The sequence below is a fragment of the Microcebus murinus genome, chromosome 1, assembly GCF_040939455.1.
Source record: "Microcebus murinus isolate Inina chromosome 1, M.murinus_Inina_mat1.0, whole genome shotgun sequence".
Taxonomy (NCBI): domain Eukaryota; kingdom Metazoa; phylum Chordata; class Mammalia; order Primates; family Cheirogaleidae; genus Microcebus; species Microcebus murinus.
In genome coordinates, this window is record NC_134104.1 from 9878321 (window position 1) to 9950409 (window position 72089).

The following is a 72089-nucleotide window of genomic DNA, read 5'->3' on the forward strand; positions in this document are numbered from 1 at the left end:
CTTACAAGAACACCCGTCCTACTGGACTTAGGGCCCGCCTTAATCCAGCATGACCACATCTGAATTAACCTGTTACCTCTGCAAAGACTCTATTTCCAAATGAGGTCACATTCTGAGGTTCAGGTAGACATGGGTTTGGAGGGGACGCCGTACAGCCCATTTCGCCAGGTGTATGTGCGTGCCCAGGGCTGATCTCAACCGGCTTCCCCAGGAGTGGCGATGCTTGGCGCAGGCAGCCCTCCCCTCCCCTCCTCTTCCTCACCTGAACCCTCCAGATGCCATTATAACCCAGGACCCAGGTGGTGTCACCACCACCCTGCCAGGGGGTCTCTCTTCTCCCTTCCCTCCTCTCTCTCCCTCATTATCCTTCCTCGAACTTTAAGTCCTGTTCCTGGAAATTCCAAGATTCATCTCTTTTTTTAGTTTTGGTTGTTTTCTTCTGAACAGGAACTTCCTAGTCCACCTTTTGTGGGGTTGTAGGGCAGCTGCCTCCCGGTTTGACGAGGGCTGCTGGTGTTTCTCCTGTAGGAAGGGATCGTTCAGGAAGTCAGCCCTCCAGAAATCCACAAAAACCAGAAAAGAGGTGAGCTTCGGTGGCAGCCCAAGCTGGGCACCGTATCGTAATAGTAGGGTCACAGCACAAGATTAGAGAGTTGGAGCTGGAAATAACTTCAGGGAGCATCTAGCCGCTGCCTATTAATCCTGCTAGGAGAGTTTAACAACTCCGATGTCCAAGCCCAACCTCAGAGGTTCTAATTCAGTTGGTCTGAGGTGTGGTGTGAGCACTGGTAGTTTTTAAAGCTTACCAGATGAGTCTAATATGCAGCCAGGGATAAAAACCCACCAGTCCAACCCAAGCCCTCAGTTTTCAGGGAGAAGACTCAAGGCAGACAAGACTTTCAGCCATCCCTCTCTCCGCCACGTGATGCTAGCGGCAAGCAGTTAAGCTCAGTTCTCTAACTGGAACTTCCCGCTTCCCCTAGATAGGGCAAGGCCCCCAAAGCTGGCAGAACAAAGTCCCTGTGGTGGCTCACAGGCTCCACTCAGTGAGAGAGAAGCAAATAAGGCCCCTCCACGACCACCAGGCAAGATGGCATACACCTGGCTGCCACTGCCATCATGACATCTTGTCAATTACTGACGCACACCATGGCCCCTGGAAGGACGGTGCCTGTGCAGGCTTTGTGAGCTGCAAAATGCTATGCAAATGTGCGTCATCTCTTTTTTTTTTTTTTTTTTTTTTTTTTTTTTGAGACAGAGTCTCTCTTTCTTGCCTAGGCTAGAGTGAGTGCCGTGGCGTCAGCCTAGCTCACAGCAACCTCAAACTCCTGGGCTCAAGCGATCCTCCTGCCTCAGCCTCCCGAGTAGCTGGGACTACAGGCACAAGCCACCATGCCCGGCTGATTTTTATATATATATATTAGTTGGCCAATTAATTTCTTTCTATTTTTATGGTAGAGATGGGGTCTCGCTCAGGCTGGTTTTGAACTCCTGACCTTGAGCAATCCGCCCGCCTCGGCCTCCCAGAGTGCTAGGATTACAGGCGTGAGCCACTGCGCCCGGCCATCATCTCTTTTTTGTTTGTTTGTTTTGAGACAGAGTCTCACTCTGTTGCCCAGGCTAGAGTGCTATATGGCATCAGCCTAGCTCACAGCAACCTCAAACTCCTGGGCTCAAGCTATCCTCCTGCCTCAGCCTCCGGAGTAGCTGGGACTACAAGCACGCGCCACCATGCCTGGCTGATTTTTTCTATATATTTTTAGTTGTCCAGATAATTTCTTTCTATTTTTAGTAGAGACAGGGTCTCACTCTTGCTCAGGCTGGTTTTGAACTCCTGACCTTGGGCAATCCTCACGCCTTCAGCCTCCCAGAGTGCTAGGATTATAGGCATGAGCCACCGCACCCAGCTAGCTTCGTCTCTTTTATTACTTCATTTGTGGTAGCATCTCGGCCTCGGCAACTCTGTAAGAAATCCTGAAGTGCATGCCTTGTTCACTCACCCATTTGGTTTCCATGACAAACATTCCTGGGTCTCTTTCTGGCCGCTATTCCATTTTTTCCCATTGTAACTGTACAATTTTTTTTAAAGACAAGAGCATTTTTATTTACTCCTTTTTCACCTTTATGCATTCCAGTATTGTACTCAAGGCAACAGATTCTTCTTGCCTGAGCTAGCAAAACATGCCAAAGTCTGCACCAGAGAGGCTGCCCAACACCTGAACTGCCACCAGATAACTGGAGGATTTTCTTTCAAACAATACTTTCTTTGGGGACCAGTGAGTCATTTGCAAGCTACAAAAATAAAACAAACGCAGGCCATTGAGAGACACAGCCGATGGAGACACAGCAAGTTCTGCTGCTCTGCACTGTCTGAGAATTCGAGGCACCCCCACCCCCCACCCCATCTTGCTTTTGGCTCCAAATGTGGGAGAAGAAGCCAACAGCTCGGGGAAGGGAATCACATGACCTGAAAACAGGCCTCTGCACCTCAGCCGGCGACAGGTTTAAAAATCAAACATCTAAGAGCCTTGTTAAAATAACTTGTGGTTTTTCTTTTCATTTTAGTTCAGTCCACACTTTTTGGAAAATATGTCCAAATGTTAAGAAGACTACTTCATACATTTTAAATGCTTTGCACATAAAATGACAAGAAGGGTCAGGCCGGACGGTGCTTCCAGAGTGGCCAGGCAGATCTGGGGGGCTTTGACGTCCCCCAGTTCGCAAACCTCAGTGCAAGGCAAATCTTATCTTCGCACAAGGCCTGTGGGGCTGACACCACGTGCCATGTGCCACACCCACCTCCACCCTGCCAGGGGGGGTCGCTCTTCTCTCTTCCCCTCCTCTCTCCCCCTCACTACCCTCCCTCACACTTCAAGTCCCATTCCTGGAAATTCCAAGATCAGTCTTTTTCTTTTCTTTTTTCTTTTTTTTTTTTTTTAATTTTGGCTGCTTTTTCTGAATAGGAAAATGTGAAAGTCCTTCCCGGTCCAACTTTCCGTGGGCTGTAGGGGAGCTGCCTCCCGGTTTGACAGGGGCTGATGTTTCTCCCATGCTAAGACATCGTGCAAGAAGTCAGCCTTCCGGAATCCACAAAGAGCCAGGAAAGAGGTGACCTGTGGTGGCGGCCCAAGCTGGGCACTGCATCGTCACAGCACTGTCACAGACACATCACAGTAATGTCATCGCTTTTGGCTTCTTCTCGGCAAAACAGCTGAGCCACAGGCTAGACGGTCGGCGGAGGGGCCTGCTCCACACCGAGCAGCTGCCTTTCATACAGTCACATGATGAAATAAATGAATGGATTGATCGATTGTTTGGCTATTAACTCAGGAACAGCTAAGTCAGTCTTAGTGACGAGGCCCCGTTGACACTCGGGGGTCCAACAGTGGTCTCAGCTAGTGTCCCCCCACGCTCTGACCCCACAGTGTGCAGCCCCCACCCCTCAGTGGCACACGGGAGCCACGGAGGAGGTTTGGGGGTTACAGCCATGGCAGGGGGTGGGAGACGCTTCCTGTCACCGACCACTGCAGGGGCTGCCATCCGGCCTTCCGAGCGGGGACCGAGAGGAAGAGTCGGCCCAGGGGGCTGCGCTGGCCCCAGTGGCCAAGGCCGGTGAGGGCGGGAAGCAGGACTCCCAGGCTCCAGAAGCCTCCCAGCTTCCAGAAAACGCTCTCGCATCTCTGAGCCGCGGGCGCATTTGCCCCAGGAGGAGCCCTGGGCCGCCGGGCCAGGAGAGGGGAGGGTCACAGGGCGACCTGGGAGCTGGCTGCAATTCCCGAGGTCTGCGGGGCAGGGCCCATCTACTCCCCACCGCCCGCCGGTCTGACGCACAAACAGCAAACAGGCCGGGGGGTGTCAAGAGCCAGTTGTGTCAGAGTTAGGCGTGACAAGGAGCTCCTGTCCTTGAGGGTATTTCCATGGCGAGACAAAGCCACAGGACACAGCGGAATTCCCCCTCCCCCAGACGTTCTTTAGCGCATCACAAAATACCACCCGACCACTTGAGTGTGGCCTTCCTGGAAACCACAGCAGAGACCAGCAGGGTTTTTTTGGTTTTTTTTACCTTTGCTTTTCTGGCCCTGAAAGGCCACCCTGGGCCGATACCCAGAGTGCTAGGGTGGATTTGGATGAAGCCCCAAGGTTGTGTCTGCACCGGGCCGGAGGGGACAACCCAAGGACAACCTGTCTCAAGTGAACCTCAGTGGAGGGTGGAGCGAGGCCCACCTGGCTCCAGGGAGTGGGAGGAGGCGCCACCTGGCGGTGAGCAGGGGGCTGGCCTGGGCGAGCCACCGCCTCTGGCTTTCGGGAGACCACCCACGTTGACAGATCTGTGTTTCCACTTCTCAGGGCCTCAAGTAAATGTCACCTTGAAAGCAGTGTCTCCAAGCCATAGGAGAGGGGTCCCCCAGAGAGCTGTCCTTCCGCCGTGGAGGCTGTCCAGTCACCGTGCGGCTGACAGACAACTGGACCAGACCTAGACAGTCCCCAGTGACTGACCAAAGGGGACAAGGAGGTTGTCAGTGACCACAATCTCAGGGATCGTGCTTTGTTGGAGGGAACCAAGAATTCAGAGGATAATTGCCTTCCACCTCCGTAAGAAAAGTTCAAGTTCCTACAAAATTATAAATTCATGCCATGTCCATTTTGGCAACTTATATTTAGGGCTGTTACCCAAGAAGAAGAGTAAATTCCAGAAAGAAAAAAAAAAAACTGTGGGCAGCTGGCTACTTTGCAGCTTTTGCGAAGAACTTCTATGTTACTCCCCTATGTGATTGCGAGATCTTGTTCCCATTGTCCAGATGAGAAGAATGAGACTGAGAGATTAAATGATCATTCAGATATGCCAGAGGCTTTGGGGGGCAGATTTGGGACCCTATGCCTGCAGGGGATTTTGTTGTTTTCCTTTTGTCTTTTTGAACACTGGTACTGCTTCAAAAATCCTACTAAAGAAGAGACCAGTGACTCGTTTGACTTGTTAGTGCATTAAGAAGCAAAAACCTTAATGCCATTTGAATCCACCCCTTTAGCAAAACACGCTAAGCAAAGACTGCTTCCCTCCTTCTGGGACCTGGGATTATTCTGGAACCTGAGGGCATCCAAAAGATTTGAAGAGCCTCATAAGGCAGATGCCAGTTATGTTTGTAGAAGGTGAGAGCTTCAGAGAGGGACCTAACTCAGATTGACAGCATTAGCCACCTGGGAAGATGGCTTTGCAGGGGACAGAGCTGGGCAGATCTGCTGAGCCATGGGTGTTCCCAGGCCAGCCTTTGAGGGCCACTGGCCTCGTCCAGTCACCCAGGAGTACGTCACAGAACCCACCACAGGAGGGGGTCGAGGAAGAGATGGGAGGGGGCGGTGTTATCAAGACAAACGAGGGATGTTAGGACAGGCTGAAATGGCCAGGGCCACCGGAGCAAGAACACTGGGGCAAGACAGATGGTGGAGGATCCCTAAGAAAGGTGACATGAACAACAGGTTGGTGGCCCAACCCCAGAACTTACACCCTCCTCCCAAACGTGCAACTCCATGCTTCTGAACTCGGTTTCCCTGGACCATGTCTTCACTCGGCCATCTCCACAGGTTTGGGGACAGAAAATGGCAGCTTTCAGCTCTCCCTGACTAACTGTCCTCCTTCAAATCAAGGGCCATCAAGGACTCAGCTAGACCCCTACACAATGGCTGCGATGGCAGGCACGGGCCCTGCTGGGTCCTGGGCACATAGCACGCAGCAGGAGGGGCTCCTTGGTGGCCTGGTGCCTGCAAAGGCCCTGAACGGTATAGTCAGCCCCTCTCTGACCGGGGACCACACACATCCATGTGACCTTATAAAGCGGCACGTCCTGAAGTGCTATAGCATTAAACCAAAATTCAAATGTCTGAAGGGAAGCTCGCCATACAGAAGAGTTTAGAATCAAACCATCAGATGGAAAGAGAAGTCACTTTGTAATATGGTCAAACATCCCCGTGCCTTAATGCATCCATTCTATGTATCTAGGGTTTTGTGAATTATATGTTCTTAGAATGGTTCTCTTAAATGTAAAATAAAAGAAGGGTTGGAATTCTCTTGTTTAAAAAAAAACAGCCACTCTTCTAAAACTCTCCCAAACCCTAATTATGAACCACTTAAAGTGGGGACTTGAGGAGGGCTAGTGGGATTTTGCTCAGAGTGAGTTACTGGGCAGTGCTGGGAGATGGTAAGGGGAGCTCTTCCTGCAATGTGTGTGTGTGTGTGTGTGTGTGTGTGTGTGTGTGTGCATGCGTGTGCACACAAACGTGCCTCTGTGTAAATACGCTTGCGTGTGTGAGACTGTGTGTGTGACAGTGACGTGTGTGTGTTATGTGAGTGTGTCTGTGTGTGTGCTGTGTGTGTATCTGCCTACATGGGGGAGAAGATCTTGCACACACACTCAATCCCTGGAGACAGACCTGTAGACTGGAAATTACTGAGACCTCTGGTCTCTAAAAGTCTTGTCCTGGCCTGAATCCTGCCATCGCCACACCGGTTCGTGGGCAGCATCTACATGGTGCCGCCTTGCGATGCTCTCGTGTTCTCTTCCAGCTTGCTTTTGGAGATCTGCGTTCCCGAGTAAAGCTATTCAGATCGTCTCCCCTAATTTTCAAACCTCTTGGGTAACCAGACGCGAAAATGGAATCCTCTCCATCCAGAGAAACTTCCACACAGTCAGCCTCGAAACAGGGCTTTGTTCACTACTTGTCCATATTTGCATTCTGCATGGCGTGTTTTAAAGAACAAATGCATTTTGTTTTTAAAAACACGCTGTAATAAAGATTTTAAACCAGCACGACAGCCCTGGAATATTTCTCACCTCCCCACGCATAGGTTGCTTTTGGGAGAGTGCAAAAATGATGTGGGGATGGGGCTGGGGGTGGGACTATAGGGAAGACCCCCCAGAACTAGCCCCTCTCCTGCAACTACATGTAAAAGTGGATCAGCCTGCAGGGCCTCTCTTTCAGTCACCTGGACAAGAACAGTCCCCAAGTATCATTAGGGCCTCCTTAAGGCTCCTTTAAAAATATCTCTGTGGTTCACAATTGAAATATGGGTTATCTCTAACTCAAAATACTGATAATCTCTGGTTCAAATCGTCTCTCTTCATTCTAAAGGAAGCCCATACCATTCATTTTATTTCTTTAAATCTAAATGGGGAATGCAAAGTAAAACAAAACAGAAAAATAATTAAAGAGACTGGTTCCATTTAAACATCTTTATAGTTTAATTTTTAAGGCGCATGGAGTTTATGTAGATCATCTCAACATCTAAAGATACAAAGTTAACCGCTAGTAACATCTGGTAGTCTACTCATTTACCAAGTTTAAATGTGACAACATAGAACTAGATTTAAAAATCGGAGGCCTAAACAGATGTGACACAACTCGGACAAGAGTGACACATGCTCCGCACGACCTCCAAGACACGTGTGGTGGGCAAGGACAGCAAGCTGCCAGGGTGAAGCTGCAGGAGCAGTAAGCAGGAACGGAAGGGGCCACAATATTAGAGACTTTGTTTCCTTTACTAGACATTTTTCACTTAATCTCAGGTTACTGTTACTGTTACTATTACTGTTAACACCTTTCACCATCTTTCAAATGAATGGCTCATGGAGCAGATGCACACATGAAAAGGAGCATTTTAGCATCAAACACACGCCACCCCCAACTGGACGAGAAGGGTTTTCCGTGAGATGTGAGCGTCAGAGGAACACAGTCTGAGAGATAAAGCTCAGGTCCTGTGAGGTCTTGATGAGTATCTAAACTGACCTCACATCTTCCCTTCCATGCCTGGGGTTAGAGCCCAGCCACCCGGCCCACACACGAAGCTGTGATGAGAGGCTGGTGGCAGGCATGGGGAAAGCCACAGACACGCCAGAAACTTGTGAGTCAACAGTTTCCACTTCCTCCCCGACTGGACCGGTTACCAGAACTGCCCAAGACGAGTCACCATGGATTTGATCTCCCTGGATTTTCCCTGCCTGGTCTCTAGGAAGGGCACAGGAGCAGTGACCAGGCCGGCCCCACGGGGCCCCAGCATCACGGACAAAGCGCAGTGCTGGGTTGCAGAGACAGCACGGCCACCAGAAGGAATCAAGGTGTCGCCTGGCTCACATTTCAACTCAGGGCAGGGAGATTCTCCAAGCTGCAGCTGGTGTTGGGTCCTGAAGGCACAGCCTCTGCGAGAGGGGAGGGAGCAAGAGAAGGTGCTGGAAAGAAAGCTGGAACCAAAGACACAGATAGTCATGCTCCTCCGTTGCCTTTCCTGGAACAAGGCAGAGTGGAGATCCTTCCGGACTTCCGGTTCCTGCTGGTCCCTGGGAGTCTGAGGCTCTCTAATTCCACGTCTCTCTAAAACCTCTGCTTTAGAACCCCAAGCATCCTCTCCAGACCCGCAGTGTCCAATCTTTTTGTTTATTTCAGGTCCTCCATGTTTGATCATCAAAGCATTACCAAGAGCTCCCCTCACCAGCCCTTTAAAATAAAGTAAGGCGACACCACACGTGAATGAAATCGTGTGTGGTGTGAATGTGTGTGGGGGTGGGGGGGCGATAGACTGAAGATTTGGAAGATGTTCACCAGTAAGTTATCAGTAATTAAGTGGAATAAAATTTTAGACGATTTTTTAACTTCCTTTTTTACCCTCGCTGATACTGTTTTAAAATGTTAAAACGGGTGTGTATCATTTTGTAAATTACAAAAACGTCAATTTCATTTTGAAAAAAAATTAACATTTTAGAGGAGAAAAACAGGCAATATATGATCATGGAAACTCTCAGAGACAGACCAATTTTTCAAAAATTGAAGAAACTGAACCCAAACCTAATTTGCTTTCAAATTGCAAATGCAAAACACATGACTTTAAATAGCATCGATTCCAATGTATGTGAATGGCAAAGGTACACATTAACATAAACTGGACAATTGGTGTGTTTAACAACAGATACTGGTATAATTCAGATACACAAGTGAGTGCACAAATGACAAGGCCATGTATCAGTTGGGGTTGGGCGGTTCACACCCTGGGCGCTATTTTGCAAAGGATGGTTACTGGGGGGAAATGGGTAGAACACACCCTTTCCCACCCAACCGAGAGATCAGACAGAAAACACCTCCACTTCACTTCATTCTTTTCGCAACATCTGAATATGCGTGCTCAATCTCCTGGTCAGCTGGACATGTGTTTGTGAACTCATCTCTAGCATAAGCATTATTTAAGTATCTCCAGATGCCAGTCATTTCAGAAGGAAATTCGAAATCTCTGTATTTCTTGGCCACGATCTGAAAAGGAAGAGGGCATGATCAGTAGAGGGAAAACCCACTCACGTAAGCAATCAAATCAGACAACCTGTTCTTTCGAGGTGTGAGATAGACTCTCTTCCTCACCTCCTGATGCTGTCCTGCAGTTGCTTGGGCCACCCACTGTGGCATTTTCACTGCGTAGGAGCCTCTTGGGTACAGGAAATGGTACAAAGGTGCCAGAACCAAAACGGTGGCTCTGCTTGGGCCTGTCCACCAACTCAGCATAGAGGGACCTTGGGATCTGCTGGCACGAATTTGCTCTGTTCCCTGGTGGGCTTCTCGTGTTTCCTGGAATTTTCTTTTCCTGTGTTCTGCTACGCTGTTATTGGGTGCTATTTGAACAAAGACTGATGCCAGATCTTCTGCCTATGAGACCAGGGTCACTGGAAAGTGCCCTCTCTCTTTCTCCTTCTTGCTAAGCCTCACCTCCTGCAACCCCGTATACCTGTGCATGTCGCTCCTAAAGATTTCCATCATTGTGCCAAGATGAAGATCATCTGCAGACAGCATAGGTTCCAGAACAAAGCAGACACAGATCCCTGCCCTCGTGGGGATGGTGGACGTGAGCAAAGAGCAGTGGAGAGTGAACATGAGAGACACAGTGACGTGTGCTGCTCCCTCCCACACGTGGGGTACGGTCAGGAAACTGGTCTCAAAGAAGGTGCCTAGCACTGGGGGCTGCATCAGTTTCCTAGGGCTGCCCTAACAAAGTGCCACAAATTGGGTGACTCAGTACAAGAGAAACTTCTTCTCTCACAGTTTTAGAGGCTCTAAGTCCAAAACCAAGGTGTCGGAAGGGCCATGATCCCTCTGAAGGCTCCAGGGAAGGCTTTGTCCCAGGCTTCTCCCCGAGATTTTGGGAGTTCCATGGCTGTGTGAGAATAACTCTAGCCTTCCAATGGCCTTCTCCGTGTGTGCATGTTTCTGCATTCAAATTCCCTTTTTTGCAAAGGGGACACCAGTCATAGTGGATTAGGTCGACCCTACTCCAGTGTGACTTTGTCTTAACTAATTACATCTGCAAAGACCTTATTTCCAAATAAGGTCACATTTTGAGGTACTAGGGGTTAGGACCTTCACATATGAACTGGGGACACAATCACAATTCAACCTGTGACAAGGACCCAGGGCTACACAGGCTAGTTCTGCTCTGTCATCTCCCATCCCACTAGTTCTTGGGATGTCTGAATGAAGTGAGCATGTGACTGACCACAAATTAGAAGGCCTTTGGGACTTATTTCTCAGACGCCAACAGCCATGGACACAGTGTGGCAGTAATACAGGACCATGCGACTTTTAGAAATTGATTAATATCTTTTCTTTGAATTCAAACTTATCAATGTTAATGTTAAGAATTCCGCTTTCCCTTTGTTTGCATTTGCCTAGTTTATCTTTGTCCACCTTTTTATTTTAACATTTCTGAGTCAATCTGTTAGGTGCATGCTTCTTATAGATGGAATCTCATTTTATATTATACTTTCTGAATATACTATTTACTTTGTTTTCTGTCTTTCTGTGTGTAGGTGTGTGTTCTGTTTCGCTTTCTGGTAATTTAGAAGTTCTATGGTCTGTCTTAACCCTTCCAGTGGTTTCCCGTGCAACGTTAAATAATAAGAATTCTCTGCTTCTTGATTTATTAAATTTAGGTGCTACCTATTGACTTCTGATGATGACAAATGAGGAAATGCATGTCTCTACCCTTCTTTCCATTTCCTCTTCCTTACTTTCCTTCCAGTGGTTGTAACAGCACCCATGTGTACTACAGTCTGACCCTGTTCCGTCCCTATAATCCCCAGTTGTTTGGTCTTAGTACCAGTTTCAGATTTAAATCTGTTCTCTGTTTAGCACCAGTCCTCTAATATCACACATCTTCTCTGTTCCTTGGTTCTGATTTTGATTATCATTTGATTATTTCATCATACAACAATCTTATTTTGTTATTTCAACAATAACATACATTCTTTCATCATACAACAATCTTATTTTTAAAAATGAGAGACCAGAAGTTTGGGTAAAAGGTGAAAGATTTACTCACTCTAAAATAAACCACAGCACAAGAACTTTAGGTAAAAACAACAATTTGCCTGGATATAAAATTCTTGTGTCATGCATCCTTTCTCTTAATTTTCTGTAGATATTAAATCATTATTTTCTGATTTTTTAATGTGATCATGAAGACATCTGAGGCTCATCTGGATTTCTTCACTATGTAGGTGGCTTCAGTATTTATTTTATTGTTCTTGTTATTATTACTGTTTTTGTTATTGAAGTAATATGTCCAAAGGGTTCTTTTTTATTCTCCAAGTTCAGTAATGTATCAAATATGAGTCAGTGTGTTGGTCATTCGGGGGAATGTTTTCCTAAACATGACAGGTCATTTAAACCGAAGGTTCAGGTCATCTTTTCATTTAAAATAATTTTTCCTTTGAACCTTCATTTCTTTTCTTTTTTCTTTTCCTATTCTCTGTTCCTGATTATGTACATCTAGGATTTCTCCAATCACCTTTATCTCTGTTCTTCTCCACTTGATTTTAGATGATTTTCTCAGGCCTATCCTCCAAATCCATGACTAATTTCTATAATACTTTTTCTGCATCTTGCTTTGTCTGATAGATCTTCTATCTCTGCAATTATTTTGTCTTTCCTTTTTTTCTTGAGCTCTGCCAGCCTGACGTTCATCCATCTGTGATATTATGTGTTTGGACATTTGTGTCTTGTCTTTGAGCTTATTTTCAAAAGGTTTGTATTCTCTTTGAGACTATAGAAACGTTTCTGTCTGGAATGTTCTTTAATTTATTGGAGCAGTCCTTGATCATTCATATATATATATATATATATATATATATCTTCTGCCTTTTTATTTTTATTTTTATTTTGGTCCTTCTCTTTGTCTTTTTCCCTCCCCTTTTGATTTTGATCATCTCTATCTACACAGAGAGTGTAGATTGGATTCTCCCTTGGATTCTTTCATCCTCTTTTAATGAGGCAGATCTATGGGACTCACCACTTGCCTAAAAATAGTGTGGTACAAAGGGAGTGAGATAGGGCAGTGGCAGGTCAATCTGGATATTTACTCCCAAGCACCCTGTCCCTAAACACTGCCCTTTGCTCTCCCCCAGGGATGCATCGGAGTTAGGGTTGGGGTTTGGGTTAGGGCATCCTCCACTCCACTCTAAAATATACAGATTATGCAGAAGGTCACCATTGGCTAAAAATGAAACTTGGGCAATGTATAGTCTCTCTTGACTGGCTGGGGGGCTTGTTTCTTTTCTCTGCTCAGTAGCCACGAAGCAAAATGCCACTTGCCTTCTCTCCTCCCATTCCACTTCTGCTCCAGACTGTTCCTGTGGATTGGGGCTGGGTCACAGACTAGGAAGATGGCACCTCTGTCACGCTCCGCCTTCCTACAGATGTCAGCTCAAAAGTGGGCTTTCTAGGGATGTCCCCTCATGGCCCGCCACATGCCCTAGCCCTCAAGCAGAGGCGTTTGAGAAATCTCAACTTTGCTAAAGATAAGGAGAAACTTGCAGCGGCTCTGCGGCACCACCCACCGGGTGAGAGTTCGTAGCCTTCAAGCTGGTGATCTGTCATCTCTTTGTAGTTTTACGAAAGATGAAACTGACACTTTATTTTTCATATCATTTTCGCCAGGTTTCAGGAAAGGGGAATAAATTATAAATCCCTTCACTCTCTCGTCTTTTACCATACTTCCCTTAGATTGATTCTCGTTTCCTTTCAGAAGTGCTGCATCCTGGAAGGTCATTAAGCTGTTTGGCATTTCGAGTGCTCAATGGCTTTGAAGATTTTGCTGCTGGGTCTTGCCTTGGAGCCATGGGCTGCTTTACCTCACCCTGTGGATTTCGCCCCTTCTACTGACATCCGCAGTAGCCTTTTCCATAGGGGCCACACGCATGGCGATAGCCGTGTGGCCGTGACATTCTCCTGCTCTTCTCCAACCCCCACGTGCCTCTGCCATGTCACAGCGCTCATAGCCACAGCGCTCATGACGAGCATTCACTCGAAGGGACTCGCTCAAAACACAACTGTATGAACGTGCTGTTGGAAAATGGCTCCCAGGTGCAGCAGGTTTTTGAGACGCTTTCATTAAATTTTGGATGTCGGGGCACTGGCACGGGGCACCGAAAAGCACTCACTTGAAGGACGGGTGGCAGCTCGAATGCCTGCGTTTCGGGTTGGTGCCCTCGAGCACAGCAGGGAAGAGAGAAGAAGGAAGGTAAACAGGGCCAAGATTGAGACTGAAAGAGGGAGGAGGAAGAAAGGCCATCGACAGAGGCAAGGGAACGGCAGGCAGTCATCAGCGCGGCCGGCAGCCCACAGCACCAGCACCGTAGACTGCGTGAACCTAATGTGTGATTTCTAAATGCCAAGCGAGCGTGTTATTACAGCACACAGTCAATGACCTGTATGTCCCTAGTTCTCTCTCACGCATCCCACTACCCTATACCAAGGGACCTAGCTCTGGACCTGCTGGGGCTTTAATAACCAAGAGGCCCCAGAGCAAGTCCTACAATTCTTCCCGAGCTCTCTGGGGCTGCTGAAGGCCAAGGGCAGAGCAACAGTGATAACAACCCCTCTGCACGTGGTAGAGAGGCTAGGGGCCTTGCCGAGAAGCAGCAGCAGCTAAGGAGTCCACCGGCCTTGAAACCCCACGGATCCCCCGAGAAGTTCAGGCAATAGATTGGGGACTTACATTTCTAAAAAGCTCCCCAAACCATTCTTATGCCTACTAATATGGCAGAACCACTGGTCTAGAAAGTCTTTAAGCCTAACGATATATAACCCATGACTCCTATATTCATGACCCATGACTCTTATGTTCATCTGGGAAGACAGGGCACCAAACATGGCAAAGGCCCAGCCAAGGAGCTGTCAGCTGCTCCCAGCTGTCGAGGATCAATGCTAAAAGCAGACAGGACACTCCTCTGTCATCCCTAGAAAGGGCAGGATTGCAGGGTTCACCCCTGCAATCGCCAACAACTGAGGGAGTCCACGTTTTAGCAGCCCAGGTCCCACGCATCATCCATGAGGCTCCCGTGTGAAATGCCAGCTATAACCCAAGAGCCCCTCAAGTCACTTGCATGTAACTTTCCTTCAGGCTGGAAGGAGGGGTGGCCAGGCTGAAAAAGACGCAGAAGACGGGGCCAAGTTCCCGGGCACTTGCAGAGACTATCTCAAGCCCGACGTTCCACGTGTCAAAACTCGAAGCATGGCTGCCCCGAACAGAAACGAGCTGGCGTTTTTAACTCACGCGTCTGCGTTTTAGGCGGACTTAAATGTCTGGCCCAAACACAAGTCACAACGGAATAAAGCAAAGCCTCATCCGTGCGTTCGGTGCGCGTGTCGGGAGGAAAGACAGACCTTGATGATGTGGAGCTTGGGCAGGAGGTTGCAGTCGGCCAGCGTGAGCTCGTCCCCGTCCAGGTACCTCCTAGCGGAGATAGCAACGTCCTCGGTGCTGTAGGCATCTATCTCGTCGGGCAGGGGGCTGTTTAAGTAGTCATCCAGCTTCTTCAGGGCCCTCAGCAGGTTCTTTTCATAAACTGAAACAGAAGGGCAAGAAATTACCAAGACCGGCCTTGGAAGCCAGTGTCACTTCCCACCAGCCGTGAAGGCAGGACTTTGTCACCCCTCCTTCCCGAGACGTGGCCGGCCAGCCATGGGCGTTGGGAAGGGAGGAGGTGGAGTTAGAATATCTGAATAAAGGACTCACTCCTCCCTGGAAAATTACGCTACTGTCTACACAACATTGCTACTTCTAGAACTCATTGATTTATTCGAAAATATTTATGGAAAGGCTCCCATGAGACAGGCGCCTGCCTGGCAGGGCATCACTTAGGACAACTCCCATGATGCCACTGGGGACACCTTCCTGGGTGGTGACTATGTTTCCCTAAAAATGTCACTTTCTGGGTTCCCAACCTCTAGACAAAGCAGTCAATCTCCTGGAACCCATGGGCAGATTCAAAGTAGGAGGTGCTTTCTTCTTATTTCCTTATGTCCTTATCTCTACCCTCTGTGAAATGGGCCAGAATTCTCAGGATTTTATCACTGGCTGGGCCAGGGTCTGGGCAGAGGTCTACGTTGAAACAGGAAACAGGAAGATGGGTGGTACTCACACTCGTTTGCATCCTTCTTGGTGTTTTTTATAAATGCTGAAAATTTGGCAAACACGTCATTTCCTGCAGAGTTAGATTCAGGGTGTTGGGTCCCCAGCTTAGGGTACCTTGGAAAGTCCAAAATTGGAGTATCACAGATAAGCAATATTGGAGTTAGGATAATACAAATGGGAGAAATAGCTTTCTCCGGGTGGATATAAAAATGAAAATGTCTCCTTGAATGTTTACCTAATCTTCTTTCTCTCGAAGGTCGGGAAGCGACAAAATCTGGGATAACAGCACTGGACGGAGAGTTTTTGTCCAGACAGTGACCAGTCCTGACAGTGACACAGGGCCCCAGCTGGCCCTGCTGCTCTCAGTTCCCTCCCTTATAAAATGAAAGGGATGGCACAGAAGGGTCCCCACCCCCAGGGCCAACACTCTGGGACACTTCATCCTAACATGCCCCCATTGCCTGGCAGCAGCAGGCAAAGAAATGGCTACCACGCCATCACTCTTCTCCTTCCTCATCCTGCTGCCGTCACCCCTAATTGCTGGGCTGCAGGTGCAGAGCCCTGAGTCCGGGGCCCCTCACTCTGAGCCGGCTCTGTGAGCTCTGCGGTGCACCGCGGGCATGACTAAGGACATGAGCCGCGCCAGGGGACCCCACCAGCCAAACACCAACAGCTTTAGCATTATCTGTCGTGGGGGCGGGGAAGTGACAGCCACGTTGCCAGCACTGTTTTTATGAGGCCTACCTCGGGGGAGCTAACTTCTCCTCCAAGAACTCCTCCATCTTGTTCACATCCGTCTTGACTTCGCCATCGAAAGTCATGAAAGGCGGGTTGGTCCCGGGCGCCAGGTTCTGCAGGTCTGCGGGTTTCCTAGGCGGGAGTGAACAGCGCTGACTGTCGGCAGCCGCCGGCCAGCGCTCGGACTCGTCTCCAAGGCTTAGCACTGTCCTCCCCAGTGTAAGAGAAACGCACCTTGGGAATTTCCAAGTGGATTGCGGGTTTATAAAATGTAAGGTGTTCATCAACAAATTACGGGGTTGTCGGTGCGCCCCTTTGTGCTCCCTTTCCTACACGCAGAGGGGACGAGCTAACTCTCCCCAGCGTTGTCATGCGGGAACGGTGCTCAGACGGGACTGCAGAGCAGGAGGGGGCGGGCGGGCCAGCGACTGGGAGGGCAGGCTCCTCCTGGCCCCCGACTCCCGCTCCGCGCAGCCCTGCAGTTACTCCGCCTGGCCCACACTCGGGCTTCCATCCAGGCTCCTGGATGGGCATGCCCATGACATCACCCCTGGGCCCCACAGGTGTGTGTAAAGAATTAGGTGCAGTTGTTTCAATAGTGCAGAAACCGTGTCTTACCTTCTCAAGTCCACCGTTGTCACATTAAATATGACACCCTTGAGCCAGAGAATCATAAAGAGACGCTGAGAAAACGGGCAATTTCCGATACTCTCACCATCATACCCAGCCTACAGGTGGAAAGAGAGATCTCTGTCTGAGCCATTGTCACGCCAGACACCCCGGCTCCACACTCGAAATCGTGAGAGGTTGTTACGAGTGGTCACGACACTGTAGACATCGTCTGGGGCCATGTGGGCTCAGCCTCTGTGCCCAGTTGCAGGTGGTGTGGGGGAGGGGAGAGGACACACGTGTAAACACACACACACACGCACACGCACACACACACACACACAGGCATGCACCGTACTGAACCTTCTCTCTTCCTTCCCCACCTCCTCACCACTTCCTGCCACGCTGGGCCCCTGAGTAGCAGTTCGCTGAGGGGAAGAGCAGCAAGAGGGAACTCCCCTCCTTACCAAAGGCAAAAAAGACACGCTCTTTCCCTGCCTCCCTCTCTCTCTCAGTCCTCTCCACGAGGGGTAGCGCACATGCCTGTCCTTCCGCGATGATCTTGCTCAAAAACAGAGCAGCCGACTCTCCCACGGGCCCCGTCTCTAGTACCCCCTACTGCGCTCATCTACAGAATGAGGGGCTTGGGTGACAGGAGTTCTAAGATCCCGGACACTACAAAACTGTGTTTCCCCTCTTCTGATTTATGGGGGTGGCACAGATAGGATGGGAACACTTGTACCTAGAAGGCGGGTTGTTACACAGTTGGTGTTGAGATGGGAGGATGTGAAATAGGTCCCTGCTGATGCCCCAGAGCAGGTCCACATCCACCCACGAACCCCCAAACACAGAAAAGAAACTGACTGCACGTACATCCTCCTTCTCATGGGCTCCGGGCTGAGGGGAGAGGCAGGTGTTGGGGACCACAGGGGAGATGTTTGTGGAGTTTCACCATTCCTGGCCAGTGGAGTGATGGGACCAAAGCTAGCAAAGTTCTGAAACTCCTCTTTCTCTTACCATCTCCCCTCACTCCACAATGCTGCCAAAGCAGCAGGGAGCTGGCCTGGACACACCCCCAACCTACCCAAATTCAAGCCCATACTCAACCAACACTCGCTGACAAAAATGCAGGCACATTTAATATATGAAGTCCATTTCTGCCACATATAGCCTTTTAAGGATTGGGGAGGAAAGCACTGTTATCTATAACCTGAATAACGGAAGGCAGAAAGTGAGCTGCTTATTGGAAATGTGCTTATTTGGAAATTTAATAAAAGAAAAAAAAAAGATGTTTCAAGAAAAGTGGACAATTTAAAGAGTACCCCAGGGGTGATTCTCTGACTTGAGTGTCCCTACATCACCTAGAGAGGTTACTAATAGCAAATGAATGGATAAAAGACCATTAATAAATGTTCCTACAAATTAAAAGGATAAAAGACAGGCAACCCAATTGTTAAAAGACTCGATTAGCCTCTTCACAAAAGAGGAAATCCAAGTGGCCAACAAGCACATGAAATAATTCTTAACATCAAAACCCAGCAGGGCAATGCAAATTAAAACTACAAGGAGAGACCTCCATGCACCTACTAGAACAGCTAAAGTTAAAAGCTCTGACAATACTAAGTGTAGACAAGAAAGCAGAGCAGATGACATTCCCATTCACTGCTGGCAAGAGTATTAGTTGGTAATACCACTCTGGAGAGCCATTTGGCAGTTATCCGCCAAAGCTAACCACACATTAACCTTAGGACAACAGCAGATATGAGTGCTTAGGGGCACCGAAAGACACTTAGATGAACATCCTCAGCAACTTTAGCATAATAGCCAAAACCCGGAGACAACCCAGATACTATGGAGAGTAGAATAAACACAACAGTTGTGGTATATTCAAACCATGGGATGCACACCACAATGGAAAAGAATTGCGAGAAGCAACAGCATGGATGCATCTCACATATATATTGTTGAGAGAAAGAAGCCGGACTCAAAAGCGTCCTGTGTCCTGTAGGTGAGGTTCATGCACAGCAAACGTGTCCGAGAAGATTGGAAGTCAGAAATGTAGTTGCCCCTAGAAGATGAGTGTTGTCTGCAAAGCACAGAAGGAGGACTTCTGGGTGGTGAAAATGTTCTGTATCTTGATCTGAGTGGTAGCTACAGGGGCATAGTTAATTGACAAAGTCTTAAGGTTTAGGTACTTTACTGAATATATGTTTTACCTTTTTTTTTTTTTAGACATAGTCTTGCTCTGTTGCCCAGGCTATAGTGCCATGGCGTCAGCCTAGCTCACTGCAACCTCAAACTCCTGGGTTCAAGCAATCCTCCTGCCTCAGCCTCCCAAGTAGCTGGGACTACAGGCATGCACCACCATGCCCAGCTAATTTTTTCTATATATATTAGTTGGCTAATGAATTTCTTTCTATTTTTAGTAGAGATGGGGTCTCGATCTTGCTCAGGCTGGTTTCAAACTCCTGACCTTGAGCAATCCTCCCGCCTCGGCCTCCCAGAGTGCTAGGATTACAGGCGTGAGCCACCGTGCCCCGCCAAGTTTTACCTTGATACAAAAGAAAACAAAGTAAAAACATTCATTCAAAAAAAGCCCAAATAGAGTCAGATTCAATGGATCTTATGGGTCCCAGGAATCTGAATCTTTAACAAGCTCCCTGAGGTCAGGACCGGGCTCTGGGGGTCACAGCCATGGTCCAGTCCTGGGCAAGAGGTGAGGTGGGTGCAGCAGCCTCATCATCAATGTGTAAGACGGAGCTGCGCTAACCCCCAGTTGGATGATCCATTGATAAGAATACCATTTTCCAGTTGATAAATACAGGCCCATAAGCATGGAGATGATGGGAGCCCTTAATATACATAAAGGGGCACCATCAGACACAGATCCCTGAATTCAGAGTCTCCTAAGCTCTGGGTCTGAGCTGCACCCCTTCTCCACCCAGCCCACCACTCCCCTCCTCGAGCCAGTGTTCATTTGTCCCTTCACCTATGAGAGAGGAGGGTCTGAGAATCCCCCCAGGTGGAGTCTGTGTATTTGCTAGAAGCCTGAGGGATGGGGCGGTGGACAGTTATGACGCATACATCCAAGTAAACAGTCCTGATAACTCCCTGCAGATGGGCCCTGAAATAGCCCCCTCTGCCCATCTGAGGCCATCGGCCGCCTGGGGGTGCTACCACCCACCACCTATGGCCATGTTGAAGGCCGCCCCGTCTCCTCCTCACCCCCTGCTCTGCAGCCCAGGGAGGCCCAGAGCTCAGTTTCAGAAAACTCCCAGGGACTGGCTGCTTGGGAACCCTCTTAAACCACGGCAGGTTTGGGCACAGTCAAGCCCAGCAAAGGGCGAGAGGAAAGTTCAGGGACAAGAAGCCACATATTTTGGCCAGTCCTGACTTGCTCTGCAGCTTTTAAACCTCTGGCTGGAGTGGGGCAATTGTTTTCTTTTTCTTTTTCCCCGGTCCCCCTAACCTTTGGAGCACTGCTATAACTCATGGCAAACGGGGCAAAATCCCTGTCCCAGTGCAGGGAGGGGGTCCTGATCAAGCTGCCTTGAACAGAGAGCTCTGTGTCGGACAGGCCCTCTCTCCGCCTCTCAGCGACTGGAGGACAACTGCATTGCACAGGGCTCTCCGCCTGGCTCTGCCTCCGGTTGCAAACTCAAGTCTGTGATTTCCCTTGAAACGCTTTGTCTCGAACTTCCGGGGCCCTGGCAGCTACTTCTTTTTAGGAGGAATAAAACGAGGAGGAGCAATAAATTTTCTAAAAAAACAAAAACTGCCTTAGTCATCCGACTCGGTAAAAACTTAAACTTCCTAACAGGCTCCTTCTCGGATCAGAGACTGGGACGAAACATCTGGCCGGAGGGCAGGACAACATCTGCAGGGCCACGGTGCCCACAGCAAGGATGGTCCCCTCCCCCCATGTGGCCTTAAAGCTGAATTGCTCTGACCCAGCTGGGGCCAGTGAGCTGAAGGCTCTAAGGCATTTGAGAAGAATTAGCTAGCTGCCCTGACTGCCAATAAAACAAAATTTACATATCCTGTGTTGCCTCATCTTAAATTGCTCTAAAAAAATTTTTTTTCTGTCTCTGTCTGTTGTAAATGAGGGGGTTACGGGAACATGGTGGGAGTGACTGGGACGCCTTGCTGCCTAATTTTATTACTTTAATGTGCTCCAGGCTGGGACGTGCCAGCAAAAATAAAGGCGAAGATACGCCATCTCCACGGCCCATTATTGAGCAATAATGGGAGAGCATCTCGCTCCTATTCATCAACCAGACGAGATGATGGGATAGATACATGCGTATTAGGACTGAATAACTGACAATTGGGACGTTTTATAGTGGTTTTTTTTTTCCCCCAGTGTTGAAATTCTCTCTGGCTAAGTGCACTCCAGGCTAAAATTTCTCAGCAGGGTTCTCAGCCTACGGGGGAAATTGTTGTAGGGATACTTCTCTGATAAAGTCAAACCGAGCAGTTTGAGAGATCAGAGTGTCTTTGGTTTCCAGTGAAGACTCAGCCAGAATTGTACGTTTGCCGACAGGGTCCAAGAAATTCCATTTGTGGCTGATAGGGGCCGTGGCGTTTGAGAACGTGGGTGACTCTGCTGGGCCCTGGCCTCCCCCTTAAGGCCCCCCAAGGCCCAAGTTGTGAAGGCCCAAATGGCCCCCTGATGGCCAGCAGGTCCCCGGCACCATGGGCCCTCTTTAAGTTAGAGCCTTTCCCATCTGCTCCTTCCACACTTGATCCATTCAGAATTAGTAGAAAAGATTTTTTTTTAATATCCTGTAAGTGCTTTTTGTTCAGGCAAATGACCTCCCGGATGGTCTGTGGCAGGGGTCCTCAAACTTTTTAAACAGGGGGCCAGTTCCCTGCCCCTCAGACCGCTGGAGAGTGCAGCGCACATTCCACACATGCGCACTGTGGGCCGGGGACTAGTCGGCTGCTAAGCAGGACAGGCAGCAGTGGCAAAAACACCCGGCAGGCCGGATAAATGTCCTCGTCGGGCCGCATATGGCCCACGGGCCGTAGTTTGAGGACACCTGGTCTGTGGGTTTGTGTCAGGGGCAGCATCCTCTTCACCACCTTCCACGGAATGACTAACTGTCCACCGCCACCCTGGCGTCCCGGTGCAGACCCCACAGGGTGACGACCCCTCAAGACGGTCTTGGTGGCACCTCACCCTCTCCTTCCACCAGAGCAAGCCAAACATCCACCACCGTCTTGGCTCTACCTTCTTTCTAGAAAATTCCGTGTGGGCCTAAATGGTCAACACATTCTGTAACACCAGCACTGTTTTCTGCTCTCCCCAAATATCACGAGACACAATCTGAGGGGTGGAGGGAAGGTAAAGGAAGAGACAGTAAGTTGGTCATTTTCTAATTGTTCCTTTGTTGATGACTGGCTTTCAGCCACGGAGGCAGGACAGGCGTCCCGTGCGTGGGGAGAGATTCCAGCCCTCGAAGAAAACCGGGACGAAGACTTGGCGTCCGCTGGAGGGATCTGGGAGCAAACAGCTAATTCGTCTCAACCGCGGGGATGCAGGAAGTCGGTGAGCAGAGACCTGCTGCGCCGTTTCCAATGCTCAGGGGACTCAGGCTGCAGGAAAACAGTAGCTGGCCGGCGGAGGCGCGAGTCAGAGGCCGGAGTTTGATGTGGGAGGCCGGAGAGTCAGTTCTCCTCAGAGGCGGCGACGTGGCCAAAAGGCCCGGCCAGGCCTCTCCTCCCTGGCAGGCGACCCGGTGGACGGCTGGACGCATGCGGCCAGAGTTACAGCAGATCAGACAGGGGAGGGCGCCCTCCCTCCGGGTCCCACCCACAGACTTCCCTGCGTCCCTCCCCCTGTCCTTTGCTGGACGCTCGGGGGCCCCACACGCTTCGGAAACTGGCAGTCGAACCGGCACCTTGTGGCCAAACAGGAGGATGTTGGCCTTCGAGCCAAACAGCCGGCCCTCCCCAAGAGGCCGGGCCTGCATTCCCTCGGCACGCAGAATCCTGTCGCACCTACGGCCGGCCCCAGTGGGACAGACACCCCCTGCGCCACGTGTGAGCTGTGAACCCCACCCAGGAGGACACGGGGCTAACGTGGCCACTGCTCACCGCGCCTCCAGCCTGCACCCACCGGGTCCCAGCATCCAGGCCTGACCCCTGCAGGAGGTCAGGCCCGGGAGCCTGTCCGCCCCACCGCTGGCAGAAGGGCTCTGGGGACGGGCAGGGGGCAGCTGCTTCCATGCGGGGCAGCCGGGCCCCCTCTGACCCTCGCGCTGGTGGGGGTCTGAGGCCCCGGCCTGCCTCTGGTCATCGGGGCGGCTCCCCCAGGCCCCGGCACTTCCTGGCGCACAGAGAACACTCACGGAACGACGGGGGCCCAGTCCAGTTGCTGCAGTGCACCTGGCCCCCCTCGGAAAGTGCCTGGCAGCTCCTCCCCGCTCATGCTTTTCTGGGCCAACATCCATGCACTTTTTCCCTCCCAGAAGCTCACAGACTCTGCTGCTGAGAGATCGTCCGTCGGGAGTCACGTCTGATGGGAGGGACAGGGACACGGGAGGGGTGGCGGCAACAGGCCCGAGTCGCCGGCCCCAGAGTCCTCCCGGCCACCCTCCGTGCCCAGCCCCCCGGCCCACATTTATGACTTAAAATGCAATATTTGACTATATCGCAGACCTCTTGGTTTTGAATCACTCTGCAAATAAAAAAAAGTTATATGACTCTCCATTTTGCCTGCTAAGCCGGCCTTTCCATTTTTAAAGCAGCGTCACTACATTCCTATATTTTTAGCTAAAAATGAAAAAAAGATAAAAAAATAATAAAAAAGTAAAGCAGCGTCAGGTTTCTCTGAGGCACCAGAGGTGGAAGGCGAGAGCCGTGTGAACTCTGGCCTCATCGCTCACTCACTGCGTGGCCTTGGGCAACTCATTTGTTCTCCCTGAGCCTCAGTTTCTCCCTTTTCAAAAGCAAGGGTCCAGACACCTACATCATGCAAGATCTCTGTATGATATGCTGGAATATTCTGGGCACCCAATAAAGGTAGCTATTATTGTCATTACCGCCATCAACATCATCATCATTACTGTTCCAAACCTGAGCGCACCAGAACAGACAATTATGGAATTCAGGGTACTTTTTAACAAGCCTCAATTAGTGTGATTTTTTTTTTTTTTATGCCAAGCTGTGTAGTCCTTAAAGAACCACTGTGTGTTTTTTTTCTCTGTCTCCACCGTCCCCTTGGAGAGAGTGGATTCCCTGAAATGTGAGAAGGCAGCCGCCCCCGTGAGGATTTGAGGTTCAACACAGCGGCATTGCAGATCCACAGGAAGAAGGGTTATTACAGCCACATGGGGGAGAAACAAAGTAGCCCATCCCTTGGAAGAATGAGAATTAAAGCGAAAGTCCTCCAAAAATCAGCAATGTCTAAAGAAATTTTTAAAAAATGATAATATTCCGTTTATAACACTCATTGACCACCTACTATGATTTCAAGTACGGTTCTAAATTATTTATGAATATTATCAGAATTAATCCTCTCAAAGTCATGTAAGACATGTCCTGCTAGTCTTCCCAACTTACAGAGAAGGAAATGGAGGTTCAGAGAAGCTAAGTAACCTGCTAAAGGCACACACAGCATTAGGTGGAAAAGCTCGATCTCGTTCTCCAAACCGGATCCAGGTAATGCTCCCAGCTTCTTTCCAGGTGCTTAGGGTGGGAACTGGACTGTTCCCTCCCATTGACCTGAACATCGGTCTCTCACCCAACACCACGTTTCTGCCTTTGAGGCCACCGTCCCCAGTCTCAGCAGGCCTCTGGGGGTCTCTCTGCCTGGGATTTCTACCTTCCCTGATCCTTCCTGTATCCTGGACAAGGTTAATCCTGGTAAGATGCCACTGTCCTTAGGCCACTCTGCTGGAATGTCATTGAAGTGCAAACTGGAAGGAATCACATTGGTCCCAGGTGACCACGGGCAAGTCACCTAACCTTCTAATCCCTCTCTTTCCACATTTATAGTATTGGGAGAGCATTAGATGAAATGTTACACATAAAACTCTTAGAACAATGCCTGACGTTTGGGGAGATGCAATAATCCCTCCATCCCTACCTCCCTCCTTCTCTTTCTTCCTTCCTCTTTTCTCTTCCTTCCCCTGCCCTCTCCTCCCTCCCCTTCCCACTTCCCAGTATCTGCCAGTCAAGCCCCTCACTCTCCTCCAATGCTATCTTTCTCTCAGGTGACTGCTGTGGCCTTAATGGTCCCCTGCCACCTTCTATAACACCTCTGCCCCCTACCTTGGCAGGTAAGTTATTCTGCCTCCTTGACCCTTTCTAAGTCTCTCTGGTCAGCATTTCTTTTCCCTTTTCTGGTTCACTTAGGGTATCATTAGCTCTGTCTGGGTTAGCACCCAATTGTTAATTAATTGTTTCCTGTTGGTGACATTCCTTCAGGACAGACCATGTCAGCCTTCTGTGCCAAACAGGTGCGAACGCCTCCTCTCATCACCTGGCACATGTTGACCTTCTTCCCACTCCCTCGGCCCCACGGAAGTCACTCCATGAAAACTCTCACCATGGAACAAATGCATGGTCCTCACACGTTGTGTGAAATTTCTCATCACATGACATTCCTTTCAAGACCCCTCCCTAAGGAGCACACTGGCAGGCCTGGCAAGTTCTCCCAGCCAATGTCCCCAAATATCTCCCCAGCCTCCCTGGCAGGGACTCCTTTGCCCACCCACCCAAAATGACAATCACCGGGTGACCAACTCACCCTGATTTCTCAGGACTCAGGAAGGAAGAACAGATGAACAGGGGTTAAAGTCCATCAGGGTGGTGAGAGAAGTGGGAATTTATGACAAGCCCAGCAAACCCCCAAAGCCTGTGCAGAGCCAGCTAATACGGGGACAGCCTTTCCCCTTGGCTGTCTGGTGGGCCACCTTTTGAGAGCATCTGATGCTCAACCCAAGATGCAGATGAACCAGTGGTGCAGCTCAGGTGGCAAACCTACCCCAGAACTATCCATCTTGGTGTGTGATAGACACTCCAGACCAAAGGGCACCACCAAAATGGGCCAGACACCAGGGCCTCCTCTTGCTAAGTCTAGTGATTGCTAAGTCTTAGCAATCACTCTCAACAGAGGCCATAATTTCACTTTGATCTCCATATTTCTCCTTGGATTGAAGAGAAAAGCAAGAAGCTCTGTCGAACCCCCAGAGGGGAAATTGCAGGCACCCCCAAGTCATCAGAAGCTGGTGAAAAGTGGGTGCCTTGGTGCACCTGAATGGGTGCCTTGTCCCAGGAATTTGGGGATCAAGAGATCAGTATTGATCCATACGTGCCCTTTGGAATTTAGCTCCCAACTCTCATTCTAAAAAGAAGATACATAATTAGATGTGTCTTCTCAAAATAATAACACCCGAGGCCTTAAGCAGATCACAGATTCCAGTTCTGTCTTTTGCAAATGTGATTATGAACAAAATGGCTGCGTTGCGAAATAATAATGATGATGATGATAATGATGGCAACTAACACATACTAGCATTGGTAGTATTGTGCTGCTCACTGTTCTAAGCACTTTGCTTACATTAACTCAATTTAATCCTAACAACAACCCTAGCAGATATAGGCACTACTACTGTTAATATCTCCTTTTGAGAAAGCTGAGACACAGGGAGGCAGAGAAACTTGCCCAAGATCACACAGCAGTATTGGAACCCAGGCAGTCATCTAGAATCCACCTGCTGAGCCCACCCTGGACAAACAGAGGGGCTCCAGCTCCAGCAGGGTCCTTCCTCAGAGTTGGTTCATTCAGTTCCTTGTTTGTTTTCCCCGTCTCTGTTCAGTAAAGGCCGGGGGGCTTGCAGGAGTCCGTAATGAGAAGAGAACACAGAGCAGGAGCAGGTGAGATGCACGAAGGAGGAACAGTGGTTGGGAAGCTGTTTCCCAGTGGAGCTGGGTCGAGGCTATGCAAATTGCATGCCCTGTTTGCTGGGGGCAGGGAGAAGAAGACGTTCAACAGCATTGGGGGACAGCTTTGGTGGCCAAGGTGGCCAGGGGTGGGGGGGGTCTCTAGTCACGTGTACCTATTCTGTTCCCTCTCTAGGAAACTTGTGCTAGGACTCAAGATGACAATGACCTTGATGTTGCACCCCCCACGCCCACCTTTGGGGTGCGAATAGTCCTTCTGCCTGGTTAACAGCAGCTCCCATCCCCACCCACGCCTTGGCTGACAAGGCAGGGCTGGCATCTCCCTGCAGACGCTGGGGAGCCCTGCAAAGCCACCCACGTGGGCGACCAGGTCCACCTCCTCCTCCAACGGGGCAGGCAGGGCATGTTTCATGTCATTTGGCCAAAAGAGCTTGGAATTGTTTTAGGGCAGGTAAGACAAATGCCTGCCTTGGCCATGAACAGCTTTCAGTAAAAGCACCCAGAGAGCACTGAATCTAAGAAAGACCATTTCCTGATGTAGAAAAAGGACTTTTCAGACTTACTCTCGTCATGTCACAGTCTGAGAAGGCACCCGTTAGGGGCAGTAAGGCAAATCACAGCAGCAACCAGGAAAATATCCGCCAACTGACTTTCCAAATAGGTCTACCCTTGACCACAAACTCTCCCTGGCCACGGCCGGGAGTGGCAGTGACAGAATGGGAGAGCACAAGCTCTAAGACCATGTCCTGCTGCACTGGGCGGAATGATGGCCCCTCAAAGATGCCCAGGTCCTAATTCCCAGCACCTGTGAACACATTACCTTACATGCCAAAAAGAACTTTGCAAATGATATCCAGGCTGTGGATTTTGAGATGGGGAGATTATCCTGCGTTATCAGGTGAACCCAATCTCATCACATGAGTCCTTAAAAGTGAGAACCTTTCCCAGCTGTGGTCAGGAAAGATTCAACTAGGGCACAAAGGTCAGGGAGATGGAAGATACTGGAGTAAAGATGGAGGAAGAGGCGCTGAGCCAAGGAATGCAGGCGCTTCCAGAAGCTGCAAAAGGCCAGGAAGTGGATTGTCCCCCAGATCCTCCAAAAAGAAACACAGCCCTGCTGTGCCTTCATTTTAGTCCAGTGCGACCCACGTTAAGCTTCTGACCTGCGGAACTGTAAGATAAGAAACTTGAGTTGGTTTAAGCCACCAAGTTTGCAGTAAATTGTGACAGCAGCAGTGGAAAACTAACAGAGCTGGACTCCCATAGGGGAATCCCTGGACTTTCTCTAAGACAATTCATCCGGTCAGCTACTGATCAGTCACGCAGAGGAACAAACCCTGAAGCAGGATGCACTTAGCCTGTTTCTAGAAACTTCCTGCATGGAGCCAGTCCACTCATTTTCTGGGGAGCAGTGAGACTCCCTGCATCGAACCCACAAACAGCCAAGCCAAGACCTCAGCTCCTCTGTGTGGACCGCTGAAGGACAATCCCTGTGTTGGCCCCAACCGTGGGACACCCTGCTGGTCTGTCCCTGGCACCTTCGAGCCACAGTCTCTAGCGGACAAGCCCTAAACGGAGCTTTCTACTGCATTCCCATGGCTATTTTCCACCTGATTTTTTAACTTGGCAATATTGATTTGAAGGTCCCTCTGCCCAAAAATCTAACAGGGCACAGTCCCAGGCCAATCACGTCAAGAGGATGAGGGGTCCACCCGTGACATTTTGCTCTTTTTAGCCTTGGTTCCTTACTGTGGCTTTTAGAACCTGCACTCAACTGTCAAGCTATGGAAACAACTTCCAGAGGCCATTGGTGCCCCCTAGTGGTCTCGAGATGCACTTTCAGATTTGTCACTTTCACTTTTGCCATGTCCGTCCCTAATGAGGTTTTTGGCAGAAAATGATACAAGTTCATTTTTAGCCCCTGGAAGGGACTAAACCACCCAGATTTCCCAGGGACTCAGGGATTCCCGGCTACATAGGATTTCCAGTTTTAAAAGCAAGTCCTGGGAAAACTAGGATGAGCTGGTCTCCCTAACCCTGACAGCCCTCCTAGACCCCATGGAAAAACAACTCAAAGACAGCAATGTCCTTCAGTCTAGGCACTGCAAACACACAGTCCCAAACCCAACTGGGACCTGAGCAGTGTGTGTTAAACAATGCTTCTTGATATGAGATTAGCACCTGGAGGGTGCATATTTTGCTGATGTTAGGAAAATAACAGTTTGAGATTTGTAACTTATTTCTCGACTCTCATTGAAGAACTAGGGGTGGGGATGGAAAGGAAGCATGGTGGTGGAATAGGGTCACCCATGTGCTGGGCAGAGCAGACCATAAAAAAGAAATTCTAATTATTTCTAGAAGTATTCAAATTCAGCTTCCTCGATTCGTTCAGAATTCCCTAGCTCTTTTGCAAAGTTCTTTAGAAACATGTAGCTCCCAGGGTGGTGGGGGGAGAGGTACATGCTTTTTCTTTATTTTTTTCTTGTAATGCTGACAAATTCTAAGGAGGCAAAAGGCCAGGAGCTATCGATTAACAAAGGGAAAAGTCCAATGCTTCAAACACACTCAGGTTAGTTTCAATGACCAATATATAAAAGTTCTCTGTAGCTGGGAGCTGAAAATGGTATACTACTTTTTATTACACTGAAACTAGTCAGTAAACAGAAATATCTTAAGGATTCTTAAGGGAATTATTATGAGATAGAGTTTAGGGCCAATGCAGATTTTAGAATGCTTCCTTTTAATATTAAAAGATGGCAGAAATCAGAGGATTTGGGGTTAACTTTCCCAGTAGAAGACAGGTGATCACCTGTCTGGTATGATGTGTGAGACCTAGAAGAATCCACCTGTCTAAAACTGACCTCACCAGCCTCCTATAAAAGCCTAAATCTCAGAGAATTGTCTAGAAAAAAACCACAGTCTGTCAAGATGGTCTTCCCCAGGGCCAACTTAGAAGAGGTCATCAGCTCCAATGACCCCTAACCTCCCCACAAGTTGACACTATCTGTTCATTTCCTCACACACAGAATGAAAATGTCCCTTTTTATGGCCTTTCTACACCTTTCTAGAGGTGACACCATCCCACAGGTGTTTGATGAAGTAACAAAGCTAGATGAACACTCTTGTCCCATCTTAATACATTTCATTTTCTAAAGATATGCTCATCAGATCTCCTTCCAAAGGGTCTGTGGCAGTTTTGAGAAGCTGTATTAGTTACTCCAGCTGGTCACTGTGGCTATGAAGGGTACCCAAATGCTAAAATTAAATCATCTGGAATACTGAAAAGTAGCAACCTGGGAAACTGGGAAGATTCAGATGGCTAAATTGAAGTTCTTAATAGATCTCATGGATGACATGTTCGTTGAAAACTTTTGATTCATTTTAAAGGACAAAGAGAACAAAAGCCACCTGTAGTCAATTAGGTAGTCACTTTCCACTGCAGTTGTCTTGCTAACTGGGATAACTTCAACAGAATAGCAAACAAATGAGCAGCTCTTAGCACAAACACAATTGCTTGTAATGGAGAGACACAATTGCATAATGCACTTTGAGACCACATGTCAGATCAACGGTATAGTGGGAGGGTATTTTTATTTAAATGTAAATTTAGCAAAATTTGCCCTATATCTTCATATTTAAGAAACCTAAGCCATGTGAGGCTGCTGATTTTCTCTGACACTCCCTTTTCTCCCGGCCATGGAGATTTAAAGATGAGCCTGTATTATTAAACCAAAGCCTCTGGTTTCACAAGCTTTAGACACAAACCAGCCTGACATTTTGCATTCGTGAAAGGAGATGAAAGAATCAACAAGGACTGCATAAAAGCATATCATGTGTAAAATAGGAAAAGTTGGCTTTAAGCTTCAAAAGCAGGAAAATCAGAGTCAGATTCCAAAAAAAAAAAAAATGTGCAGGTTTTAGGAAAAATATAACAATGTTATTAGCACTATGTTCAGAGGGGCAATTTTAACAATTAGATTTCATTTTTGCATCTCCTTGTAGTCTCTGAATTCTTACTAGAATTCTCAAGTGTTCCTAGATCGTGGAAAATCAATTTGCTAAACTTGCAAGTTCTTCATCAGTGAGCAAAGACATGTTATACCGCCCTGTGGATGACGGCAATTTAAAGGGAGAGCTTTTAGTATACTTTGGACGTCACAGAATTATCGGGAAGCTTTGCCTACCCCATTTCCCACTGTCAGTGCCTAAAACTATAGTCCATGGCCCGACTCGACCCACACAAAGGGAAGGCCCGGGGCCCAGGGCCAAAGAGGATCAACCACTCTCCAAACAAGGAGAAACACCAAACTGGCTAACACCCTGGCTTTATTATAGGAAGACTTTTCTGAGCCACATGCTCTTTTTGGCAAATATTGCAACTCCCTCCCCACCCTTACCCCTGAGAAAAGACAAGGAGGGGACTGATACTATTTCCGGATTCCCTGTCCCTGACCCAGCCTGAGATCAGCTTCTCATAACTGTCCACAAACCAGTCAAGGAGCAAAACAGTCAAAGCCTCCTATTTTCAAACGGGGCAGTTATGCTCAGTGACCAGGGAACCGGTGTCCCTAATTTGCTGCACATCGTGCAGGGGATACAGCAATCCATGTCAGGGTGACGAGCCACTTCACTGGCCACATGTAGATGGACATGTTGACTACACACGGGTGGAGGCTGGGATTTTCTACATACGTCCATTTGTTACCCTAAATCCAATCTAGACAAGTCCAGCAACTTAGCAATTGCCATATTTCAGTCTTGCGTTAAGAGGCAAAGCAAAGCAAGGCATATAAAACTGGAATTCAAAGAAGAGGCAACAAAATATTACTTTCCACATAGAATAATTTGCAAATATTTGACAATAAGGGTAATCGGCTGTGGTCCGGGGAGATACAAAGCTCCAAACAAGTTCTCATGATCCACCCATAGGAAACAGGCTTGGAAAATAATGCAACAATCTTTTCCAAGAATAAAAAAGTTGAAACTTCTCTCATTTCAAGACCGGAGAGCTCGAATTAGGATGACTCATAAAAGGGAAGAGAAGAATCTGCTCGGATGACATGATATGGAGCAAAGAGCATGATTCCATGCTGTGCCGAGGTGAATCAAAATGATAAATGGTGTAAGGAAATGTCAGAGCCAACAAAGACATGGGGATGTCTCAAAGCTTTTGCCAAACCTAAGAAAGTGAATTCAAAAGGAATATCACCAGTAGTCGTCGCAGTCCCCAGAGAAAGTTCCAGAACGTCACGTTTGCCTATTGCCATGGGGAACATTCATACTCTGATCTGTGCTGGTGGGGGAGGGGGGAATGCAGTGACCCTGGACTGGTGCCAACTAACCCCATCGTCACCAAGATCAGCCCAGCCCAGATGGTTCTCAGAAATAAGAAGAACTTCAAGTCCTACACACCACATGAGACACTGGTCAGGCACTTTCCATGTAAGAGAATGGACCAGAAATAAAACGTAGCAGCAAATGATTATAAAAAATCATACTCAGCACGGACAGTGGGGCACGAGGCATGTGATCTGAAATATAAAGACCCTGGAAGCCGTCGCAGGTTTAATCTTCCCCCACCTCCCAGTCCCCAAAGGAAAAACATCATTCTTTTGTCAAAGTCCCTCCCGACACCAGTTAATCTGGGTTTCTTCGAGGGGGTGGCCTCTTGACACACACACGTGTCTGCTGGGTTGTGTTGAACGCCAACAACTTCTTCCTAGCAGCAGGTCTCACCATGACCACTGGAGGTGGGAAAAACAAAGGGAGGTGGGGAGCCCAGAAGTGCACACCCTTCTCTCTGCCCTGCCCTCTCCCCGCACCGGGAACTGCAGCCCACATGGAAGAAACAGGGGATGTCACTGCAGAGACGCATGTGCAGGCAGAGACTTCCCCGGGCACGGAGAGAAGGAGCCCTTTGCCCTCCCTCTGAAATGGGAGAGAGCTGGCCCACCTCGCTCCTCCCACCCCACACTGAAGGCGACTTTATACAAGTGCCCTGATCTATGAGGAAGAAAGCTCCTATTGGAATAAAAGCAAATGACTTATTTTCCTGCCTCTGTGAGAGCTCTCGTTAACTTGTCATTGAAACAAAAGCATCTACACGGATAAGAGAGTAAGAACATTCAGGGGATGTGAAGGGCAGGGGGCAGGGCGCTCTGGGCCTTGGGTATTTCTGACTCCCCAGTGGGCTGCATGCCTGAGCCTGTCCAGACCAGCTTTGGGCATCACCTAAACCGGTCGTGCTCTGGTTCTCTGGCCCCTGTCTCTGTCCAAACGCACAGTTAACCGCAGGACGCTGGCCACAGAGACTCTTCAGCAAACACTGTGAGAAGAGAGAGCTAAGGTGGGCGTGGTTTTGCACCGTCTTGCCTGTGAGTCTGTACAATAAAGGAAAGTTCTAACTCAAGCCAATAAGGTCCAAGAGTAAAAACAGCACAAAATGCTGGGTGCCCCAAACCAAGAAACACAAAACCTCACTCTGAAACACAAAGTTGTGCAAAAATAATAAAAGATTTTATTATAGACTTGGAATGCTTAATAATGTTCACTGAATCAATGAATGCAGCCATGACCCTATCAGACAATCAACAATCCCCAAAGCATGTTGACAGCACTGCTGTGTGTCGTTGACGTGGCAACACATCCTCAAGGTGGAAGGGACAGTGACAATGGGGCAAAAGGAGCGGGCCCACCCAGACAGACATCAGCTGTGGGCTCCTACTGCACTGCAAGCATTCCGAAATCCCACCTAGCACGGACAGTGTTGGAGAAATACACAGCCGTAAACTCGTTTCACAAATTCTTTGTGAATAAGTTGAATGATTTCAAGGGATTTCTGACTCTTTCCATTTTTATTCAGATGCCACTGGTGCAGGCAGCAAGAACTTAATAAATAATACCCTACAAAACTTGAAAAGCTAAGTCACCAAACCCACCAGAATAAGGTATGCCATAGGCTTACAGTCCTGAAAATCTGGACTGCATGCAAAAAAAATTCTGGCACTAAAATATCACCCACTGATACCTCTCGGGGAGATGACATTCTTAATAAGTGATCACATTCCTAGAAAAGATGGCATGTTAGTTGAATTTGTATATTGCCTGATTTTGCCACAGCAACAACAATACAACAGAGGTTTATATTTTTTTTTGCCAAGGGCCAAAGAAACGTTTACAGAAATTTCTAATCAACCACAAAATCGGGGGAGGAGTGTCCTAGGGACACGAAGTGTTCTGAAGGATACAGAAACGACTTGAGAGGGCAACAGAGAAAACTTGGGGTAAAACCAGTAGAAACGTAGCAGAGAGTGCCAGTCTGCACCAAGTTCCTAACCAATTTCGGAATTTCCATAAGGGGCAAGGACGCATTCTCAGGGCTCATGGAATACAGCAAAAAGGCTTCTTTCTCCGGGGAGATTCTCATATTGCAGCTGTCGGAATTTGATACCCTGCTGGAATTCTGGAATTCCTCCTGAGAGGGGATGGGAAATCAGTCCCACTGCAGCCCAGTGCTGAGACCGGCCGCTGAGGCCGGCTCAGCTCCGTCCCTGCACACTCTGCCCCGGCTTTTCTCAGCTCAGCGCCACTCTCCCTTGTTCCTGTACAGTTTGGGCCGGAAAACTCCTTCCTCTTGCTTAGGTGTAGGATGGAGCCACCTGGGGTGGGTGGGGCCGTTGAGCGGGCGAGGGGAGAGAGGGGCAGGACACTGGGGACGTCTGTGCAGACTCTGTAAGGCGTCTGTCCCTTAGCCTTGCTGCAAGGCAAGGGCAAGTCTAACTGCATGGAAACCACCCGGTTGTCCCCTTGCACTCTGTCCCTTGTCTTCCCTCGCCTGCCCTCTAGTGGGGCAACAAAATAGCCAGTGAGGACAGCAATGACCAACAGAACCCGGTGGCAGAGATAAGGCTCCTTGCTCAGTAAAAACCACACCATCAGATGGGTCCCTCTCTTGCCACACTGAGGAGGAAGGAAGGGAAGGATGGCTGTGACCTCCTTTTCATGTCTTTGTTGATATTGTTCATTGTTATGACACTAGCTTGTCCTATGACACCAATATTATGCATCACACTTCTTGTACATCTATAAAGGAAAAATGTATCATAAGTACAGCAAGACCTATTTGAGAAAAGAAAGATTGAATCTTTTTTTCTTAAATGCATAAAAGTCCACACAGTGGATAACACCTTCTAGATTGACTTCGTTTGCACACCCAAGCCATGCTTTAGGGCGCCTGCCTCCTGCAGGGTGGACTGCAGCTCCACTCCAATGCTCATTTCCTGTGCATTAATGGTAAAAATGTCTTCCCAGAGCCTCAGTCCAGGCCATAAATCAGGTTATGCTCCACCTGTATACATGCATCTCGCCCTTCATGTCTTTCGAACTTAGAAATAATTTCACTCATCATTACAGTTAGATCCTAAGAAATACACTTTAGATCTTAAAACTTTTCAACATAGATCTGAACTTTTCAAAAAAATAACCCGCTAATCCTAAACGTACCCCCAAGTATGTATAGTATTTATTCTTTTCAACTATTGTAACAATTAATTTATTATTTGATGGATTAAGTGGTTGAGTACCCTTGACCCACACTGCTTAATTACTGAACCACTTTGCTCTTAGCTTTAAATTCTAGCAGAAGGCTTAGTTATATTAGTTCTCATTGTCACAGCGGGTGGCATCAAGTCATAAGAAGTCCAGGAACAAATGAAATGGCATTTGCCATTTATTCTTATACACGAATTATGCTTTAAAAACTCCAGGGCTATTTTTAATCCTTATTTAATAATATGGCCTGATACCAACTGAAGCTTTTACATGGAGATGAAAAGCTTATTTCCTTGTAAAATTCTCACAAGGAATTATTACAACAAAGGAACATCTTGTTCTAGAAAGCCTGCTTAATAATGCAGCCTGTTTTTATACACCCTGGTGGTTTACGTTCTTGAATGACAGAGTATTCCAATCCCTATAGTGACTCAAAAGGGGGAAAATGCAGGCACTAAATGGAAGAACTGGCTCCAGGGAGCCTCCTTTCTTTCCTCTGCGTTCCCCACGTGGAGCTGCCTTCAATCCACTCCACACCTCCCACCTGGCCCTGTGTTTTCATTCACCCGGATTTCACCAGCTTAGAGGAGATAAAAGACACAACATGTCCCAGTCACCAATTGCTGCATAACAAATCACCCCAAATTGATCAGCCTAAAATTATCTATCTTATTATATTGCATGACTTAGTGACTCAGGGACTTGAGCAAGTTTTGCCTGGCTGGTCCTCCTGTTCTATGAGGCATTGACAAAGGTCACTCAGTGACATTCAGCTGGTGGATGGGCTGTTTTGGAGGGGTCCAAGACAGCTTCGCACATATCTGGTCCCTTGCAGAGATGGCCGGGAGACTGGGCTCAGTTAGGACTGTCAAATGGAGCACATACAGGTGACCTCCAGCAAGGGTGACCACAGGACGGTCAGTGAATGAGGCAGGAGCTGCACAGCCTTGCATGACAACAATCACCCAGGATCACTCTCACTATATTCTACTGGTTACCAAGTAGTCGGGAAGGTCAGGCCAGATTCAGGAGGAAAGTCAGACCCCACTTCTCACCAGGAGTGTCCAAGAATTTGCAGCCATGTAATTCTTTAATCCACCACGCTATATGATTCCAGGGTGTGCTGAAATGCTCAAATCCTTTATTAATATGATTAATACTTTGCTAACTTGAACTGGTTTAAGAAAACTTTGGTAGTGTCTAAAAACAATGGAGTCATTTTTTTTAAAACTCAGCAGCAGGCAGAGTTCCACGCCTGCAATACTTCCTTTAACAAACCTCAATCTCTGGGGAGTGACGCAGCAATCTTGCTCTATTGCTGCTACTTATGATTCAAAGAATCACGCTGTATTAGTCTAAATGGCAGTTAATAAAAAAAGTCCCCTCCACATCTGACGTGTCGATACCTCTGAGTTTTCTTAAGCATTGAATTCTCTGTTTGGAGAGTTAAATGACACAAAGAAGCCATCGAGCACAAACCCGAACGTCATCCATGGGAATGGAGCGGAAGGCATCCAAGCTGGACTTAAAACAAAGGAACCAAAGCTGAGAGAGAGATTAAGTCTTTCCAAGGTGCTTTGAACTCGCCTCTAAGGCCCTGACACCCAAGACACCAACCAAACAAGTGTAATTTTGTTTTCATTTAAGGAAAACAATGCGTCCCTGAGTCTCCAAACCAGTAAGTAACACCTTTATTCTGTGCAGCCTTCAAAGCACATGACAGCTGTGATGTGGCCAGCATCTCAGACACACCAAGTGGCCATTGTCCTAAAGGCCCCATCGGAACATCTCCATGTGTCCCCAGCCAGGGAAGAGAACAGCGACCTCCCTGCTCTGACTTCCCCATCCCTGCACCACCCCCCAGGGCTGGAGGAGGGTGGGGAGCTGCTGGGGCATGCAGGGTGCATAATGAGGTTCTCCCTGATGGTCTGCACAGTCCCCCAAAGGGTGGGGAAAATACAAGCACAGGGCCCCGGGCAGAAAGGGTCCAGGTTCTCTCCTCTCTCAGTAGTTGGCCACCCTCTCCAGCAGAAGGTCCTGCGGGCTGGAAGGCAGAATCCATCAGATTAATGAAAGAGGCCCGGACTGGCCCGTCTCTCCAGGACAGCTCAAACTCGCACACTTGGGAACAAAAAGGGCGCCCTGGGACGGGTAGCTCCTTAATCGGAACTGTGTTGTTTCTCCTTTGTAAACATAAATGCTGCTTCTTAGAGATGACAAAGAAATGACTTCAGAAAGAGCACGTGGAGTGATCCAGGTCACATCTCAACGCTGTCCTTGCTGGTGTACTATCATGACAGTAATTTATCTTCCTCCCCCCACCCCGATTTTGGTCTTCAGCTTTATTTCTTACTATAATCTCTGGCCATAGAAACAGAAGGGGGAAAACGATTTTTCACACGCCACATACTTTTAACAGTCATTAAATGACTGTGCTCATATAAAGCCAATGTCCATAAACACAGTCTGACTCGTGAGACATCACCGGATTAAGTGAAAAGAAGTTATGAGATGTAAAATTTACATCCTGCAAAATATATAATTAGAAACTGATCAGCCAAACCTTTCCTTTCCACCTGATGGAGTAGCCGTTTGTACACAGCTGTCATTCACGTATTCATCCGTTGTGAGGATGTGTAGACACATCTATTCATTTTCCAAATGGAGGGAATTTCAGCAGACAGCTGGCCTCACGGTCAGAGATCTAGAGTCTAAATCTACCCCTGACAGTTGTCTGGGGGGGGGGGGTTGTCTTCCCAGCCTCTCAGCCTGATCATCCCACTTGCTCCAGCAAGCCCCTGAGGTCCTGAGGACCTGAGGTCCTCTTCCTCATACCACATGGCAACCATTTCTTTCTGGACCACTCTCTAGGTTGAAGGCTCTAGAAAAGCAGCATTTGTCTTAATCACTGTTAGACCCCCAACCCCAAGCTTAATGTCTGATACTTGGCAAGTAATTAACAAATATTTGTTTTACATATACACTTGGGCCCAAAACACCACTTGGTAGTTTGGAAGACTGAGAAGCAGCTTCCACTGCTCCCTACATCAATACACTCGACTTTTATGTGAATGACCTGGCACAGAAGGGAGAACTAGTCAATTGGGGAGAGAGTCCATAAACCTAATGAAAATCTGGAATTGGAGAATATTTTTCAATCTGATGATTTCTTACATGCACATATAAGATTAGACTTAACCCTTGCAAACTGAATAGTTATATATCAACAGAGCTTGTGTTTTTCAATAGAACTAAGCCCTCAAAACCTTCCAAATTATTTTTCCAAATGATTTCTGACATTTGAGTATTTCAGTTCTCCCGCTCATTAAACAGAAGCTACGGATGGGCCTCATCACCCTTAAGAATTCACTGGATCTCTGCAAACAGGATTTGTCATCATTTTCTATGAATTTTGGTCAATTCTTTGAACAGATGGGAGCATCTGGCTAGAAGACACAATATTTTGATATCACTGCACCACAGATAACATTTTCACAATGGTTTTGATCTGTGGGGAATCAAATTTATTCGAGTAGTTCGCACACCAAGATGGAAGTTCCATGTCTTACATTTTCAGATTGGGTAATGTAGCCATGAAATGCCCCTGCTATCTACACAGTTTCAACTTTGTTTGGACAGAGTTCTTACCATGTAGCATGGAGTTCAATTCTGAACAGAGGTGTACTTGATACAATGACCTGCTAATTAAAAATAAAGGGAGGAGGGCAAGGCTAGAAATACCTGATCCCCCAGGATTTAAGAAGTTATAGTATACAAAGTAAAATAGCATTTAAAGATTCCAGTAAATGAAGTTGGAGACTTTAAGTGTGCCACCACAGTCTATACTTTGTTTTCCCTTCCATCAATTGCAAGAAATTACTAAGACTAAGAGGATGAAGTACTCCAGTGCAAATAGTCAACACAATCCTGTAAAGAGCATGGCACTCTTTATAAGACACATACAACAGACATAAGTCTAATTTCTTTAGTATAAAAATCAGGAAGAGTGGGCCAAAAGCCCATTCGAAAAGTGCAAAGGACCTAAGCAGCCAGCTCACAGAAAATCATACACCGATAGTTTTTAAATATATAAAAAGTATATTCAACTTTGCACATAATAAAAGAAATGCAAATTAAATGACAAGGGACATCATTTCACCTCTCAGATTCAAACTGTTTGATATCACCTGAGCGGAGAAGTTTGGGGAAATAAGCATGGCACTGGTACAGTATCAGAGAAACATCACTTAGCACTGCCTCTTTGAAGAGGAAATTTGGTAAAGGTTATCAAAATCTAGACTATGTGTATCCTTTCCCCTAGCAATGCCATCTCTAAGAATTTAGCTCCCATGTATTATTATACATCTGTGAAGGGATATTCGCTACACCATTGTTTAACATATCAAAAAGAAGAAGCTACTTAAACATCTATCCATAGGGGACCGAGTATAGAGTAAGCCCATTTCACTATGAAATTTTTAATAAGAATGTGAAAGAGCTCTAGGCAATGATACAGAATGATTTGTAACACACACTATTAAAGGAAGAAAGTAGCATATGAACCAGTGTATTTCCAGGGTACTATTTTTTGTGGAGAAAAAAAACAATAGATGTTGTGTTTTTCACATGTGTCCCCAAATTCCTTGACTTTCCTTTTAAGTGGTGGAGCCTCCACTGCACTCTCCTTGAGGGCTGGATTTAGTGACTGGTTTCTAATGAATAATAAAACAAGGCAGAAGTAACAGTGTGTAACTTCTGAGACTAAGTCATAAAAGGCATGATGGGTTTTTCCTTGGTCTCTCTCGGAAAAAGCCAGATGCCACGTTGCTAGGACACTAAAGCAGCCCTCCGGGGAGTCCCAAGTGGTAAGGAACTGAGCTTCCTGCCAAAACACATGTGAGTCAGCCACCTTGGAAGTGAATCCTCCAGCCACAATCAATCCTTCAGATGAGACCACAGCCCTAGCCAGCATCTTCACTGCAAAAACTTCCCAACTAAGCAGCTCACAAAGTCCTGACCCAGAGAAACTATGAATAATAAATATTTGTTGTTTTAAGTTTCTAGATTTGGGATAATTTGTTACACTGCAATAGATAACTAATACAGTGAAGATACATGTTTGAATATGCACAGAATATCTCTGGAAAGATATTTTGTGATTATCTCTAGGAAGGAAAATTGGGAGGCCTGGGCCTCATGGGTAGAAAAAGATATATTTTCAGTGTATTATGTCATTTTATGTTTATGCATTTTTATTACCCTAAATTATTATCTTTTCAAAAAAAATTGGTAAGTACATTATACAAAATCCCATGGGCTACAGGAATGCATTGTACTAAACTGTGCATAAATATATTTCATCTATATTTCCTTTTGACTTTATATAAAACAACATTATGGACTTGACAGGCAGAAAAAAATTCTAACTATATATAAGATGTTTCGTGTCTTCAATATTTCTCACTGACTGTGATAGAACCTGCCAGTTCTGTGTTCCACAGCCATTCCCCCTTCTTCTTTCAAAATAAAACTCCAATTTTGTGAGGATGGCAATGTAGGTAGCCCCAGGTGATGAACCTAAATAGGTCTAAGCTAGGAACCAGCAAACTTTTTGTTAAAGGGCCTAATAGTAAACATTTTAGGCTTTGTGGCACAAAAAGACTCTGTCACAACTACTGAGCTGTGCTACTGTGGACTGAAAGCAATCCTGGATAATATGTAAAGGAGTAAGCACACTGGGTTCCAAAAAATGTTGTTTATGGGCACTAAAATTTGAATTTCATGTATTTTTCATATGTCACAAAATATTTTTTTTTTGCTATATTTCAATCATTTGAAAACATAAAAGGCATTTTCAGGTTGTAGGTGGACAAAAAGAGGTGGCAGGCTGGATTTGACTTGCATGCCAGAGTTTGCTGACCCCTGGTAGAAACAGATCTTGTGATCCCATTTCCTCGTGCTTGGGAAAGATCTGGAGATGGCCGGGTCCCAGAACCCAGTTCTAGCCAATGAAACATAAGGGAAAATCTGCTGCTAGAGTTCTGGGGAGCACTTCTTGATGAAAGAGAAGTGGGCATAAGAAGAAAGCCCCAGCCCTTCCCCACCTTCCCGCCTGAGACACTGCTGGTGAGGATTTGGTGGTTGAGGCTAAGGCATCCTTCTTTTCAGGACACAGGGAGACAGAGCACAAAGAACCGAACTGTACCCTTCATGACATGGGAAAGGTGCTACATCCAGCTATCTCTGGTTTTCTTGTTGTATGAGAAACATAAACTCATGTTCAAAGCCACCTATTACTGGGTGATCTAGTAATTGCAGCCGAACACACTCCTAATGACTCCCCAATACTAAATACCATAGTGTAGTACCCCCAATACTAAATACCATAGTGTAGTACCCCCAATACTAAATACCATAGTGTAGTACCATCCTGGGGCAAAAATATTATTTGTAACAAGCACTTAGAAGGTGCCAAATTGTGAGCCCATTCCCCACCCAACTCAAGAGTTGGGTGGTTCAAAAGTTTAGCGGAGCAGAGGGTCTCCCATGCAAGAGCAAGGGAGGAAATTAATAAATTGTCTTAAATTCAAGACTGGGAAAATTTTATAGCGGCACTAAGCAGAAAAGATTTTGCACCGACACTTCCAAATTAAAATGCTGCTTGGAGAATGAGGAAACGGGGCCCTCAGTGTGAGCACGGACTTCCCCCAAAACAGACTTGGATACTGTTATCCTGCGGGGAGGAGAATGGGGTGCCAAAAGCATAGGTGCCTTCCAGGAGCTGTCTATGTTGTGCAGAGAATATCCCCCCACCCATGCCCAGACATAGGGCCCAGTTTATGACTTGATATGCAGGCAGGTAAAAAAGCAAGAAAGTTAATGCTGGGAACGAAGGAGTTTAGAGGATTCGTATGTCCATCTCCCCAACACTTGGAAAACCCTTTTCTTTGCCGACTGTGATAGGAGTTCAGAGAATGATAGAACAAAGACAGCCCATTATAGAAAATCTTGAAGAACCTGCACCAAGGATTATCAAAGGGCCCCACTCTCTGTGGACCAGAAAGGAAAATGGTTATGTCTCCCTGAATACAATTAGATCGATAACTGCAATATTTAGTGTCAACCACTGTGTCTGCAGGTGCTCCTGCTGCATGCTCATGCTCCCTCCCTCCTTCCCTTCACACCAGCGTGAAGTGGCATCAATCATGCACCAAACACCGTGCCAAGGGCTTCGAGAACAACGGTGGGCAAAACTGCAGAGCAGTGCAGGCGTCCAGCCCAGTGGCCACGTCATAGACTCGTGGTGCGTTATGCTGCTCAGTAGCTGTCTTCTCTGTCGGGTGGTAGGCTCTGGGAGGGCAAGGACCTTGTCAGTCCTGCTTACCAATGTGTCCCCAGACTATATCACGGTGTCCCCCACACAGGAGGTGATAGATCCATATGTACTGAATTAGCAGATTACCCTAAGGCATGGAGCAGAGCTTGGCTTTTATGCAGTCCTTCAACTCTAGGTTTTATGTAGGTATCTAAAATGAAAGGAAGGATTTACATGGTTAAGGGACCCAGTGTGGCATTTCTGAAGGTGTCATATGGGGTTTAGATACTCCAAGAGGGAGGCTATGAGTGGGCCCGGTAGAGAAAGGCTGGCCGTGGGAAACCCAGGACACAACGGATGTGAGGGAGGAACTCGAGCTGAAGGTGAAGCAGCACTTTTCTCCCACGAAGCAGGTGGCCCATCAGCCCAGACAGAGATGGCAGCTGTGACTTGTGCACGTGGCAGGAAAAAGCCTCATGTTCCCAAAGCCCCTGGCATCTCATAGCCCTGCTGCCAAGAGGTCTTCATGGGGGAAGGTGGCTCTGTTCCTCTCACAAGGATACATTGGACTGGACCAGGGCAGTGGGGAACTGGGCTCGTGTCCAGGTTGTGCCTATCACTAGCTGAGTCTCCTTGAACCAATCAGCCGTCCCCGACCACCTACCTTGTGCCACCGAAATGCACCAGTGGAGGGCCCACCAGAGCCCACTGTATGCAAGAGGTTAGCAAAACATCACATTCTACCTAGTTCCACCCTCAATAACTCTGTACTGATTTCAGATTTGTAATTTGCAAGGATGTTTTATAAGACACTCAGAAAATAAATCAAAAAATGTTCTTAGGGGAGAATTAATGTCTCAGAAGTGCATCTTTGCTCATTTCCCTTCAGAACACACAGTTATGAAAACAACATCTCCTTTCGACTCCTCAGAGACCAAGCCCCACAGAACAGGTCTCGACATGCTTTCTCTAGGCGACACGCACATAGACAGGCGCAGCCCACTGCGCCACCAGGAGCCCAACAGACAGGCCCAGTTCCTGGCAAGCTCCTGTCCAGCCCAGTGGCTCGCAATGCTTGGAAGGCTCTTTTGTTTTTCCCTTGGCGTCTCTGGGTGACAGTGCTTATCCAAAGGCCATGTTCTTATTGAGTTTTACTTTGTTCCATCGGGCCTCAGTTTCACCTCTTTGTAGAACCCAATTGTGATAGCAAATGCATGCTTTTGAGCTCAGAGATAACTGCACGTTAACAGTCAGATATACGGTGTCCGAAACACTGTTTGAGAAATTCTGGTCCAAGATTATTTATGGGTCACACTGAGGATTTTTAAGTGATGTAAAATTTGCCAGGAAATCCGTATCTCAGACTGTCCCACCCAAGGACCCTGAGTCAAACTGCACACGCTGGGTTAGAGAAGCCAAAGCTATAAGCAAGACTTCCTTGGTGACAAAAATCTCCACCACTGCTGAAGTCCCTAGTTTATGCTTTGTTGTTCGTATTGTGTTAATTGGTATTATGCCATTACCCTTTGCTGTTATGAGTAAAAAGGAAAAAAATCTTTCTTGCTAAATATATTAAAAGATTACCTTATAATTTTGATGACAAATAATTGACACTTTCTTTCAGAAAACAAAACTAAAAATTAGCATAATGAGCAATTAATTTACCACAAAATAATTCAAGGAGGCCTTCCTTGACCTGTTCCGTATGTCCCTGGCTCTTTTATAAGAATACATCCTTGCATACTTATAGAATAAAACAAAATGACATATTAATAACATGACAATTCTCATAAAGATGGGGAATATAACCTATCAGGCAGCTAAAACTAGAAGCAGGTTTGAGGCAATTATTACTATGTTACTAGGTAGTAAATCAAAATGTTCTGGTATATTTGTGACCGATATATTTACTTTTAAAAAATAGGAATAGAATTAAAAGTTAAAAGTTTACAAGTAGAATATGAGCTAATTAATTTTAAAATCTGCTTGCCAGGCTCTCATATGAAGCCTAGAGGAATGCTGGGAAGAATTATCACAGTACTCTCCTTACAAAACAGCTCTGTGAATTCTGCACTCCAACAATGCCATAGAAAATGCACCATGAAAATTCACCATGAGCACTTGCCTTGACATGTTTCCAAAACCCAAGTCAGACGTCCACTGTGGAATACAGAGTCCAGATAAAATAGAGCCCGGAGAAGGAATCCAGAAAAGGCTAAATCTGTCAAAGAAATCCTATTCTGAACAAATTTAAGGATTTTAAATCAAGTATTACAAACTTGGAAAATATGGTCCTAAAGGTGTTTTGCTTGTTTTCTGCTTTGAGGTCTTTTTTGTTGTGTGTGTGTGTGTGTGTTTTTTAAGGGAATGATTCGTAGGATAAGAAGAAACTGAGGTGCCTTATCAATCTTATGAGGCACTTCTTAAGTGACCCTCAGAAGTTAACCAATGTCACTGTGTGACCACCTGTCAGTTTCCTTAAAGAAAGAGAAATCGGTCCACAGCTGAGCACCAGGTCCATCACAGTAAAGCATCATGGGTAGGCTGCCCACCGTGTGCCCCTTGTCTTCGCCTACACAAACCACTTCTGAGCAGCAGCTGGGAAAACTAGTTGTCTTTAGTTTTCCTAACATTCTTACCCCCAGAGAATGGAGGTAATTAGGTATCTAGAGGGATTTTCTCTAAAAAATAAAAAAAAAATTAAAAAATAAAATAAACAAATAAGGAAGGGGTGGGATAGGAAACAGACTGTTTATAAAAGTTAGGAAAAGTCTATTAAAGTCTATTAAAGTTTATGGGACTTTACCATAAAGTTACATCTTGCCAAGCAGATGTAACTAACAGCAGGAACTTAGATTTAAGCTATGCTTATTTCAAGCCAGGCACTTTTCTGAGTGCTCCATTGTCATCTAATTCTAGAATCCCCACAATAACCTCAAGGGCTAGGTCCTATTATTGTCCTCATTTTATCAATGAGACAAAAAAGGCAAAGAAGGGTTGAGTAACTTGCCCAGGGTCACACAGCAAGAAAGTAGCAGAGCCAGGATTTGATCCCAGGCCCACTGGCTCTGAAGTTTGATCACCGTGATATTCTAGCTCATGCAGGCAGCCACCCATTCAAGCCTCCGTCATATTCATGCAGTGATGAATTTCACACAGTCTGGGAAGAGATAAAGCGTGCAGACGGCAGTGCCTCGACAGCAGGACACCCAACACACACAGGGGTTGGAAGAGCCTCCCCGGAAGAGATGATGCCCCCCCCAAAGCTTGGACACGCAGCAGATGACCAGGCAGAGGGGTAGAAATGAGGGAGGGGGGAGAAGCTCCATTCAGGCAGAGGGTGCAGCATGCGCAAGATTTCAAGGTAGGAAGGAACGTGCTCTCTTGTGGCAAGGTAGCATGGGTGCAGCTGGCACAGCGGTAGCATGGGTGACAAAGGGTGGGGACACCTAGCAATGCCAAGAGAAGGCCAGAGAGAAAAGAGGCAGAAACAACATCACATCACCATCGTGGCCTGCCTAAGAGTAGGGATTTAGCCGAAATTCTGCAGGGAACAACTGAAGAATTTTACACTAAGAAACAAAGCAATCAGATCTTGTCCTCAGCTCCCTGGCTATTACAGACACTGGCTGGGAGAGGGCCAAGAACTGAAGCACGGAGACTCCTTAGGAGCAGTCACTGTATCTCAAAGCTGCAATAAGAGGCCCTTTGCTGGAATCGCACAGCCACGTGACCAGAATGAAGGGCAAGGTTTCACACCCAGGCGATGGAGAAGAGCAGATTTGGGGCGGCACAGCAGAGATGCTGCAGCTCTTCGCTAGGGGTGGTGCCCTCAGGTTGTGTCCCAGGGTCTTGAAGATGCTGAGAGAGCCACCTTCTCACTAGCGAAGAGACGCAGGCCCACTCTCCCCCGGGTCCCTCGCCACCCAAACAATTCTCGGAGTTCTGCTATTAATCACTCTGGGAGCATTTCCTTGTACTTATTAGAATTTGCTCACATTTCAGCCAGAAAGGGTTAGGCGGTAACTGGCTTCTATAAGCCTGAAAGCATTTCTGAAGGATTATGACCCAATGTGTAAGGCACATTCTTGACCTTATCATCTCCAGCTTTTCTGGGCCTGGCCGAAGGTCTTCCGCAAAGGCTTTTTTTAAAAAAAAAAAAAAAAACAAAGATCCTGGTGTGAACCACTGCTGGACTTTGTCCCCACATTTTTCATGCCTTACGAAAAAATTCCTGTTTAAACTCAAACTTGCTCAGCTGTGTTCTCCTGCACAGAATTCTTGCTCTCTTCCCATGTGAAGTGGGGTTAAACATATGACATACAGGCAGATGGTGTTCAAGTGACCAGCATCTTGTATTCTTCCCAAATAAATGTTAAAATGTTCAATAAATATTATAATATGGAAATAAGGTTCCACTTTCCTCCTGAATATACATTATTGATTCTACCAAAATGAAATACCTTTCTGGAGTTGAAAACCACTGGCCACCTCTGGGCCTCTGAGATTCCACTCCAGAAGATATTTCTACTGTCGAACCTCCCTGTCTGCATTTGTATTAAAGTTTCCCTTGGCAGAAATTCCTTTGGACGCCAACAGGACTGCGGCTTTTCCCCCATCCCACCCCCACCCCTTTTGGTCAAGTCTTTAATACCCTCCAGACTAGGAGGGCCAGTTAGGATTTTCAGGACAAAGGACAGTGGGATGCTGGACCCACATCCTCACTCCCGGCCGCCCTGACCCCGACCTCTTTGTTGCCAAACCGTCATGGTCAAGTCTTGCACCAAAAGCTCCTGAAACTCTTAGTGAAATCTCTGCTGTTCAGGGAGGAGAGCTGGTGACAACTACTGTCCCGGGGGTGCCCTCCCTGCGTGTGCCTCTCTCTGGGATCTAACTAAGACCAAGACCAGAAACGGGAAGGCCGTCCAAGAGTCGGGAAAGCGAGATTTACCTTGACGAAGAGGGTGATGTCGTGCTCCTGCCCCGGGGACGCCTCTCCGTCCTCCCCGCGGCTGTTCACTCGCGACGACGCGTCGCCCTCCTCCGCCAGGTGGTTGCTGAGCTCGGCCTGGGGCTCCGCGGCCGCCTGCGCGTCGGGATCCGGGCTGCTGCGGGGCGGCTCCCCCGCGCCCCCGGCGGCCGCTTCCTCGCGCGGCCCCTCCGGGCCCGGCTCTGGCCTCTCCTCTTCCTCCTGCGTCTCCTCCCGGGGCCGATCTGCGGCCCCGTCCTCGCCAGCGTCTAAGCGCCTGTTTCCAGGGACCTCTTCCTCGGACCCCTCTGTCCCCAAGGGCCCGGTCTCCTTCGCCGCGTCCCCCGCAGCGCCCACCGCTAGCTCCCCGGGGCTGCGCCCACGCCCACCGCTCTCAGAGGCTGCGACCTCCATCGCCTCGGCCTGGGGCGGGGGGCTGCCGTCCCCTCCGTCCTGGGGCTCACCCTCGACACGGGGCGGCCCTCCTGCCGGCCCCTCGGGGTCCATGCAGTCCCCCACTGGCGCCTCGGCGTCCGTGCTATCCCCGGCCGGCCGCCCGGCATACATGTCGTCCCCGGCCGTCCCGTCCGTGTCTGTGCAGTCCCCCGCCGGCCCCCTAACTTCTGCGCTGTCCCCCGCCGATCCCCCGGCTTCTGCGCTGTCCCCCGCCGGCCCCCCGGCTTCTGCGCTGTCCCCCGCCGATCCCCCGGCTTCTGCGCTGTCCCCCGCCGGCCCCCCGGCTTCTGCGCTGTCCCCCGCCGGCGCCCTGGCTTCTGCGCTGTCCCCCGCCGGCGCCCTGGCTTCTGTGCTGCCCCCCGTCAGCCCCCCGACTTCTGTGCTGTCGCCGGACGCCACGGGCGCGCTGCCTCCCTGCGCCTCCGGCCCGCGCTCCGCCTCCCCCTCGGTGACCTCAGGGTCCAGGGGCTCCTCCTGAGCCTCCCCCGGGGCCTCGCCCTGCGCGCTGCACTCGTGGCTCGCCTCCTCCACCTGCTCCCCGCCCTGGGGAACCTCAGCGCCCTCTGGGGCGCCCTCCCCGGCCTCCGCCTCGCCCTGCGCTCCCCCTGCACCCTGCGCCTCGGACTCCCGGGCACTGCCCGTCCCAGGCGCCGATTCCCGGGCAAGCGGTCCGCCCGGTCCCCCGCCCCCTTCCTCCTTCACCGCCACGGCCGCCCCGCCCGCTCCGTCGCTCGCCTCCAGCCCTGCGGTCTGCGGGCCCGTGGTCCCGGGCTCGCCAGGTGTCTCTACCTGAAGCGCTGGGCCCTCGGCCGGACCCTGGGGACCCAGGGCGCCCCCCTCCGGCTCCGCGGCGTCGGCCATATCCACAGATCGCTGTCCTTAACCCTGAGCCCTCCCTTGACTCAGCTGAGGGGGCTGGTGGCGCTGGGCAAGGGGCGGGGTGCCAGGGGCCGCTGAGCCCCCTTCCGAGAGAGGACACCCCGCCCCGGGCTCCAGAGGCGAAGGTTTAGCTGGGGCTCTGGGGCTGTGCTCCAGACGCTGGGCCAAATCCGCTGGGCCCCAAGGCACTGCGCCCCTTCCCCCAGTTTAAGGTCTCTGGATTCTTCCTCCACCGCTTGAGTTTCTCTCTAACGCTCCTCTGCGTCCGGGACCCCAAGCTCGGCGCCCAGGCCCGGAGGTGTAGTGCGAGGCTGGAGAAGGCTGCTTGGCTCCTGCCCCCTTTGAAGTGCCTGGTCAGGCCCGCTGTCCTGTGTCCTAGGGTTGACCAGAAGTCCTTGGGGCCAACTCCATCCCCCTGGGGCTTGGGCGGGGTTTGTCTTGCCCTCCTCCCCCAACTTTGGGTGGCCTGGGAGCCTGGCCAATGACAGCTTTTCTTGTGGATTTTAATGAAAAGATCCTGGTTCGACTGACCGCTTGGGTGTTTTCTGGAACAGCTTCAAGTTCCAGAGTCATTTAAATCACCCCCCAAACACACCCTCTGACACCCGAACACGATCCCCATCTTACTCCAGGAATGAAGCCTTAAGCCACTCCAGCACCCAACTGAAGATGTCCGCCTAGTGCCTGCTGTCCAGGAGCAAGGGTACAAACCCTAGAGAAAAGCAGCAGGGGAGGCCACTCTGGCTGCCTTCCAATTTCTGTAGTGTCCTCCTGAGAGGTTCCAGAGGCCCTGAATATAGAAACACAAGAAGCCAGTTGAGTCCCTCTGACCAGAGATGCTCCCTGTTGTGTATGAGGGGCCTGCCACTCAGTGCTGCGCTGGGAAAAGGTTATAGCCTTCATCTATCTCCCTGGTCCCTGAAGAATCTAAGAGTCCGTGTATCTTGTGGATGCTCCTATAATTCTAATGCTAGAATTCTCGTGCTTCTAGTGCTCCTAGAATTTTAGTGCTTCAGCCTCAAAGATAAGGGCTTGGGGAGCTGGAGATGGAGAGAAGAAAATCCAAGGTGTGAAAGAGGGAGCCATGGAATTCACTGGATTAGGAATCTTCCAGGATCACAGACCAGATACCTTCTCCTTACGAAAGGAAGTTAATGGTGGAAATTATGTAGCAAGCTATGAGAACCAGGCTAGATCTTGTAGGTTGCAGTAAGGAACTGGCTTACCCAAGATGGCACTTCCGATAAATGTGGTGGAACAGGGGTCCCAGCTTGAGATTGACTTGACTTGTCAGGCTCTTAACAGCTTTGATACTTCCCTGAGACACATGAGCCCCTCATGCCCACAGAGTATTCTGTACTCGTTGCAAGAGGTGGTGGTGTCTTCTCTGTGGCCTGGAGTCACACATTTGGCCATCACCAGGATGTCACCTTCTATTATATTCCCATTGCCCATCACGGATGGATGACAGAGCAGGAGCCCCGGGACACCCAGCTTCATGCCACCTTTCTCCAAGGTTGTGCCCTATTTGGGAAGGAACAGGTCAGAAGCTTCATCATCACAAAGTGACATCTACTCAAAGCATGGCACCCACACAAGTGAGCTCCAGATGAGCATGTCGGACACATACCCTATTCTGTAGAAGCTCTGGACACCTAGAAAAGGAATCCTGCTTTGTTCACCAAGACAAGAAAGCAACCATCACCCTTATAGAAGGGTGGCATAAAGAAAGGTAAAGCAGGCACACATTCAGCTCCAAACAGCAAACACAGCACACGTTTACAATTTCTTACGCAAACCCTGGGATGTCAGATGTGTTTCAGAAGACAGAATTCTTAAAAAGATGATTGAACGTTTATACTGTATATTATGTGACACAGTGCACCACCCTGTGATCAAACACATTAATATTTCTGCAGCGACACAGAAGAGCATCCCATTGGGTGAGACACAAACCATGCATAGCTTCAGGGTCACCACCAGATGAACGCAGGGCAGTCTGGTTTTGCTTCCCGAAAAAGCTTGCAGTGTCCAGAGCTTTTTAGGATTTCAGAATGTACAAAAGACATTGAGGGCCTGTGCGCCGTTGAAGGGCTCTAGGTTTGTTTGCACTGCTTGGGAAAATGTGAGATAAGTTTTATATGTATATGACTTTGTCCTGAAAAACAAACCAACTGTCTCCAGTGCTCTGCTACCACAAAGAACCAAATTAAAGGCATATACTTATGTCCATAATATTCCAAAAACTTTAACTCAAGCAAATTCGATAGAGAGAGGTCGTGGATATAGGAGGACTTGTATCTCAAGGTTTTGAGCTGAATGAGAGATTACTGGCTACAGTCTGCAGACAAGGCACAGTCACAGGCAAAAGGCTGTTGACTGGGCCACTGGGAGCTGGCCCTGGATGGTGTCTTTGTAGGAAAACAATACGAATAAAGTTTATTCTGTCCTAGCAACTGATCCTGCATATCGCACAAGGTCGTTTTATGTTATAGGCTTCAGATTTATTATTTTATGGGGCTTAGATTTATTTACTCCTATTGGCATGGGCTCTCAAAATAACACCATCTGCCTCTAGAATGTAGAATCTTCCGTGTTTCAATGCTAGTCTTAGTAAGCATTTTAAAATTTTCCTATCACATAATTTTATAATTTCTTTGATTTTTCTGTACTTAAATAATGTTTATTTCTAAAGGAATACAATCTGCTCTCACTTCACAGGCTGCTGGTCTCCCTGGAAATCACAAGTCCGACCATGTGGCTTTTAGGTTCAAAATCTTTCAAATTTTCCTGTCTCACACCAAGAGAAAGTCAGGTCCTTGTGTATGAAGTATGAGGTCCTATAAAATGAGGGAAGCACAATCTCTTTCTGGCTTCATTTGCTGCAAGACTTCCCTGGCTCCTAACACACCAGCCTGCCCGCTGGCTGTTCCTAAGACTCATTGCTCATGCTCTGCCCAGATGCTCCCTAGATCCTCACGCTTCGGTCTCTGATTAACCCGTTTTCCCAATTTTAAAACAAAACCCTACACTCTGGCATCCTTCTCTGCCTTATTTTCCCTGTAGCAGTTACCGCCATCTGACATAGGATATATTCTATTTATTACCTATCACCCCAGTCCCCCCACACTATGATAGAGGCTCTGTGAAGCAGAGGTTTTTGTTTGTCTCTGCCCAGGACAGGACCAGGCACATAGTAGAAGCTCAACAAATGTTTCCTGAGTGAATGAACACACACACAAGCCTTCACGGACACACATATCAACCTGAACCAGTTTTTAAAAATAACCTTTCTGAATTTGTTTTATACTTCGGGGGACAAGTTAATGTCACAAGACATCCTATTCCCAGAAATTCCTATCTACTGACTTTGGTGAATACTTCAGTAAATCCTTTTAATTATTAGCAAGGGCCAAGTTAGTTCATATAAAGGAACACAAAAGGGAAAACCAAATAAATAGCGTCGTGAAGGTCGCTATGAAGTTACTCAGAGATTTGCACGTCTTAACTTGGCCACCAGCACTAGATTAGCTATTTAAACACCAGGGAGGGTTAAACAGAGGTGACAAATTCAGGGATGGGTGACAAGAGATGAAAGTTTTGATAATTAAGTAGCTTTAAATAATTACAGAGTTCTCCTATCATGGATTATTAGGAGTCATGAAGCAGGAAGAAAGAAAGAAAACCTTAAGGGCTTACAAACAATTTAAGGGTTTTTTGTTTTTGTTGTTTTTCCAAAACGAATAGATTCATTTCCATAGAGATACTCTTTTTCTCTAGCAAATATCTACTCCTTTCAGAAGAGCCTTTGAGACTGTAAGGTATCTATGACAGTCAGGTCATGGAATAAGCTGCTGGCTGAACAAAGGCCCTCCTTGTATGGAATTTTCTTCAAACAGCTGCACCTTCTAACTACAAGTGGCTACAAACCCACTTCTCAATCTGCCTGGCTTCGCTCAGTTACTTGGTAAGGCATGTCCAGTTAAAAGAAAGGTATCACTGCAGAATAGACTAAACTAACCAGCAGGGATTGCAATGTCTAGACACATTTTCGGTTGCAATGATTGGAGGTCGCTACTGGCATCCAACAGGTAGAGGCAACGGCTGCTACTAAACATCCTGCAATCCACAGACAGCCGCCCACAGCAGAGAATCAACTGGCCACGATCAAAACCTAAGTGCACACACAGGAATAACATTTACTGGGCGTTGGGCAGATGGGAGTGGGGAGGAAGGGATGAGTATATATATACATAATGAGTGTGGTACGCACCATCTGGGGGATGGACACGCTTGAAGTCCTGACTGGGGGTGGGGGGCAAGGGCAACATATGTAACCTAAACATTTGTACCCCCATAATAGGCAGAAATAAAAAAGGAAAAAGAAAAGAATCAACTGGCCAAAAATGTCAATAGTTGTGTTAGAGAAAGGCTAGCCTCCCACCAGCCCCCTAATTATAGGGTCTTCCATAGAAAATGCCTCAATCCAATGGGTTGACTCTACCAGGAGCTTTGAAGCTGTAGATGAGCCAGTATATTTTGAGGGGGGAGAACCCATCACCCCTTAAAACACTTCATGAAGATTGCCAATGAGTCCTGATAAGAAGCTCTTTGAGATGATGAAGAGATTATAAGATTTGCATCTAGAAATCTAGGCTCAAATCCTAATTCTACTGCTTACTGGCTGTGCTATTTTGAGCAAGATACTTACTAGTGATAAACCTACTGCACTGGGTTCTTCTGAGTGTTGAAACGGATAATATACGGAAGTGGTTTTTAAGCCATAAAATTTCTGCACAATTTCCAGGTAATATTAATAACTTATCTGCAAGTAATGGCTGGTCCTATTATAGTTTTTCACTTCCCAGATATTAAAATTGATCTCACTCTTCTGTAGTATAGGAACTATTTTTTGAGACAGAGTCTCACTCTGTCCACCCAGGCTAGAGTGCCGTGGCATCATCATAGCTCACAGCAACCTCAAACTCCTGGGCTCAGGTGATCCTCCTGCCTCAGCCTCCCCAGTAGCTGGGACTACAGGCACATGTCACCATGCCCAGCTAATTTTTGTTATGATTATTTTTTGTAGAAACAAGATCTCACTATTGCCCAGGCTGGCTTCAAACTCCTGACCTCAAGCCATCCTCCTGCCTTGGCCTCCCAGAGTGCTAGGTAGGAAATTTATCTAAAATATTAATCCCTGTCATTTGTCCAAAAGCCACCATCCATGGCCCTGAGCTCCCATCGAAAAATAAGGGTTTAAAAAATTCAATTGTTTAAACTTCGATTTTTTCAATGAAACACTGGAAAAAATCGATAGGTGAAGCTAAAGAGAAAGGATGGCACTAGAGCATGCCTTGCCCCAGTATATCCAGGAAACATCTCTCACCTGCCAGGAGCTAGGTAAGCTCTGAGTGCCTAAGAGGCGTACAAGATGGCCATTCTGGTACTTTCCAATCCATTGCTTTTACTATTTTACCTGTGACTACAAGTCCATGCAAAAGTGCTCACCACATCTCAAAATTAATTCTACATCTCTATATGATATAGTCATGAAATTGTCACCTAGAGAGACCATTTCTATGCTATTCGCAGAATTAAAAAGACATACCCATACATCCATCCATCTATTATCCATTCATCCACCTATCCATCCACTCATTTACCCAACCATCCATTTATACATTATCCACCCATACATCTATCCATCCACCCATTTACCCAACCATCCATCTATACATTATCCACCCATGCATCTATCCATCCACCCATTCATTTCTTCATCCTTCCATTATTAATTCATCCATCCATCCATTCATCTATCCATCCATCCAAATGTCCATTTATCTATCGACTCATCCATCTACCTACACATTATCTATCCACCCACCCATCTATCCATTCATCCATTATCTATCCATCCATTACTCATTCATCCACCCAGCCATTCATCATCTATCCATCCATCTACCTGTCCATCTATCTATCCACTTATCCATACACCTATGCATTATCCATCTATCCACCCATCTATCAATTCATCCATTATCCATCTAACCATTATTCATCCATCTATCCACCCATCTATCCATTCATCCATTATCCATCTAACCATTATTCATCCATCTATCCATCCATCTATCCATTCATTATCTACCCATCCACTCACCCACCCATCCATCCATCTGTCCCTCCATCTGTCTCTCCTTTTCTTAAATCTTACACAGATTCAACTGGTATTGGAGAAATAAGCAAATATTTATTTGTTTATTTATTCATTACACTTAAAATGAAATAATTTGGCTTTAGTAAGATATTACAGAATATCTTACTAACATTTAGGCTTTTATTTTTAATCTGCTTGAGTTCAATCCAGATGGATCAGAAAGAGGTAAAGGCTGAGAAGTGATGAGAGGCCTGGTTCTGGCTGCACGTCCCATGCAGACACATGTGTTTGATGGTGTGAGTTCTGTGACCTTTCACTTGAGGGGGTACCACTCCCTAGATGTGAACATTGAATCAGATGATCTTGTGGTTCCTTCATCACTTGAATTCTATATGGTATGATCTAGCATCTCATGTATTTGGAAATCACTAATCACAGTGGAACAAAGTTCAGAATCAAAAAGTCAGCAAAAAAGGTCTCCCAGAGCAAAAACATTGTACTAGAGTTTGCCTCTTAAAGTGTGAGTGTTTTCTTCAAAGATGAACAACTTGGACTCTCATTCAGAGCCCAAGACTTTATTCTAAATTCATTTTAACCTATTTGATTTCTTAATCCTGAATGCATTAGAAACAGCAAAAAAGAAACAGTTGTCTTCATTAAAACAAAAATGCTTAAATTAAAAGCAAGAAGTGGCCAGGCACGGTGGCTCACTCTTGTAATTCTAGCACTGTAGAAGTCCAAGGCGGGAGGCTTGAGCTCAGAAGTTTGAGACCAGCCTGAGCAAGAGTGAGACCCCGTCTCTAACAAAAAATAGAAAACTTAGCCAGGCATAGTGGACTCTGTCTGAGTAAATAAATAAATAAATGAACAAATGCAAAAAAGTGCTTAAAGTCTTAACTTTTAGTTATCAATTAGGTTTATTTCCTCATTTCAAATGAAATGAGAAAATAACGTATTGATTGAAAGGAAGAAAAAAGGAGTAAGGAAGAAAAGGATGAAGGAAAGAAGAGAGGGAGGGAAGGAAAAACACCCCTGGTATGCCTGGCACATAGTACACGACAATGAAGGAAAATCTGAAAAGCAGACTGATGACTGTGCGTGTTGGGAAAAAACAACCTTGATATTTGGTTTTATGTTATTATATCAATGAATTGGCATAGTATTATTGAGGGGAAAACCAAAATGTGAATTAACTTGGTGCATTAACTTGATTTAATAAATTATATATGACTATTTATTCTATACTATATTATCCATCTTGCAAATAAAGTGTTATAGTATCAATTAGAAATTTACATAGCACAGTAATTTCTTTTTTTTATATTTCTTTTGCCACAGTCTCAATTAGGTTTTTAGTTATTCTTTCATTATTCTATTGCAGGTATGGTTGCCAAAAAACAAGACCAAAGTTCTTGTTCATTTAAAGTTGGATTTGGTCTGTAATCCCAGCCCTTTGGGAGGCTGAGACAGTAGGATTGCTCAAGGCCGGGAATTTAAGATCAGCCTAGGCAATACAAGCAAACCTCATTATAAATAAATAAAATAAAATAAATAAAGCTGGTTTCTAGGGGAATGGTGGGGAGCAGAATCCTTGTTAATGGAGTGGAACAAATGAACGATGAATAGATCTAAGTGCTGAGGAGAGGCCGGATGCAATGGCTTGTGGCTGTAGTCCCAGCTACTTGGGAGGCTGAGGCAGGAGGATCACCGAGGCCAGAAGTTGGAGACCAAATGCTGAGAAGAAAGGGAACAGAAGTGAGCAGCTGCTGGGATTCTTCCAAGATCCCTTGTCCCCAGGGGTAGGATTTGAACTTTCACCTCTTACCTGCCAACCAGGTGTCATTTGTAGACATGCATCTGCCTATAGCAGGCCCTCAATAAATATCTCACACTCTCTTAGAATATTAAAACTTTAAAGTACTGCAAAGATTGTTCTGTCTAGTTCCCTCTTATAAATAAAATGTTTTGCATTTTACCTCTGTAAATATATTCTCATGCATCACATCTTATTTTAAATGACTTAACACTCTTAGCCACCTGGGAGGTGATCATTGTCCTGGAGAATGAAATGACATGGAGTTGAACTGGAGGAAATTACAAATGAATTGTGAAAAACTGACTCTTTAATACAACTTTTTCTAAAATGTTTCCCATGAAGACAACTTGATTTCTTTCAGGCCTCGAGTAAAACAATAATCATAGTAATAATCTCTTGTGGTCATGAAATAGAATTTTGCACTCCGCCTCCTCCACTTGCACATAGATTCCTATTTTGAGGGGTTCCTCCCTCTCTGTGCCATGGCTGTGTCCAGCAGGTGCCCCCCCCCCGCCCCTGCCAGCCTCCCAAACGCTGCTGCTAACACTTGTTCTTTTGAATAGGCTTCTTCTTTGCTTATTTATGTGTTTCTTCTTGAAAACAAGGCCCACTGGTAGCCCCGGAGTCTGCAGGCCAGCTCTTTAGCTTGTTAACAATTGTCCCAGGGCTTGGCCAGGCGTGATGGTCACGCCTGTAATCCTAGCACTCTGGGAGGCCAAGGCGGGAGGATTGCTCGAGATCAGGAGTTCAAGACCAGCCTGAGCAAGAGCGAGACCCTGTCTCTACTAAAAGTAGCAAGAAATTAGCCAAACAACTAAAAATATATAGAAAAAATTAGCCGGGCATGATGGCGCATGCCTGTAGTCCCAGCTACTCGGGAGGCTGAGGCAGGAGGATCGCTTGAGCCCAGGAGTTTGAGGTTGCTGTGAGCTAGGGTGATGCCACAGCACTCTAGCCCGGGTGACAGAGTGAGATTCCGCCTCAAAAAATATATATATATATTGTCCCAGGGCCAAGGACAATAACAGGCACCAGTGCCTTTCTCAGACCCTGCACTGCAGCCCTAAAAATAATGAAAAGATGTTCTGGAAAGATCCCAGTGCCAAAGGTGTTCTGGGCAGGGGAATTTGAAAAACACTAAGTGACATGAGATCTCCACAGTGCCTGGCACATGTCAGAAACGCAGCAGGAGGGGTTCTGATGGAGCCCTGGACCGAGGGTGTAAAAGCCGGCTTTCTCCTTCTGCTATACACCCAGGGGCGAGTTCCCTTCCCTGCTCCCCCGACTGCCACTCCCCACCCCTGCTGTGTCTTAGTCTCTTCCATGGCATGGGCCCACTAGTGCCTGTCTGCCTGGGACGTTTGTGTCAGTGTGTATAAGGTATAGTCACTCCTCATTATTCACAGATGCACCTGGTGGCCAACACTTTTTTATTCATATGTTTATATACACGTGTATTCTTTTATATTTACAGCCCCATTTGCATTTGCAAATATTTGTTGCCCCCAAATCTATACTCAGAGGGCCTCCGTGGTCATTCACAGACGTGTGCATGACCAGAGCAGCAGAAATGGGAGTCACCCAATGACGCGTCCCCTGCTTCTTGTTCAACTCTCATACCGTAAACAGATGTCCTTTTCCCAGTCTACCAAGTGCCACATTTTTCACATTCGTTAGCTATTTTTTGTTGTTGTTTAAAATGTCCCCAAGCACCGAGCTGAAGTGCTGCATGATGTCCCTGTGAACGAGAGGGCTGTGACGTGTCTCATGGAGAAAATACATGTGTTACCTAAGCTTCATTCAAGCATGAATCATAGTGCAGTTGGCCATGAGTTCAATGTAATGAGTCAACAATATATATTAAATAAGGTATCTTTAAACAGAAACACACATAAAACAAAGTCATGTATTGGGCAGTTGAGGAAAATGTGGTGAGCTGAGGCTCGCAAGAAACTAGCCGTGCCATTATTTCTCTAGGAGCGACGGTTCGATATTCACCATATCAGTAACTTTGACGACTTTATAGACACAAATAACAATATCTGTACTTAGAAGATGCCTGACACAGGGTAGCCGCCCTCCGAATATCATTGCTTACCATTATTATCTGAAAAGACCTCTTCTTCCGCGTTTGTGGGTTTGCAGAGATCAAGTTAGTTGTAAGAACCCCGTGGAACTTTACTGTCTATACTCCAGCTAAAGAACAAGTTGGATTTACCTTCATCGCATTGTGGTCGAAGTCACCCTCATCTCCAGCCTGGACCCCGACAACAGCGTCGTACCTCTGCTCCTTGCTTGTCTCCACTTGTCTCCAGAGTCTTCTCCACCCAGCAACTTGAGCCACCTTTTAAAAACGTAAGCTGGGTAATGTCACTGCCCTGCTCAAACTCCTCCAATGGCTTCGCTGTACCCATAGAACCAAATCTGAAAATCTCCTGGGGCTCTGAGACTCTATGTCACCTGGCGTCATCGTCCAGTCCCTCTCTGACCTCTGGCTCCTGCCTTACTGTTCCCCATCTGTGCTGCACTCAGTCTGAACCGGCCCCTGCCTGGGGTGCTCGCCCCTGACTCTGCAGAGCTCACGTTCTGATGTCATCTGGGTCCCTGTGAAGTCACCTCCTCGCAGCCACCTGCTCTGATGGTCCTGAGTGGAGCAGTCCCCTCACTCTGCATCCTCCCAGCCTGTTCTGTCTTCTATTTGTGGATCATCTGTCTCCCGCCAGACTGGAAGCTCCGGGAAGGCAGGAGCCTGGCTCTGTCCACTGCTGTCCCTTTAGCACCCGGAACAGCGCCAGGCACGCAGGAAGCTCTCCATACTCATCTGTTATATTTGTGAATGCTATGTTGACTGAGTTGGCTTGATTTTCTGTCTAAATTGACTAGCTGTTTTAGGATTGTTTGCACAGCCAATGTCTTTTCTTAGGAAGCAAACATCCCACTCATTCATCTGGTCAGCCAGCCATCAAATCTGTACTGATGGGCAAATCACTCTGTAGTTCACACACAGGTGGAGGTGAACTAGTAACTCAGCTTATGAACTGTCCATGAAGTCAAGATTTAAATGCAGCCACTTTATTAATTTTCCCGAGGACTCATTTGCATGAGCTCTTGGTCTCCCCCTCACTCTACCTGCCCAAGAACCCCAGGAGTTTCCTCCAGGAGAAACCACTCTGCTTTCCCACCTCCACCCAATGCTCAAAATCAGGTCTGTCTCTGCAGAGAGACCCCATCTCAGTTCTGCAGAGCCACAGCGGCTGAGACCTCAGGGAGAAGCAACCCCATTCCTTGACTCTGGGTTCCCCCAAGGGTGTTTCCCATAGAACAGCTCTTAGGCAGTCCTTCTGTGGGGTGACACACCCAGTCCCCTCCTGGGGCCCACGCTGGCCCCAAGAGCCTGACATTAGGGCACAGTCCAGCACCACCAGGCCAGGCTGCCTCCCCTAGGTCTGGACTAGCCTGTTCTTTAACCCTCAGAATAGAAACACTCCTATTCTACCCTGACCCAGTAACCGAGGGCAACCCCATTTTCTCCTGTCTCTCTCTCTCTCTCTCTCTCTCTCTCTCTCTCTCTCTCTCTCTGTGAGCCCAGGGTAACTGACCAGCCCCAGCCTTTCCTCTGCTGACTCATAAATAACAGCTTCTTTCACCAAAGGAGAAAAAGAAAGACAGTTTACATTGTATTTAGATATAGTTTACATTGTATTTACATTGTACATAGTTTATATTGTTACAATATAACATCCAGTATAGCACCCTTCTGGAGGGCTCTTGACTCCATTTCTAAATAAAAGACAGATATTTTACAAACACTATTTTACTATTTGTCCCTGAATTTCACAGATGACACTCATGGCATTTATCAACATAGGGGATTACCTTTATACAAAATCTCAAAACAAGACAAGGGCATTTCCTCTCCCTCTTTTCTTTGCACTTGTTGCCTGGGTGTCTTTGAATGAGTTCCATAACACCCCCAATCCTCAGTTTCCCAACCTGTGCTATTAGGAAGTGACCTCTGCCCTATAGAACTTAAAAGTCTACTTGGGATCAGGCAAGAATCTGCTTGAACAAAATTCATAAACTGGAAATAGAAAGGTAAGGCGTTCATCCATAGACTTTCAGTGCTCAAAGGCGGTGGTGCCCAAACCCAGCTGTGCATCAGAACCGACAGGCAAGTGTGTCAGAATGAAAGGTTCCTGGGCCTTATCTCCAGAAATGATTTATCAGAACCAGGGCCCCAGCGTCTGTCCCGTAGGTTCTGTAGTAATGCCTCATGCTCTTTCAGGTTTGGGAAGACTGTTCCAAGGATCAAACATGTATTCCTTCATGTGAACCTAGGTCCATGAGCAACCACTCCAGAAAGCATTTTTACTTTAAATATTATCTCTGTTTGAGCTTTGCATCCATTAAAAATTTTAAGGCATCTAAGATCGAGTGGGAAATCTATTTTTTCCAGCAGAGACCCTTTGACAGTTCTTTAAAGTTACCCCATGTAGGACCTTTGGTGAGAGAATGTAATTAAGATATATTCTGACCATACAGTGAAGGAGTGAATAAGAAATCTGATAGGCTTAAAGGCAATTTAGGTATGTGGTAGGAAGTGGGGAAGGTCCAAGATGTTTTAGAGAAGTGAGAAAATGGATTACAAAATATACTTTAAAATAACCCTGTTTGATGAAGATTTGATTTTTTTTTGGACATATTTATTTCTCCTTATAAATGTCAGTGGCTTGTAAGGCATTGTTTTCCTGTATGTCTCTGGGGCATTTATATTCATTACATCTGAGAAAAATCCTGTTGGGTGAGTGCAGAAGCATTTGATATACGTAAAACTCGAAAGCTGATTTACAAACCTGTCTTCAAACCAGGAAGTTGAATTTTCCCAGAACCAAACTGACTCATGTTTCAATAGAAACTCAGACCTCACAAAATACTGGTTGGATTTTTCTACCCCTAGTTAAAAATCTTCTTGCGTATTATTTTTTTGGGTTTTTCTTTAAGTGTGCATACACTGCTATGAATTCAGGTGGCGTGTCTCCTGAGTAGAGATAAATTTGGACGTTTCATCTATCAGAGGACTTTGGGGGCTTTGTTCAAGTTCTCTTTCATCGGATTTGAAGGCATAATTGTTAGACTGTTGTAAGCTGAGCAGTTTCTGCAGTCACTGAAACATCTAGGGATTATGTGGCTGCTTGAAATAGGTGGCTTAGGCACGAATCAACAGAGGTGAGTCAGCAGAGAAAAAGACCTGGTTCTATCTCTGTGGTGTGGGAATCAGCAAAAAGGGGGCCCACTCCATCCCCTTTTAAGGGTTGTACAGAAAAATGAGCTGCATCATCTAATTCTAAGGCATCACATTGAAGTCCCCAAAGGATATGTAGATAGATAGAATTCAGGAGGTTCATGAGGGAAAAAATGGTACTTTTATATTCACCAGCCTCAAACTGAAATTTAGCATTTTCTTCCATTATGAATGTAAGGAACAAATACCTGTGGCTTTTCCCCCAATAAAAATCACAGATATTTTTATACCTTATTACAGATGGGAGTCATCTCAAAATGTTATCCACACTCATCACTACCTGAAAATTTTAGTAGCTATTAGATTTGCCTCTTAAATTTAGTTACAGTGATTGTAAAGAAACACCTTTGGGACTGCATCACAGATTTCTTAATATTTGATAACTCTATATTAATATAATCAACTTCCTTTCAGATCTTATGCATTTTGGTTTTTGCATTAAAAACGTTATTCAGAGGAGGGCCCACCAGACCCATAGCTCAGAAGAGGTTAAGAATTCTTGAACTAGAAGTTATTTCTCACTTGTACTTTAAATGAAACCTATATGTGTATCTTGAGAGGAATGCAGATTGCACCGGTATATTGGTTGGTCAAAATAGTACAGTTAGTGAAAGTAACCTAAATGTTTTAGAACCGGGGAATGGCTAAACAAGCTGGGGTGTGCCCATGTAATAATGAAAGACTTCTCGGTAATAAAGAGGAAGCTACTGACACATGCAACAACACGATGTATCTCAAGTACGTTATGAAAAACGAAAGAAAACAGACTCAAAAGGCTACATACTGTCTGATTCCATTTATAAGACACTATTTCCAAGTCAAAACCTTCATTGGTTGGCTGAGGGCAGAAGGTTTGGAACAAGGATTGCCAACAAAGGGGATTAGGGGATTTGGGGGGACTGAAGAAATTTTTTGTTTTAATATATATAAATTTTACCTGAAAATACTCTAAATATAACTCACATGCCAGTTGCCTGAATATCCCTCGTCTTCCAGCTCTCTCTAAAGATGTAAGTGGCTGGAAGCCCCGTCCTGAGCACAAGGGCAGCCCAGCACATGCCCCACGGCCTGTGCTCAGCCCCACCTGGTCCCCTCCACTCTGACGACCTTTGCCTGCCCCCCCCCCGCCCCCACCCCACCTGCTGCTCTCTTCTTTCTGCCTCTTCTCAGCCCAGGTGGGCATAGTATCTTTTCCATGGTTTTTCTAACACCTATTGGGCATAGTTAGGACATAATTTCCAGTCCTGACAAACTAGGACCCGCGGCTCCCTGGCATGGGAGGTGTTTATGCAGTGTGTTGCATCTGCCCGGTGATTCCCAACTTCTTTGGGGTCAGTTACATCAGAGCTATGCAGGAAAAAGCTACCACCCTCAAGCTGAACATTACACATACAGATTCTTAATGGCTTTAGACCATTCCTGGCCCCAGGTATTTTCACTGATTACATCTTCTACCGTGACAGGGCTCCCACCACCCCTCTCTACCTCTTCCCAAATCTCCCCTCTCGGCTTTCCCACTCTCAACCCCCAAATCCCTCTTTATTTATTACATGACTCAATTTAGCAACCCTCTTTGACTTCATTCCTCACCCAATCTGCCTGTGTCCTGATAGCCCTTGTTCCAAACCAAAAGGGGGATTTTGCTAATCAGTTCACTCCCCTGCTATGATTCTGCCATCTGCTCATGAACTCCAAAAGAGAGACAGTGAGAGTGGTAGCTGATGGGACGTAAGTACTTAAGCAACAGTAAGAGCCAATGGGCCACGAGTATGTAATATGCTGAGGTCTCCTTGCAGATTCTCATTCCAGCCGTTCAGACCCTTGTGAGGTAATTAAAATTACTATCCCCATTTTACAGATGAGCAGACTGAGGCTCAGAGGTATTAAATAACTTTGGAAAGTGGCAGAGCCAGGAGTCCAACCTAGGTGACCTGCAGAAAGCCAACGTTGTCCTTGCCTTGACCGAAGCACCTAGCACAGGTGTCAGCCAATGTTTGCTGTCTGCCTGCCTACCTGCCTGCATGATTGAATTGTTTAAACAGTCAAATGAACTCAACAGCTACCAAATAAGCCGGCTGGTTCCACTGCATTTGTAACTTGTGTGAGCACAAATCGTCAGTGACGAGATCAGCAAAAGGTCATTGCCAGCTCACGAGCACAGGCTCACGAACCTGGAGCACGTCCCTGTTCTTGGTTTCTCACCAGCTTGTGACAACCTTGTTCAGGAGTTCGAAGTCATTTCCCCTTTGGAGGTTAAAACCCAGACTTGACACCACCCCAGGCTACTTCTCTGTGGCTCCAGACCTGTGAGTAGAAACTGAAAATGTAAATGGAGACTCTCAGGTGCCCAAAAATGTTCACGCATGTGAGTCCTGGGAAGACAGGGCCGATGAGGAGAGGAATGAGAAAAACAGTTTCATTCTCCTTCCTTGGACCCAAAATTAACCTATCATAAAGTTTTGCCAACTGAGTGAGTCTCTGGAATCTTCCCACCTACTTCTGCGTTCTTCTCTGAGAGTGTAATGTTATTCTGGAGAATTCCAGGCTCGTGGTTTCCTCTTAGACTGACAGGAGGACTCCCAGCCTGCCTGGTCTCCCTCCCTCATCCTCCCAATCACTCCCCATCCCTCCTCAAATCAAAGATCTCGCCCTCTCCGTGAGGGCAAATTCTGTTACGTGCTTGGAAATTCTAACAGCAAATTTTTAACATAGTGCTGACGGTTAAGCCAGGCATTGTTTTACGCACATCACATACATTAACTCATATGATTCTTACGATAATCCTTGTTGTAATGCTAGAGATGAAAGGATGTGGAACAGAGAGGTGAGCAATCTACCCAAGGACGCCCCGCTGGGAGGCAGCAGAGCCCAGGACGGGACCCAGACATGCTGGCTCCAGGCTGTGAACTTAGCCCTACGAACCCAGCCCTCCCTGACATTGGAGACGCATGTGCCCTGTGCAGCGCATGTGTGTATTTAGCAGATATTCACTGAGACCTGCCACTGTGCCATCACTGTGCTGGCACTGGGGACACAGAGGTGACATACAGCCTGTGTCCTCGTGGAGCCACAGTCCTGGGGGGCTTCAGCCAGTTAGATAAGCAGTTACAACCCCGGGGGAATTAACTGCTCTGCGTGTCCAGGAGCATATGGGATGAGTGCCCAGCTGTGACCTGCAGCTGGGAAGGCGTGGAGAGAGGCTTGGTCAGCTCCGAGTACACCTGAAGGATGAATAGAGGTTTAGCTGGCCAAAAAAGGGCAGGAGGTGGCAGAGGAAAGAGCATGGGAAAAACAAAGCAAGAAGTACACTGGGGGAAAAGTCATCTGAGCATGGCTGGGCGCAGTGGGGCAGCTGGGGAAGGGCAGGGTGTCCCAGAGAGGTGGACAAGGAGGACAGCATGGTGAAGGGCCCGGGAGCCTGGTCAGAAAGTCTCGTCTGTATCCAAAGACCACTGAGGCACCCCGAGGGGTGTCCACTGTGGGTGGTACTAACTGCTGCACATGCAGAACTTGTAGGAGATGAGCCAGGGCCATGAGGGTCGCCTGGATGGTGCATGGGCCACCACTCTCCACAAGTCTAACATAACTGCTTCCTGAAAAGTAGAGGCTGCCCCTTGGAAGTCCAGGGCCTAACAGCTGTGCTGAGCTCAACATCAAAGAGTAATGGGGCCATTACTGAAAAGGGGCCACCCAACTGTGGGGCTGTGACTTCCTACCAGCAGTTCTCAACCAGGGGCAATGTGCCCACGTCTGGGGACATTTTTGGTCGTCACTGCATGGGTAGTGTTACCGGTATGTAGTGGTCTAGGCCAAGGCTGCCACTCAGTATCCTGCAATGCACAGAAAAGCCCCCGAGATAAAGAACTATGTGGCCCCAAACACCTACAGTGCCCAGGCTGAGAGACCCTGCACTGAACAGATGCCCCAAAGACGGCAACCGGTGAACAATTCAGAACAAGCATCCCTTGGGACAAAAAAAGGAGGAACGTGGCCCTCAGAAGTTGCTAAGGTCCAAAAGCAAAAGAAGTGAAACAATCTTTAAAAAAAAAAAACTCAAATGGAAAAATAAACAAAATAAAATGAAGGAGCCTGCCCCTGTGCAGGGATCCAGGTCCAGTCTGCAGCTTCCTGGCCTCCTGGAGCAAGCTGGTGACCGGGTCACATGCTACACCTGCCTGTGGGGGCTGCAGGAGCCTCAGGGGCCTGGTCTGATACACGAGGTAGTCCCTGTGTCCAGGATGTAATGATCGGATAGGATGTCGCTCAGAGAGATGTGCAACAAACCTCAGTCCCTGCCCACTTCCCTCTCCCCACCCCCAGCCCGATGTCTGGACCAGGAGATGAAGGAATGTCTGAGAAGCTAAGCCTCCCATCCAACCCAGCACCCCACTTCCCTAGAGCGGTGGTCCCCAAGGGCATGGGGGATATGACACTCTGCAGGGAACAAATAAACCTGGGCACGTGCTGGCACATCTTTTGACATCGACCTCCCTTAATACACTTTTTTCGTGTGTGTTTCACAGTGTGTGGGATGTATGGTGTGGTAACATTCTCTACGCATACACAGAATTCATGCATAAAATATATATGTAAATGTGTTGTTAAAATTTATCAATATATTTACCTATATTGGGATACTGAGAGTGTGTGCTCCAAAAAATCCTTTATTTATTTATTGTTTTATTTTTTGGTTTTTTTGCTAGTAGAGGTGCTGGACCAAGAGCTGTTGGCTATAGAATGAGGTGATTTGGGAGGAAAGTTCTATTTATTCTAATGCTTTAAAAAATGTTTAGACCAAAGCTTTCTACCCTCCTAAAACGGAATGGGGAGCTGGTCCCCTCCTTTCCTTAAGAACTGTCTTGGCTTCTGTCGAGTGCACGGTTGAAGCAATTGGGCAGCACTTGTGCGGCCAGCGCCAGGTGGCTCCCAGCGCAGTCCTGGGAGGCTCCTCCCTCCCCTTGCTGGGAGGCTCCGCTCCGCCTAGCAGCGAGGGTGACATGGGCCGGGGTGGGAAGGAGCCAGCATGAAAGCTGCCGTCACGGCCAGGGCTGGAAAGGAGAGTTCTGTGCCTGAAGCCTTTCTCCCCTTTCTTTTCCCACATCCCCGGAGGCTGCAGGAACAGGGCCAGAGCTGCCTGGCAGCGCAACTGGGGGGAAATAACAGTAAATAATGACTCATATTAACCTAAAGAAACGCCGGGAGAGTGAACAACAAATTAATGCAAATGGCTACATGGGAGGGGGCGAGGGTGGCAGTGACCCCTCTCTGTGAGTGCCTTTTTAGGGTGGTTTTGACTTTTGCAGCCTGTGCATTTATTACCAATTCCAAAATACTATTTAATTTTTTAAAACAAGAGGTTAGCAATTCAGATTTCCAAATGTCTATCGGTTCTGAACTGTATTTGTGAACTCAGGATTTTCCTAACAACTTTTCTTCTTAATGAACCCGTGGCATCTTGATTCAAACGCCATAGTGGCTGTTTCAGACACTTCTTGTTCTGTATTTATTATACGTTTTGCATGCTTCCTGTCAATCTACACAGCTGATGTGCACTCCATTTCTTTAAAAAGGCTCAGCCTTCCCTTCATATTTTCCTGAAGCCAACAATGGTCTGGTTTCAATGAACCTTGTTTTGTTCCAGGGCTTACCTGTGCAATGCCGTTTATGCTACCGGGAACCTTTTGGATGAGTCCATCACCTGATCCCTCTCTGGGATCCATAGGCTCTGGGAGGTCAAAGCTCCTGTGTCCCTCCATTGCCATGGTCCCTTCCCAAGCCTGTTTAAGTGCTGGGCTGGCTCATTAGGAGGGCGGATTATATATCCAAGGCGTGCAAGCCCCCCTTTCAAGATGCACTCACCTATGAAGGAGGTTGTTGGCAGGTGATCAGCCTCTAAGAATTTGAAACCTTGACTTGCTATCAAAATCCCCAGATCATGGCGCCCAAATGCCCTGATTCTGGGGGTCAGCCCTTGAAATCTATGACGCACTTAACGGGCAGGCTGGTTTGCTTCTATTGCGCTCAGATAAGTGGGATCAAAGTCCTCCCCCGGTTTCCAAGGGGCTGCCCTGGGCCGGCTCTTTGGAGGTGGTGTGAGGCCACCCGGATTCAGAGCCCTGGCGGTAAGTAAAGAGGGAACTTCACGCAGGAGGAAATTCCTGCCCCGTGCAGGAGGGGATCGTCCTTTTCTGCAGGATTTGAGGAACATGTAATGCCATCGGAGGACACTTTAGTACCAGGATCCTTCCCCCTGGGGACAGCATGAATTTTTTGCATTGAAATAATTTCAAAGTGCAATAGTTTTAATGATGCTAAAATAGCTAGCCCTGAGGGCACCTTGGAAGGTAATTTAGTAGACAGATGGGCTTGTTTTCACACCCTGACAAAGACTCTGTCTTGTGGTTGAATAGAACTGGTAATAGGAACTAAAATTTGAGTCTATCAACACAGTTTGTCTCTCAAGTGGGACCGCGTGTCAGTGAGTTAAACATAAAGTTTCTGGTTTAACAGTGTGAGAGACATAAACAAACAAACTGTGAATCGAATGGTATCACACTGTAACAGGGGGATTTCACATGACCCAGCAAAATCACACATGCGTTTGCCCTTTCACCCAGCAATTCCACTCCTAGGAATCTTTCCCAGAGACATACTGGCAAAAACACCAGGGAGAGGTATGCACAAGGCCACGCACAGAAGCACTGTTTTGAAAAGCAAAAGTCAGAAAACAACCCGCATGCCCATCAACATTTGAACAAACCATTTGAACCAACATGTGCACGGCGAATGCAGAGATGAATGAGGAGTAGTTCCCTGTACTGCCATGGAATGGTTTCCAAGAGACAGTTTTAAGTGAAAAGAGGAAGAGAGAGGGAAGAGTAAAAGGGGCGGGGTGGGGGGGAGACACACATGTAGGACACGCAGGCCAGGAGCAGGGGTGGTCAGGGGCCTCCATGCTCTGGTCCCCAGCGAATCCAGAGCAAGCAGCGGGGACGGTCTCTCTGAGCAGAGCTCTGGAGGTCCCTGGGCTGTTCCTCTTTTTCCTGGGCTGTTCCTAGATGCCCGAAGCCCACAGTGGTGGTCTACACTGACTGTCATCTCCAGGTTCTGACCCCGAAGGCAGCCATCTACTTATTTATATCGTGGTGATAGGATGTTCTCCTTTGAGTGCCATTACCATGTTTCCCTGAAAATAAGCCCTACAGGATTTCTAAGCTTTGCTCAATATAAGCCCTACCCCGAAAATAAGACCTAGTGATGGGCGTGGCTACGCAGCGCATCTGCACAACCCATGCATGTCGTGGTGGAGCAGTAAAGAAGATGAGCAGCCCTTCTCATCTGCCCCATGAGAGCTCTACTGCTCCACATGAGAGACTGGGGCCAATGGTTCTAAAGGAAATAGAGTCACAAGACATTCAGGATGGAATTCAGGGTTTAGGGAGTTATGATGATGTTCCAGAAGACGACTTAACTATATTTGAATAAATGTAGATGGTTGTACCATACTTAAAACAATAACACATCCCCTGAAAATAAGCCCTAGGGTGTCTTCTTGAGGAAAAATAAATATAAGTCCCAATAAATATTGGGAAAACAATACTCTTCCACCATAGTAGCATGTTTCAGAGGAAAGGGTATGAACCATTCATCAGGCTTGTTTGCTGGGGCATTTCATGAGATCCTAAATGATACTGGGAAAAGGACTTGGAGGGTGAAAGAAATGAATATAGGTACAATTCTTCTGTTATAACTTTTGAAATCTAAAATTGTCCTGAACCCCCTGACTTGCACCTGGAGAGTTTAACCGTGTCAACTGACATCTCAGCAAAGTCCAGGGGTGAGGGGACATTCATTCCCATGGTCACTGTGGTTCCATCCTAATCATGCAGCCACACCAAAGCCAGGACGTGTTGGAGACTGGCCTCCAGTTTGGGGCCGAGTCTCGTTCCTCTCAGCTGCTCATGGTGGTCCCAGCCCCCTGGCCCCCAGGTCAGGGGTGGATTCAGGAACTCAAGCCTGAGTCAGTCTGCAGATGGCATTCTTCCAGCCAGTGATGAGTCCAGAGACAGGCCACTGGGCTGAGGGCCAAGCAAAGAGGTTTTGCTGGGAGAGTGCTAGGATTATCCCTTTGCTCTTTGGAGAAAGCCACAAAAGGAAACGCCCTCTTGTTTCTCAGGATGTTGTTGAGCCTGGAGATGGGCCTAAAATTGTCCCCATCTCATAAAAAGGCAGAGCCAAGACAATCATGGGAAATGGGGCCAGAGGCATTGGATTTAATCAGCCCTGAAATCTGACCTATGTAGACTTTCAGTTTTAGGTGAGTACACACAAACCACTTGCTTGCACCTGTCCGTGTTGGGCTTTCTTGTATTTACGGCCCAAATCATCTTGACACAGGGAAGCTTGCTTCATATTCTTGTCCTCCCCGATGTCTTGAACTCACTCACGTCTCACATTGGCGGCCCTGTCCCTGGCCCACCTGTGAAGAGCAGCAGAGGTCAAGCTGCTGTGCCCCTGGGACTTGGGTCTGGGTGCCCCGTGCAGGTGCACTGCAGTACTGCCAGCAAGAAGTCCAGGAGGAATGTTCTTGTCACTTGTTTTCTAGGAAGTCCTTCAGGTACATTTGCCACCTCTCCCACATGTGGCCCGGCCCCCATCCCTTCTCTACGCCACCCAGACGGTGGTCACCTCTGCAAGGGGGTGGGAGGATGTGAGCAGGGAGGGACACTGAGCCCCCATGTTACCAGAAAGTTTCTATTTCTCAGTGTGGATGTTATTTTATTATTCATTGATCTGGTTCATATATATATATATACATATTATACTATTGTGTATCTAATGTGTATCTCACAGTAAAAAAAACTTAAGAGGCAGCTGGGCTATGAGGTCAGGAAAAAGTGGCACGTGCTCTCCTTAAAGCAGCCACAGCAAAGCACTCGGGAGTCTCACTGCTCTCTCCGCTCAGAGACATATCACAACCTCCTCTGCCTGCAGAAAATAAACCCAAAGCCCCAGCCAGGCACAGTGGCTCATGCCTGTAATCCTAGCACTCTGAGAGGCCAGGCCGGGAGAATCATTTGAGCTCAGGATCTCGAGACCAGCCTGAGCAAGAGTGAGACCTTGTCTCTACTAAAAATAGAAAGAAATTAGCCAGACAACTAAAAAAATATATATAGAAAAATTAGCTGAGCATGGTGGCGCATGCCTGTAGTCCCAGCTACTCAGGAGGCTGAGGCAGGAGGATTGCTTGAGCCCAGGAGTTTGGGGTTGCTGTGAGCTAGGCTGATGGCATGGCACTCTAACCCGGGCAACAGATGGAGACTCTGTCTCAAAAAATAAATAAATAAAACCCAGAGCCCTCAGACTCAGGCCTCTGTTGTCTAATGCACCTGCCTTTCTAGACCTTCATCTCTCATTACTGGTGCTTTTTCTGAAACTCCTCCACTCACCCTGGCCACCAGCCCCCCACACTGCAGATCTCAGCCCAGAAGAGGTCCAAGGGGCCCCCCTCTCTCCATCCACCTCCAGCCGCTGTCTGAGCTCTGGTTGGGATTTCCTTGCACCATCTGCATTTCATTCATAGCCAACTATGCCCATCACCTGGGGCACATGTGATGGGCAGCCTGGGGCACGTGTGATGGGCAGGGCCCAGCACCCAGAGCCAGGCAGGACTCACCCCTGGGGGTCTCTCCCAGCTAGGGGACCAACCAAGAGGCTGAAGGTTTGAGAACCCCCTCCGGTTGCCCAGGGATCTGAACTCACATGCACCAGCAGCCAGACAGCCATGTCCGAGGAGAGTGGACACCAGAGAGTGACAGCAGAGACAGATCCAGGGCCAGTGTGCCACCCTCAGGCTGTGGCTGTAGTGACCACCTCTAACTTGCAGGTCTTGCAGCTGAGACAGAAAGAATTTTGATTCTGTGGCATTAATGCCA

At 47.4% G+C, this 72089-nt stretch overlaps 1 protein-coding gene across 1 annotated transcript; it reads right to left on the bottom strand.

Moving 5' to 3' along the window:
• Nucleotides 1-8702: 8702 nt before the first annotated feature.
• Nucleotides 8703-49233, bottom strand: CLIC6 (chloride intracellular channel 6). Its single transcript, XM_012782936.2, has 6 exons — nucleotides 47518-49233; nucleotides 16799-16908; nucleotides 16187-16312; nucleotides 15450-15556; nucleotides 14692-14873; nucleotides 8703-9291 (listed from the first exon to the last, which is right to left on the bottom strand). Exons 1-6 carry the CDS (start codon nucleotides 48850-48852, stop codon nucleotides 9130-9132), a joined length of 2022 nt encoding a protein of 673 aa, XP_012638390.2. The 5' UTR covers nucleotides 48853-49233; the 3' UTR covers nucleotides 8703-9129.
• Between the last annotated feature and the right edge of the window lie 22856 nt (nucleotides 49234-72089).

Coding starts and splice junctions, on each gene's coding strand:
- CLIC6 (XM_012782936.2), bottom strand. CDS start 48,852: ATGGCCGACGCCGCGGAGCCGGAGGGGGGCGCCCTGGGTCCCCAGGGT. Junction 16,909..47,517: donor ACATCACCCTCTTCGTCAAG/GTAAATCTCGCT, acceptor TTCCACCTGTAG/GCTGGGTATGATGGTGAGAG. Junction 16,313..16,798: donor ACAACGGTGGACTTGAGAAG/GTAAGACACGGT, acceptor ACTCCCGCCTAG/GAAACCCGCAGACCTGCAGA.